The 60,948-nt window shown below is 44.9% G+C and overlaps 1 protein-coding gene across 3 annotated transcripts; it reads left to right on the plus strand.

Annotated features, from left to right (window-relative positions):
• The first annotated feature begins 15,751 nt into the window (after positions 1-15,751).
• LOC138665258 (uncharacterized) lies at positions 15,752-58,587 on the plus strand. 3 transcript variants are annotated; one of them, XR_011318437.1, is made up of 12 exons: positions 15,752-15,828; positions 32,118-32,229; positions 33,826-33,908; positions 34,001-34,079; positions 34,236-34,330; positions 34,855-34,977; positions 35,130-35,259; positions 40,990-41,093; positions 56,444-56,523; positions 56,627-56,768; positions 57,302-57,455; positions 57,528-58,587. XR_011318437.1 is itself a non-coding variant. In XM_069752572.1 (11 exons), the coding sequence occupies exons 2-11, from the start codon at positions 32,157-32,159 to the stop codon at positions 58,330-58,332; spliced, it is 1,788 nt and encodes a 595-aa protein (XP_069608673.1). In that variant the 5' UTR covers positions 15,752-15,828; positions 32,118-32,156; the 3' UTR covers positions 58,333-58,587. The 3 variants fall into 3 exon arrangements, 2 of the variants coding, with proteins under 2 accessions (XP_069608673.1, XP_069608674.1); XM_069752572.1 differs by lacking the exon at positions 56,444-56,523; XM_069752573.1 differs by lacking the exons at positions 34,855-34,977; positions 56,444-56,523.
• Positions 58,588-60,948: the final 2,361 nt, after the last annotated feature.

Here is a 60,948-nt window from a genome sequence, read left to right on the forward strand (position 1 = left end):
AAAGTAGCCACCTTTTGCTTTTTGTACTGCTTTGCACACTCTTGGCATTCTCTTAATGAGCTTCAAAAGGTAGTCACCGGGAATAGTCTTCCAACGATCTTGAAGGTGTTCCCAGAGATGTTTAGCACTTGTTGGCCCTTTTGCCTTCACTCTGCGGTCCAGCTCACCCCAAACCATCTCGATTGGGTTCGGGTCTGATGACTGTGGAGGCCAGGTCATCTGGCGTAGCACCCCATTACTCTCCTTCTTGGTCAAATAGCCCTTACACAGCCTGGAGGTGCGTTTGGGGTCATTGTCCTGTTGAAAAATAAATGGTCCAACTAAACGCAAACTGGATGGAATAGCATACCGCTGCAAGATACTGTGGTAGCCATGCTGGTTCAGTATGCCTTCAATTTTGAATAAATCCCCAACAGTGTCACCAGCAAAGCACCATCACACATCCTCCTCCATGCTTCACGGTGGGAACCAGGCATGTAGAGTCCATCCGTTCACCTTTTCTGCGTCACACAAAGACACGGTGGTTGGAACCAAAGTTCTCAAATTTGAACTCATCAGACCAAAGCACAGATTTTCACTGGTCTAATGTCCATTCCTTGTGTTCTTTCGCCCAAACAAACCTCTTCTGCTTGTTGCCTGTCCTTAGCAGTGGTTTCCTAGCAGCTATTTAACTATGAAGGCCTGCTGCACAAAGTCTCCTTTTAACAGTTGTTGTAGAGATGTGTCTGCTGCTAGAACTCTGTGTGGCATTGACCTGGTCTCTAATCTGAGCTGCTGTTAACCTGCCATTTCTGAGGCTGGTGACTTGGATAAACTTATCCTCAGAAGCAGAGGTGACTCTTTGTCTTCCTTTCCTGGGGCGGTCCTCATGTGAGCCAGTTTCTTTGTAGCGCTTGATGGTTTTTGCCACTGCACTTGGGGACACTTTGAAAGTTTTCCCAATTTTTCGGACTGACTGACCTTCATTTCTTAAAGTAATGATGGCCACTCGTTTTTCTTTACTTAGCTGCTTCTTTCTTGCCATAATACAAAGTCTAACAGTATATTCAGTAGGACTATCAGCCGTATATCCACCAGACTTCTGCACAACACAACTGATGGTCCCAACCCCATTTATAAGGCAAAAAATCCCACTTATTAGACCTGACAGGGCACACCTGTGAAGTGAAAACCATTCCCAGTGACTACCTCTTGAAGCTCATCAAGAGAATGCCAAGAGTGTGCAAAGCAGTCATCAAAGCAAAAGGTTGAAGAACATAGAATATAAGACATAATTTCAGTTGTTTCACACTTTTTTGTTAAGTATATAATTCCACATGTGTTAATTCATAGTTTTGATGCCTTCAGTGTGAATGTAAAATTTTGATAGTCATGAATATACAGAAAAATCTTTAAATGAGAAGGTGTGTCCAAACCTTTGGTCTGTATTGTATATCCCTGGGACAAAGAAAAAGCTGATGCTTTGTCTCGAAGTTTCTCCCCAGCGGTTAATACTGAAAGAGAGGAATGTATTCTGCAAAGAGGGGTGGTTGTGGCAGCATTAGGTTCTGAGTTGGAAAATAGCATTCTTAAAGCCCAGGATGTGGTACCAACTAACACTCCTTATGGGAAATTATTTGTGCCTAAAGCCCTGAGGAGAGCTTTGTTTACGGAATGTCATGAGTCTTGTTTGGCAGGTCATCCAGGGATTGCCGAAACAAGAAAGTCGATCGGTTGGAGTTTCTGGTGGCTGGGGTGGCTAAGAGAAATTTTCAAGTGGGTGTGTCAGTGTTCAGTGTGCGCAAGGTCGAAGGCTTCTCATGCTCCGGCGGCAGGGTTGCTTTGCCCGTTAGAGGTTCCTAGTTTTCCATGGACGCATCTTGCAATGGATTTTATCACTGACACACATAGATGGCTAATAACACAACAAAGATGGCTACGGCATCACAGTGCCTGGCAGACAATCCCTGCATGTTGATTGGGTCTCTAAAGACCGCCAGAATTGCAGGGCAGAGACCCGAGCTCCCACCGAATAATCCCGGAAATACTCGGTGCTCGCCAGATACACCGAGCATAGTGATACTCAGGCAAGTAACGAGTAGTGGCGAGCACTTTGGTGACATCAACCACACAAATATAAAGCCCACTTGCCACCGCTACAGGGTAAGTGGGAAGAGCCAGGCAAAGCGCCAGAATTGGTGCATCTAATAGATGTGCTTTTTCTGGGCTGCTATGTTTAGGCTGGGGGGCTATATCCATGGCCCCTTACCAGCCTGAGAATACCTGCCCCCAGCTGTCTGCTTTAGCAAGGCCGGTTGTGAAAAATGGGGGGGGACCCTATGCCGTTTTTTTTTAAATTATTTAAATAAAAATATGGTGTGGGGACCCCTCTATTCTTGATAACTAGCCTTGCTGAAGCTGACAGCTGAAGGTTGCAGCCCCCAGCTGTGAGTTTTGCCTGGCTGGTTATCGAAAATACAGGGGAACCCGTGCAGGTTTTTTATTATTTATTTAAAGCGCAGGAGCGGCTGATAAATACTCCCATCCGCAGCTCCTGCTGTCACTGTTATTATCAATAGCGGCAGGCGTCGGATGATGGGAGCAGTAGTCCTATCAGCTGACACCAGTGACCGGAGGCAAACTTTTTACCTCCGATCACAGTTGAGCACTCACACTGACAGCGTGGAAACCGCGGCTCTCTGACCGGTGGGGATGATTTCACCGCCGATCAAAAACGCTACGCCGGTGTTTCCCACTCTGTCACACAGCTTGGGAAACACCGGCTTTTGTGCTGTGTATGTTCGGCTATATTTAGGGATTAAATCGCCGAATATTGCAAATTCAGCGATCGTGAGCCGATCCGAACATTGAAATATTTGCTCATCTCTAATTACACGGAATATAAGAGGCTGTTATTATGGGATATCAGGACATTACATGGAATATAAGAGGCTGTTATTATGGGATATCAGAGCATGTTACACGGAAATTTAAGAGGCTGTTATTATGGGATATCAGAGCATGTTACACGGACTATAAGAGGCTGTTATTATGGGATATCAGAGCATGTTACACGGAATATAAGAGGCTGTTATTATGGGATATCAGATCATATTACATGGAATATAAGAGGCTGTTATTATGGGATATCAGATCATATTACACGGAATATAAGAGGCTGTTATTATGGGATATCAGAGCATGTTACACGGAATATAAAGAGGCTGTTATTATGGGATATCAGATCATATTACATGGAATATAAGAGGCTGTTATTATGGGATATCAGATCATATTACATGGAATATAAGAGGCTGTTATTATGGGATATCAGAGCATGTTACACAGAATATAAGAGGCTGTTATTATGGGATATCAGAGCATGTTACACGGAATATAAGAGGCTGTTATTATGGGATATCAGATCATATTACACAGAATATAAGAGGCTGTTATTATGGGATATCAGAGCATGTTACACGGAATATAAAGAGGCTGTTATTATGGGATATCAGAGCATGTTACACGGAATATAAGAGGCTGTTATTATGGGATATCAGATCATATTACACGGAATATAAGAGGCTGTTATTATGGGATATCAGATCATATTACACAGAATATAAGAGGCTGTTATTATGGGATATCAGAGCATGTTACACGGAATATAAAGAGGCTGTTATTATGGGATATCAGATCATATTACATGGAATATAAGAGGCTGTTATTATGGGATATCAGATCATATTACATGGAATATAAGAGGCTGTTATTATGGGATATCAGAGCATGTTACACAGAATATAAGAGGCTGTTATTATGGGATATCAAAGCATGTTACACGGAATATAAGAGGCTGTTATTATGGGATATCAGACCATGTTACACAGAATATAAGAGGCTGTTATTATGGGATATCAGAGCATGTTACACAGAATATAAGAGGCTGTTATTATGGGATATCAGAGCATGTTACACGGACTATGTGAGGTTGTTATTATGGGTTATCAGGACATTACGCGGAATATAAGACGCTGTTATTATGGGATATCAGAGCATGTTACACGGAATATAAGAGGCTGTTATTATGGGATATCAGAGCATGTTACACGGACTATGTGAGGTTGTTATTATGGGTTATCAAGACATTACGCGGAATATAAGAGGCTGTTATTATGGGATATCAAAGCATGTTACACGGAATATAAGAGGCTGTTATTATGGGATATCAAAGCATGTTACACGGAATATAAGAGGCTGTTATTATGGGATATCAGACCATGTTACACAGAATATAAGAGGCTGTTATTATGGGATATCAGAGCATGTTACACAGAATATAAGAGGCTGTTATTATGGGATATCAGAGCATGTTACACGGACTATGTGAGGTTGTTATTATGGGTTATCAGGACATTACGCGGAATATAAGACGCTGTTATTATGGGATATCAGAGCATGTTACACGGAATATAAGAGGCTGTTATTATGGGATATCAGAGCATGTTACACGGACTATGTGAGGTTGTTATTATGGGTTATCAAGACATTACGCGGAATATAAGAGGCTGTTATTATGGGATATCAAAGCATGTTACACGGAATATAAGAGGCTGTTATTATGGGATATCAAAGCATGTTACACGGAATATAAGAGGCTGTTATTATGGGATATCAGACCATGTTACACAGAATATAAGAGGCTGTTATTATGGGATATCAGAGCATGTTACACAGAATATAAGAGGCTGTTATTATGGGATATCAGAGCATGTTACACGGACTATGTGAGGTTGTTATTATGGGTTATCAGGACATTACGCGGAATATAAGACGCTGTTATTATGGGATATCAGAGCATGTTACACGGAATATAAGAGGCTTTTATTATGGGATATTAGAGCATGTTACACGGAATATAAGAGGCTGTTATTATGGGATATCAGAGCATGTTACACGGAATATAAGACGCTGTTATTATGGGATATCAGAGCATGTTACACGGACTATAAGAGGCTGTTATTATGGGATATCGGAGCATGTTACACGGAATATAAGAGGCTGTTATTATGGGATATCAGATCATATTACATGGAATATAAGAGGCTGTTATTATGGGATATCAGATCATATTACACGGAATATAAGAGGCTGTTATTATGGGATATCAGAGCATGTTACACGGAATATAAAGAGGCTGTTATTATGGGATATCAGATCATATTACATGGAATATAAGAGGCTGTTATTATGGGATATCAGATCATATTACATGGAATATAAGAGGCTGTTATTATGGGATATCAGAGCATGTTACACAGAATATAAGAGGCTGTTATTATGGGATATCAAAGCATGTTACACGGAATATAAGAGGCTGTTATTATGGGATATCAGAGCATGTTACACAGAATATAAGAGGCTGTTATTATGGGATATCAGAGCATGTTACACAGAATATAAGAGGCTGTTATTATGGGATATCAGAGCATGTTACACGGACTATGTGAGGTTGTTATTATGGGTTATCAGGACATTACGCGGAATATAAGACGCTGTTATTATGGGATATCAGAGCATGTTACACGGAATATAAGAGGCTGTTATTATGGGATATCAGAGCATGTTACACGGACTATGTGAGGTTGTTATTATGGGTTATCAAGACATTACGCGGAATATAAGAGGCTGTTATTATGGGATATCAGAGCATGTTACACGGAATATAAGAGGTTGTTATTATGGGATATCACAGCATGTTACACGGACTATGTGAGGTTGTTATTATGGGTTATCAGGACATTACGCGGAATATAAGAGGCTGTTATTATGGGATATCAGAGCATGTTACACAGAATATAGGAGGCTGTTATTATGGGATATCAGAGCATGTTACACGGACTATGTGAGGTTGTTATTATGGGTTATCAGGACATTACGCGGAATATAAGACGCTGTTATTATGGGATATCAGAGCATGTTACACGGAATATAAGAGGCTGTTATTATGGGATATCAGAGCATGTTACACGGACTATGTGAGGTTGTTATTATGGGTTATCAGGACATTACGCGGAATATAAGAGGCTGTTATTATGGGATATCAGAGCATGTTACACGGAATATAAGAGGTTGTTATTATGGGATATCACAGCATGTTACACAGAATATAAGAGGCTGTTATTATGGGATATCAGAGCATGTTACACGGAATATAAGAGGTTGTTATTATGGGATATCAGGACATTACATGGACTATAAGAGGCTGTTATTATGGGATATTAGAGCATGTTACACGGAATATAAGAGGCTGTTATTATGGGATATTAGAGCATGTTACACGGAATATAAGAGGCTGTTATTATGGGTTATCAGAGCATGTTACACGGAATATAAGAGGCTGTTATTATGGGTTATCAGAGCATGTTACACGGAATATAAGAGACTGTTATTATGGGATATTAGAGCACGTTATACGGAATATGAGGCTGTTATTATGGGATATCAGAGCATGTCACACGGAATATAAGAGGCTGTTATTATGGGATATTAGAGCATGCTACACGGAATATAAGAGGCTGTTATTATGGGATATCAGAGCATGTTACACGGAATATAAGAGGCTGTTATTATGGGATATCAGAGCATGTTACACGGAATATAAGAGGCTGTTATTATGGGATATCAGAGCATGTTACACGGAATATAAGAGGTTGTTATTATGGGATATCAGAGCATGTTACACAGAATATAAGAGGCTGTTATTATGGGATATCAGAGCATGTTACACGGAATATAAGAGGCTGTTATTATGGGATATCAGAGCATGTTACACGGAATATAAGAGGTTGTTATTATGGGATATCACGACATTACACGGAATATAAGAGGCTGTTATTATGGGATATCAGAGCATATTACACGGAATATAAGAGGCTGTTATTATGGGATATCAGAGCATGTTACACGGAATATAAGAGGTTGTTATTATGGGATATCAGGACATTACATGGAATATAAGAGGCTGTTATTATGGGATATCAGAGCATATTAGACGGAATATAAGAGGCTGTTATTATGGGATATCAGAGCATGTTACACGGACTATAAGAGGCTGTTATTATGGGATATCAGAGCATATTACACGGAATATAAGAGGCTGTTATTATGGGATATCAGAGCATGTTACACGGAATATAAGAGGTTGTTATTATGGGATATCAGGACATTACATGGAATATAAGAGGCTGTTATTATGGGATATCAGAGCATATTACACGGAATATAAGAGGCTGTTATTATGGGATATCAGAGCATGTTACACGGACTATGTGAGGTTGTTATTATGGGTTATCAGGACATTACGCGGAATATAAGACGCTGTTATTATGGGATATCAGAGCATGTTACACGGAATATAAGAGGCTTTTATTATGGGATATTAGAGCATGTTACACGGAATATAAGATGCTGTTATTATGGGATATCAGAGCATGTTACACGGAATATAAGAGGCTGTTATTATGGGATATCTGCTATTATGGGATATCAGGACATTACATGGAATATAAGAGGCTGTTATTATGGGATATCAGAGCATATTACACAGAATATAAGAGGCTGTTATTATGGGATATCAGAGCATGTTACACGGACTATGTGAGGTTGTTATTATGGGTTATCAGGACATTACGCGGAATATAAGACGCTGTTATTATGGGATATCAGAGCATGTTACACGGAATATAAGAGGTTGTTATTATGGGATATCAGAGCATGTTACACAGAATATAAGAGGTTGTTATTATGGGTTATCAGGACATTACGCGGAATATAAGACGCTGTTATTATGGGATATCAGAGCATGTTACACGGAATATAAGAGGCTTTTATTATGGGATATTAGAGCATGTTACACGGAATATAAGAGGCTGTTATTATGGGATATCAGAGCATGTTACACGGACTATAAGAGGCTGTTATTATGGGATATCAGATCATATTACATGGAATATAAGAGGCTGTTATTATGGGATATCAGATCATATTACACGGAATATAAGAGGCTGTTATTATGGGATATCAGAGCATGTTACACGGAATATAAAGAGGCTGTTATTATGGGATATCAGATCATATTACATGGAATATAAGAGGCTGTTATTATGGGATATCAGATCATATTACATGGAATATAAGAGGCTGTTATTATGGGATATCAGAGCATGTTACACAGAATATAAGAGGCTGTTATTATGGGATATCAAAGCATGTTACACGGAATATAAGAGGCTGTTATTATGGGATATCAGACCATGTTACACAGAATATAAGAGGCTGTTATTATGGGATATCAGAGCATATTACACGGAATATAAGAGGCTGTTATTATGGGATATCAGAGCATATTACACGGAATATAAGAGGCTGTTATTATGGGATATCAGAGCATGTTACACGGACTATGTGAGGTTGTTATTATGGGTTATCAGGACATTACGCGGAATATAAGACGCTGTTATTATGGGATATCAGAGCATGTTACACGGAATATAAGAGGCTTTTATTATGGGATATTAGAGCATGTTACACGGAATATAAGATGCTGTTATTATGGGATATCAGAGCATGTTACACGGAATATAAGAGGCTGTTATTATGGGATATCTGCTATTATGGGATATCAGGACATTACATGGAATATAAGAGGCTGTTATTATGGGATATCAGAGCATATTACACAGAATATAAGAGGCTGTTATTATGGGATATCAGAGCATGTTACACGGACTATGTGAGGTTGTTATTATGGGTTATCAGGACATTACGCGGAATATAAGACGCTGTTATTATGGGATATCAGAGCATGTTACACGGAATATAAGAGGTTGTTATTATGGGATATCAGAGCATGTTACACAGAATATAAGAGGTTGTTATTATGGGTTATCAGGACATTACGCGGAATATAAGACGCTGTTATTATGGGATATCAGAGCATGTTACACGGAATATAAGAGGCTTTTATTATGGGATATTAGAGCATGTTACACGGAATATAAGAGGCTGTTATTATGGGATATCAGAGCATGTTACACGGACTATAAGAGGCTGTTATTATGGGATATCAGATCATATTACATGGAATATAAGAGGCTGTTATTATGGGATATCAGATCATATTACACGGAATATAAGAGGCTGTTATTATGGGATATCAGAGCATGTTACACGGAATATAAAGAGGCTGTTATTATGGGATATCAGATCATATTACATGGAATATAAGAGGCTGTTATTATGGGATATCAGATCATATTACATGGAATATAAGAGGCTGTTATTATGGGATATCAGAGCATGTTACACAGAATATAAGAGGCTGTTATTATGGGATATCAAAGCATGTTACACGGAATATAAGAGGCTGTTATTATGGGATATCAGACCATGTTACACAGAATATAAGAGGCTGTTATTATGGGATATCAGAGCATATTACACGGAATATAAGAGGCTGTTATTATGGGATATCAGAGCATATTACACGGAATATAAGAGGCTGTTATTATGGGATATCAGAGCATGTTACACGGACTATGTGAGGTTGTTATTATGGGTTATCAGGACATTACGCGGAATATAAGACGCTGTTATTATGGGATATCAGAGCATGTTACACGGAATATAAGAGGCTTTTATTATGGGATATTAGAGCATGTTACACGGAATATAAGATGCTGTTATTATGGGATATCAGAGCATGTTACACGGAATATAAGAGGCTGTTATTATGGGATATCTGCTATTATGGGATATCAGGACATTACATGGAATATAAGAGGCTGTTATTATGGGATATCAGAGCATATTACACAGAATATAAGAGGCTGTTATTATGGGATATCAGAGCATGTTACACGGACTATGTGAGGTTGTTATTATGGGTTATCAGGACATTACGCGGAATATAAGACGCTGTTATTATGGGATATCAGAGCATGTTACACGGAATATAAGAGGTTGTTATTATGGGATATCAGAGCATGTTACACAGAATATAAGAGGTTGTTATTATGGGTTATCAGGACATTACGCGGAATATAAGACGCTGTTATTATGGGATATCAGAGCATGTTACACGGAATATAAGAGGCTTTTATTATGGGATATTAGAGCATGTTACACGGAATATAAGAGGCTGTTATTATGGGATATCAGAGCATGTTACACGGACTATAAGAGGCTGTTATTATGGGATATCAGATCATATTACATGGAATATAAGAGGCTGTTATTATGGGATATCAGATCATATTACACGGAATATAAGAGGCTGTTATTATGGGATATCAGAGCATGTTACACGGAATATAAAGAGGCTGTTATTATGGGATATCAGATCATATTACATGGAATATAAGAGGCTGTTATTATGGGATATCAGATCATATTACATGGAATATAAGAGGCTGTTATTATGGGATATCAGAGCATGTTACACAGAATATAAGAGGCTGTTATTATGGGATATCAAAGCATGTTACACGGAATATAAGAGGCTGTTATTATGGGATATCAGACCATGTTACACAGAATATAAGAGGCTGTTATTATGGGATATCAGAGCATGTTACACAGAATATAAGAGGCTGTTATTATGGGATATCAGAGCATGTTACACGGACTATGTGAGGTTGTTATTATGGGTTATCAGGACATTACGCGGAATATAAGACGCTGTTATTATGGGATATCAGAGCATGTTACACGGAATATAAGAGGCTTTTATTATGGGATATTAGAGCATGTTACACGGAATATAAGAGGCTGTTATTATGGGATATCAGAGCATGTTACACGGAATATAAGACGCTGTTATTATGGGATATCAGAGCATGTTACACGGACTATAAGAGGCTGTTATTATGGGATATCAGAGCATGTTACACGGAATATAAGAGGCTGTTATTATTGGATATCAGATCATATTACAGGGAATATAAGAGGCTGTTATTATGGGATATCAGATCATATTACACGGAATATAAGAGGCTGTTATTATGGGATATCAGAGCATGTTACACGGACTATGTGAGGTTGTTATTATGGGTTATCAGGACATTACGCGGAATATAAGACGCTGTTATTATGGGATATCAGAGCATGTTACACGGAATATAAGAGGCTTTTATTATGGGATATTAGAGCATGTTACACGGAATATAAGAGGCTGTTATTATGGGATATCAGAGCATGTTACACGGAATATAAGAGGTTGTTATTATGGGATATCACAGCATGTTACACAGAATATAAGAGGCTGTTATTATGGGATATCAGAACATGTTACACGGAATATAAGAGGTTGTTATTATGGGATATCAGGACATTACATGGAATATAAGAGGCTGTTATTATGGGATATCAGAGCATATTACACGGAATATAAGAGGCTGTTATTATGGGATATCAGAGCATGTTACACGGACTATGTGAGGTTGTTATTATGGGTTATCAGGACATTACATGGAATATAAGAGGCTGTTATTATGGGATATTAGAGCATGTTACACGGACTATAAGAGGCTGTTATTATGGGATATTAGAGCATGTTACACGGAATATAAGAGGCTGTTATTATGGGATATTAGAGCATGTTACACGGAATATAAGAGGCTATTATTATGGGTTATCAGAGCATGTTACACGGAATATAAGAGGCTGTTATTATGGGTTATCAGAGCATGTTACACGGAATATAAGAGACTGTTATTATGGGATATTAGAGCACGTTATACGGAATATGAGGCTGTTATTATGGGATATCAGAGCATGTTACACAGAATATAAGAGGCTGTTATTATGGGATATTAGAGCATGTCACACGGAATATAAGAGGCTGTTATTATGGGATATTAGAGCATGTTACACGGAATATAAGAGGCTGTTATTATGGGATATCAGAGCATGTTACACGGAATATAAGAGGCTGTTATTATGGGATATCAGAGCATGTTACACGGAATATAAGAGGTTGTTATTATGGGATATCAGGACATTACACGGAATATAAGAGGCTGTTATTACGGGATATCAGAGCATATTACACGGAATATAAGAGGCTGTTATTATGGGATATCAGAGCATGTTACACGGAATATAAGAGGTTGTTATTATGGGATATCAGGACATTACATGGAATATAAGAGGCTGTTATTATGGGATATCAGAGCATATTACACGGAATATAAGAGGCTGTTATTATGGGATATCAGAGCATGTTACACGGACTATAAGAGGCTGTTATTATGGGATATCAGAGCATATTACACGGAATATAAGAGGCTGTTATTATGGGATATCAGAGCATGTTACACAGAATATAAGAGGTTGTTATTATGGGTTATCAGGACATTACGCGGAATATAAGACGCTGTTATTATGGGATATCAGAGCATGTTACACGGAATATAAGAGGTTGTTATTATGGGATATCAGAGCATGTTACACAGAATATAAGAGGTTGTTATTATGGGTTATCAGGACATTACGCGGAATATAAGACGCTGTTATTATGGGATATCAGAGCATGTTACACGGAATATAAGAGGCTTTTATTATGGGATATTAGAGCATGTTACACGGAATATAAGAGGCTGTTATTATGGGATATCAGAGCATGTTACACGGACTATAAGAGGCTGTTGGGGCAGAATGCTGGACACACTGGGGCAATACAGGAGACCATGGGGCAGATTGCTGGACACACTGGGGCAATACAGGAGACCATGGGGCAGATTGCTGGACACACTGGGGCAATACTGGAGACCATGGGGCAGATTGCTGGACACACTGGGGCAATACAGGAGACCATGGGGCAGATTGCTGGACACACTGGGGCAATACTGGAGACCATGGGGCAGAATGCTGGACACACTGGGGCAATACAGGAGACCATGGGGCAGATTGCTGGACACACTGGGGCAATACAGGAGACTATGGGGCAAATTGCTGGACACACTGGGGCAATACTGGAGACCATGGGGCAGAATGCTGGACACACTGGGGCAATACTGGAGACCATGGGGCAGAATGCTGGACACACTGGGGCAATACAGGAGACCATGGGGCAGATTGCTGGACACACTGGGGCAATACAGGAGACTATGGGGCAGATTGCTGGACACACTGGGGCAATACTGGAGACCATGGGGCAGAATGCTGGACACACTGGGGCAATACTGGAGACCATGGGGCAGATTGCTGGACACACCGGGGCAATACTGGAGACCATGGGGCAGAATGCTGAACATACTGGGGCAATACAGGAGACCATGGGGCAGATTGCTGGACACACCGGGGCAATACTGGAGACCCTTTGGCAGATTTCTGGACACATTGAGGCAATGCTGGAGACCCTGGGGCAGACTTCTGGACACACTGGGGCAATGCTGGACACTGGGGCAGATTGCTGGACACACTGGGGCAATGCTGGACACTGGGGGTAATATGCTGGACACACTGGGGCAGACTGCTGGACACACTGGGGAAAGGCTGGACACACTGGGGGCAGTGCTGGACACACTGGGGCAGATTGCTGGACACACTGGGGGTAATATGCTGGACACACTGGGGCAGATTGCTGGACAACATGGGGGTAATATGCTGGACACACTGGGGCAGATTGCTGGACAACATGGGGGTAATATGCTGGACACACTGGGGGCAGGACTTGAGGCATGGGCAGAATGTAGATACGGGGCATGATTGGAGATACGGGGCAGGATTGGATCATGGGGCAGGACGGATACGATGGAGGCTGGTGGGGCAGGATGGGGAGATCATATGGGGTAGAATGGATACTCATGAGGGCAGGATGCGAGAACATATGGCTGGAGCCAGGAATGAGATAAACGGGGCCAGGGTGGGGAATAGTGTTACCATAGGGGATAATTAAGGGATATTATTACTGCAGTGATGTATTTATTTTATTTTTTGAGTATACTGTTTTAAATGGGGGGGCGGTCCTGTTACTGTGCAGAGTGACACTATATCGCCTTTTTATCTTCATGTGGTGTAATGTAGAAGTTGTGAAAAATTAAGTAATGTGTTCTGCAAGCGGAGCTCGAGATAACTGTGTTATTTCCTGCAGAAACGAGTCCTGGCTGGAAGGAATGATGGCGGTCTGTGCTGGATGAAAGATGAAGGACTTCACCTAGAGACATCACTGGTGAGTCAGTGTTACCTATACACTGACACTATACACTGTATACTATATAGAGGTCCTGTGTATAATGTCACCAGTGATCTCTGTATTACCTCTACACAAACACTGCATACTAAGTACAGATCTCCTGTGAATACTGGCACTTATGGTGATAGTATTGTGGTTTTTTTTTTATTACTGATCAGTATTGTAGTATTCAGTCACTATGTGGTGGTAATATGTGGTCTGGAAATGGTGTTGTGGTATTTGTCCCTTGTATGTAGTATTATTCGGTCACTGTGTGGCCTGGTCATGGTGTGGTGGTATTAAGTCACAGGTGTGGCATGTGGGGGTGACACCATTAGGCCCAGTTTACGTTCTACAAAACAGGAAAACCATTTTTGGTAACCTTTGTGTGTATTGAGTGGGGGGGGGGGGGGGCGCCAAACTCGGGAACAGCCCCGGGCGGCACAAGCTCTAGCTACGCGTCTGATATCAGAGCATGTTACACGGAATGTAAGAGGCTGTTATTATGGGATATTAGAGCATGTTACACGGAATATAAGAGGCTGTTATTATGGGATATTAGAGCATGTTACACGGAATATAAGAGGCTGTTATTATGGGATATCAGAGCATGTTACACGGAATATAAGAGGCTGTTATTATGGGATATCAGAGCATGTTATACGGAATATGAGGCTGCTATTATGGGATATCAGAGCATGTTACACAGAATATAAGAGGCTGTTATTATGGGATATCAGAGCATGTTACACTGAATATAAGAGGCTGTTATTATGGGATATTAGAGCATGTTACACAGAATATGAGGCTGTTATGGGATATCAGAGCATGTTACACAGAATATAAGAGGCTGTTATTATGGGATATCTGAGCATGTTACACGGAATATAAGAGGCTGTTATTATGGGATATCAGGACATTACATGGAATATAAGAGGCTGTTATTATGGGATATCAGAGCATGTTACACGGAATATAAGAGGCTGTTATTATGGGATATCAGAGCATGTTACACGGAATATGAGGCTGCTATTATGGGATATCAGAGCATGTTACACAGACTATAAGAGGCTGTTATTATGGGATATCAGAGCATGTTACACTGAATATAAGAGGCTGTTATTATGGGATATTAGAGCATGTTACACAGAATATGAGGCTGTTATTATGGGATATCAGAGCATGTTACACGGAATATAAGAGGCTGTTATTATGGGATATCAGGACATTACATGGAATATAAGAGGCTGTTATTATGGGATATCAGAGCATATTACACGGAATATAAGAGGCTGTTATTATGGGATATCAGGACATTACACGGAATATAAGAGGCTGTTATTATGGGATATCAGAGGACATTACACAGACTATAAGAGATTGTTATTATGGGATATTAGAGCACAGTACAGGAATGACAGAAGCCACCACTCTGCTTTCCTGCCCGCACACACAGCCGCCCCCCAGGTAACAGATCACATGATCACATAACATCACAGGTCCTGCAGCCGCTTGTTAGCGCTCCCCGTGCGGCTAGGCTCCGCCCCGTCATGTGACCGATCACAGGGTCTGCAGCCTGTGGTTAATCCGCTGCAGATCAGGTCCTGGTCGCGGTACGTATGATCCGTGCTCTGATTATTGCGGAATTATCCGGCGCCATATTTCGCCGCAGTATTTCGATACACGGGAAGAACTCGGGCGCCTGGACGACCCTCTAGGACAATGTAGAGTTCCTAGGCAGGGCCGGATTAGTGGAGGGCGCATTCCTGGGGCCTACCCCACCTACATGCACTAATGGCCGTTCTGGATCTGTCAAGTCCAGGGAGCCTCCGAGTTTTGTGTCTCCAACTTCAAAAACTGTAAAAACCCGATGCAGATATGATAATAAACCCCACGGTGTGTTCCCAGAGAGGTGGTCCTGCACATCCAGCTGTGCTCCTGCACATCCAGCTGTGCTCCTGGTGTTTGTTTACCTGCTGCTAGCATGTGACCGCTGCAACCAATCAGTGACCGCAGCAGCCAATCAGTGACCGCAGCAGTCATGTGCTGTATCTTGCTGGCATCATGGCTGCTTGTAAACAAAGACTGGGAGCCCTGCCAGCATGTCAGTCCTGGGGAAAGAAATAGATCTAACCTCTATATACTTCTGTTAAATTGTCCACTTGCCTGTGTGGCCTCCTTTCCCAAATTCGGCAATGGTAGGAGGATGTCATGTAGAGGGGTCCTCATCATTTAGAGGAGGTGGCTCTTGATGATAAATGGTGGTCCTTGTTAGGCTGCCGTCACACTAGCAGTATTTGGTCAGTATTTGACATCAGTATGTGTAAGCCAAAACCAGGAGTGGGTGATAAATGCAGAAGTGGTGCATATGTTTCTATTATACTTTTCCTCTATTTGTTCCACTCCTGGTTTTGGCTTACAAATACTGATGTAAAATACTGACCAAATACTGATAGTGTGACGGCAGCCTAAAAACTAGCAACTTTTCAACTTAGAAAATGTCCTCTCTGCCCTCCAGTAGGGATATTTTGCTTATAGTTTACTGCATAGGTTATAGGCCACCTCTGCTGTCTATCTGCGGTGGTCCGTCTCCTACTTGAGGAGCGCAGTGCTAGCAAGCACTATTATGAAGTTGGTGGGATCTCTGGATCCATCCTGCGCTCCTACAGTGCATCGGAGAGTGCACAGTTTGGGCCAACAGAATAATTGTTGTCAATTATTAAGGAGTGCACCACCCACCAGCAAGCAGGATGCAAGAGTCTGGGGAATTCTTTCTCCTGGTTGAAAACTTGGGACAATCCCTTAATCTAGCCCAGCTGTCAGGAATGCCAAGCATTTTTTCATCCATGAGCATCAATCCAGATTACCATCAATCCTGATGATGATTGATTTGAGCACGGTAATAGAAGCTGTGGGCCGGCACTGCTGCCACTCACCCTTTTACTATCACTGCCCTCAAATTATATATATATAATATATATATATATACACACACTAGATGGTGGCCCGATTCTAACGCATCGGGTATTTTAGAATATGCATCTCCACGTAGTATATTGCCGAGTCACGTAGTATATTGCCCAGCCACGTAGCATATTGCCCAGTCACATAGTATATTGCCCAGTCACGTAGTATATTGCCCAGTGATGTAGTATATTGCCGAGTCACGTAGTATATTGCCCAGCCACGTAGTATATTGCCCAGTCACGTAGTATATTGGCCAGTCACGTAGTATATTGGCCAGTCACGTAGTATATTGGCCAGTCACGTAGTATATTGCCCAGTCACGTAGTATATTGCCCAGTCACGTAGTATATTGCCCAGTGATGTAGTATATTGCCCAGTCACGTAGTATATTGCCCAGCCACATAGTATATTGCCCATTCACGTATTATATTGCCCAGCCACGTAGTATATTGCACAGCGATGGAGTATACAGCACAGAGCCATGCAGTATACAGACTTAAAATAAACATATACTCACCCTCCGTTGAAGTTCTGGCCCTGTGGGCGGTGCACGCGGCAGCTTCCGGTCCCAGAATATGCATCTCCACGTAGTATATTGCCCAGCCACGTAGTATATTGCCCAGCCACGTAGTATATTGCCCAGCCACGTAGTATATTGCCCAGCCACGTAGTATATTGCCCAGCTATGTAGTATATTGCCCAGCCACGTAGTATATTGCCCAGCCACGTAGTATATTGCCCAGCCACGTAGTATATTGCCCAGCCACGTGGTATATTGCCCAGCCACGTGGTATATTGCCCAGTCACGTAGTATATTGCCCAGCCACGTGGTATATTGCCCAGCCACGTGGTATATTGCCCAGCCACGTAGTATATTGCCCAGCCACGTAGTATATTGCCCAGCCACGTAGTATATTGCCCAGTCACGTAGTATATTGCCCAGTCACGCAGTATATTGCCCAGCCACGTAGTATATTGCACAGCGACAGAGTATACAGCACAGAGCCATGTAGTATACAGACTTAAAATAAAAAATAAACATATACTCACCCTCCGTTGAAGTCCTGGTCCTGTGTGCGGTGCACGCGGCAGCTTCCGATCCCAGGGTTGGTATGGGCGCAGGACCTGTGATGACGTCGTTTTGCCACTACCAATCAGCGACTTGGATCTCCATGACAGACAGAGGCCGCGACCAATGAATATCCGTGACAGAAAGAAGGAAAGACAGAAAGAAAGACGGAAGTGACCCTTAGACAATTACGGTATATAGTAGATATAGTACAGACCAAAAGCTTGGACACACCTTCTCATTTAAAGATTTTTCTGTATTTTCATGACTATGAAAATTGTACATTCACACTGCGACACTTACATTCACAAAGTTGCGGCTTTCACGGCGACCGCAGTAGGCTAAGTGACTGATGGGGCGTGATTACAACCGCAGCGCTGGTGCCGGCACCTCCCCTGTGACTGAAAGATCCAGCCTGCTAAGGGGAATAAAGCTCTTCTCCTCACAACAGCGGGGCTCTAGTTGCGGGCGACGCTCGGTGTCAGAACACTGTTGATCTGCAGGGTAATGGCATTATTGTACATGTCAGGTTCTCTGAATTACCACGTGCACACGTTTTGTCTGTGGTGAGTTTTTACCTCAGTATTTTTAAGCCAAAGCCAGGAATAGAGCAACCTGAGGAAAAGTATAATAGAAATATGTCACCACTTCTGTATTTATCACCCACTCCTGGTTCTGGATTACATATACTGAGGTAAAAAAACTCACAAAATACTCTTGTGTGCACGTGACCTAAAACTTTTAGCTTGAGCTATTCTTCATACAACGCTTGGCAGTCAAAGAACACCTAGAGAAAATGCCAGCGCCCTCTGTCACCCTGCACTAGGCATACCACAGTGTGCCCCCCAAAATTGACAGTGCCAGCTCCCAGCATAACGGTGGCTGTCACTTTACCCACTTAACTGTAATAGCTGTAGTGACCTCGCTATAGCGGTGACAGCCCTCAGTCGAGGTGACAGCTATAGTGTCTTCCCCCATAGCACTTTCCATATTTTGCATATGTTAAAGAATTTACTTCAAGAAACAGCTTTTCATACCTAGGTTGCTCTGAAAATTGGAGAATATGATGTGTGTCAATTTTTGGGTACATTCATACAAGGGAATATTTGAAGCAACAGATTGCCACACTGATACTGCACAATGAGAGAATTAGAGCTTGCATAAGGCAACCTATGTCAGGTGTGTTGTAATGAAAGCACCATTGTCCATATAAATGCCTTAAGGGTATGTTCACACGTTCAGGATTTCCATCCTTTTTTTTTCAGGACAGTTTTTTTAAAAAACTGCAGCTCTTGGCAGAAAACGCAGGTCCTTTTTTTGGTCCTTTTTTTGTCCTTTTTTGATGCGTTTTTTGATGCGTTTTTTTTATCCTTTTTTTATGCAGTTTTCTATGCAGAGACTGTGTGTTTCCTAGGAAGCTTTTTAGGGCTAAAATGGCTGAAAATACCCTAACCCTACCCCTAACCCTAACCCTACCCCTAACCCTACCCCTAACCCTAACCCTACCCCTAACCCTACCCCTAACCCTAACCCTACCCCTAACCCTACCCCTACCCCTATTCTAACCTTAGTGAAAAAAAAAAAAAAATTCTTAATTTTTTTATTGTCCCTACCAATGGGGGTGACAAAGTGGGGGGGGTGTCATTTACTATTTTTTTATTTTGATCACTGAGATAGGTTATATCTCAGTGATCAAAATGCACTTTGGAGCGAATCTGCCGGCCGGCAGATTCGGCGGGCGCACTGCGCATGCGCCCGCCATTTTGCAAGATGGCGGCGCCCAGGGAGAAGACGGCCGGATGGACACCGGGACGCCGGGTAAGTATAAGGGGGGGAGATTAGGGCACGGGGGGGGCATCGGAGCACTGGGGGGGGCATCGGAGCACGGGGGGGGGGGGGCATCGCAGCACGGGGGGGCGGGATCGGAGCACGGGGGGACAGCCACACTCCGCCCACGCACTTCCGCCCGCTCCCCCGCACTTCCTGCTGCAGCGGTTCTGCACATCAAATCGCAGTAAAACCCGCAGATATATTTTTGATCTGCGGGTTTTACTGCGATTTTGACCTCACAATGGAGGTCTATGGGTGCAGAACCGCTGCGGTTCAGGAAAAAGAAGTGACATGCTCCTTCTTTTTTGCCGCAGCTATTCTGCGCAGCTTTTTAAATGAAATTACGGACCATGTGCACAGCAGTGACTGTTTTCCATAGGGTTACATTGTTATGTACCCTGCATGGAAAACTGCTGCGGAACCGCAGCGGCAATACCGCTGCGGTTCCGCAGTAAAAAACGCACTGTGTGAACATGGCCTCAAAGGGGTTTCTCAGTCGCTTCATTGGGGGACATAGGTAACCATGGGTGTATGCTGCTGCTAATAGGAGGTTGACACTGTGCAAAAACAAAGATTGTCAATTCCTCAGCAGTATATACCCACCAACTGGCACAAAACTAGTCTTTCTCAGACCCATCTCTACCTTTTTGGTTTTGTTGTTTTCTTTTAATGTTGTTCCCTTTTTTCTTTCAGATTGTACTGGAAGCGAAACAGAGTGAAATATGTCACTCTGTCACCCCACACAGATATGGAGAGCACAGCGTTGAGTATGTCACACTGTATCCTCTCCAGTCTATCCAGTAGGACCCTAACCCTTAACGCATGAAGAGCATTCAGGTGACTAAGGGGATGGTCCTTGTCCCTCCCCAGGCCCACTCGCCCTCCAGAGCTAGACTGTTTGGAGAGAATACAGAAGGTTCTAGATGGATGTCATCAATCTTATTCATTCTCAAGCTGAGCCGGAGTCATCTTCAGGAATGTCAAGTCACCTCGTTTCCTCCCACATGTCCCAGGTAGTGGTAGCGCTGGGCTCCTTCTTACCTTTGGCAGGTTGGCAACTGTCTCCAGAGTATTCACAAAGATCATAGCAGCGACATTGGCCATTCTGTGGGACAGGGGGTTCTAACCATCCTTTACTTGGATGATATCCTCATCTAGGTCTCGACTTTTTCATCGGCGCAAGTGAGTCTTCAGATCACTCTCGGCACTCTTTGTCGCTTGGGATGGATTGTCAACAATCCAAAGTCGTCTCTAGTCTCATTTCAGCGACTAGCCTTCATGGGAATGCTTTTTGAAATGAGGCAAGCAAATGTTTTTCTTCCCAAAGAAACGCGCTACACCTCAACATTCGCTCCTTAAAACATCCTCGCTCTCGCTGCCTGCACTTTCGCATGGCCGTCATGGGCAGGATAGTGGCTGCTGCAGAGGCGATACCCTTCGCCCAGTTTCATACCAGATGTTTACAGTTAGGCTGGAGTCACAGTAGCGTATGGCATCCGTTGCGAGAGCATTGGATGTGATATACTGATGACCCTCTGCTGCGAGTGGGAGCCGAGTGTCATACTATTGTGCTCCGATTTTCTCTAGTAGCCTTCCACGACAGCCACCAGGAGGTTGTCTCCATTCCCTAATGTGGGACAGGAAGCACAAGAGGTTAAAAACCCCTCCCACCTCCCATTAACCAGTGTCTTTCCTGTCCCCCATGGGGCATGGAGAGGTTCCTGGTGCGCTGCTGCGGCGGCTCTAGCAGAGTACCTGAATCAGATCTTTTGCCGGGCACTTATGGTCGGGTCCCCCGCGGTTTCCTCCTGCTTTGTGTCTCCCGTCTCCTCCGGATTCTGGGACCGCGTTCCCGGTCCTCCTGCGTCCTCTCGCGGGGACAAAGCTGGCCGGTGAGCCCACCCGGAGGCCTCCCTGAGCTCTCCGGCGTCTCCCCCTCCAGCGCGCGCTGTTCGGCGACCCGGAAGTCAGCGGCGCTCCACTTCCGGGTCGGCGCTCCTGCACAGGAGCGACACAAGTCCAGAGCAATGGATTACCGAACGGCGTGCGAGGCACGCTGCATCCTCGCACGCCTGCCTGGGACTTAGGAGGGGGAGGGGCGGCTAATTGCACACGCTGGTTGCAGACTTATTTTCTATATAAGCTGCGAAGACGTCTCAGGTAAGCCTGCTGTAAGCATGGACTCGTCTTGCCCTGCAGCTGCAGAGCCCACCGCTCCTCAGGCCCTAGTAAGTACGGCAGAGGGTGTCCCATTTAAAGGTACATAATATACCTTTTCTTACTCGGCTTCCTCTCTCATTGCAGGGAGTCAAGCCAGGCCCTAAAAACATTCCCAAGCGTAGATGTGCTACCTGTAATGCGAAAATGCCACCAGATTGGGAGAAAAAGTTATGCCAACCTTGTACGGATAAAATCGTCAGAGCGGAACACCCTTCCTTGATTGATGAAATCCGCTCCTTGGTTAGGCAGGAGGTGCAAACCTCCTTGGCTACACTCGCCCCACCTCCACCACCGCCACCAGCCTCACCTGGTCCATCTCTCCCCAAAAAGAGGAAAATCCAGGAGTACTCTGAGTCAGAGTCTGAGGAGTCCTATACGTCCTCCTCTGTCAAGTGGGAAGACACGTTACCCCATAAATCTGCGGAGATCAGAAAATACCTTTTTTCCTCAGAATATATTGAGGATTTGGTATCGGCCGTGAGGAACACAATGGGGCTAAAAGAGGAATCAGTGCCTCAGTCTATACAAGTCGAGCTGTTTGGTATACATACTGAAAAGCAGCCCGGGTTTCCCGTCCATAAAAGCATAATTGATATGATTAATAATGAATGGGAATTACCCGAGAAACGGCTAACAACGCCTCCAGATTTTAAGCACCGATTTCCTCTTGACGAGGACTCAATAAAATGGAACATTCCAAAAATTGATGTCCAAGTGGCTAGAGTGGCTAAAAAGACGGCTCTGCCGTTCGAGGATTCTTCCCAATTAAAAGACCCCTTGGATAGGAAGATTGAGAGTCTTCTCAAAAAATCCTGGGAAACGTCTACCTCAGCCCTCCGGTTCAATATAGCATCCACATGTGTTGCCCGCTCGCTCTTCCGTTGGATAGAAGAGTTAGAAAGCCACATTTCTCAGGGTACCCCAAGAGAAGAAGTACTGGACTCTTTGCCTATCTTGCACAGAGCAACGGGGTTCCTTGCAGACGCCTCACTGGAATCTATCCGTGTGGCCGCCAGATCCTTGGTCCAGACAAATTCAGCCAGAAGAGCTCTCTGGTTAAAAATGTGGAGCGGAGATGTTACGTCAAAAATAAAACTGTGTTCTATTCCCTTTAAGGGTGAATATGTGTTTGGGCCCTCCTTAGATGATATCTTAGAGAAAGCCACAGACAGAAAGAAAACCCTCCCTGAACAGAAGCCTCCCAGGAAGCGTTTTTTTCGGCCCTCCCAGCCCTCCCAGGGTAGAGGGAAAGGAAAATCCGGAAGGTGGAGTTATGCTAAGGGGAAGCCTAAAAACATCCTTATTCCCCAACAACCACAACAAGAGAAGCAATGACTCCGATCCGGTATGGGGGAGGCTTTCGAACTTTGTCCACAGTTGGCAGAATATCTCCAACAGCCCCTGGGTGGTGAGTGTTATCCAACAGGGTCTGCTGATAGAGTTCGATGCGCCTCCTCCCAGGATCGTAAGAGTCACCTCCCTGTCATCTCGGGAGACTCAAAAGTTGATGATGGCCGGAATTCAGGACTTGCTAAACTCAAGAGCTATTTCCTTGGTCCCAGTGAACGAGCGGGGGGAAGGCCACTATTCCCGTATCTTCATAGTAAAAAAGCCTTCCGGACAATCTCGGATTATAATAAATCTGAAGGCTCTCAACAGATACATAACATACCGCAAGTTCAAGATGGAGTCAGTAAAAACAGCCATCCCTCTAATAGCTCCTCACTCATATATGGCAACAATAGACCTCAAGGATATATCCTACAGAAAACACTCCGGAGTATCAGAAAACCCGACAAGATATAAAAAATGTAACAAATTTTTATTAGATAATATACTCACAATACAGTAATACATATTACAGACAAGGAACACGTGTAATACATGTACGGCAGATCACTACCACTGCAAATAGCACCATGGGTATACGAGAAGAGCAATAGCTCAATACTGGCTAAAAAAGCACATAGGTCTATCACTACCTAATTAGTAAAGTGCATAGTGCCTCTGGGGTGCATACCAAGACCTCATGTCGCCATATATCTCTCATAATCAAACCTACAGTAGGTGAATATAACAATAGCCAGGGCTTTGCCCATCTTACCCAACATCTGATGGTGCCAGTGTGTGTCTGGAGGCACGTGTTCCTTGTCTGTAATATGTATTACTGTATTGTGAGTATATTATCTAATAAAAATTTGTTACATTTTTTATATCTTGTCGGGTTTTCTGATACTCCGGAGTGTTTTCTGTAGGATATATTGTATATTGGAGTAGTGCCCTGTTATTGTTCAGGTCCATTATAGGGTGTTTCCCAGTAAATAGGTTGTACTGATATGCATCAGTGGCATTTGTATCTAATAGACCTCAAGGATGCCTATTTCCATATTCCAATACATCCTTGCCACAGGAAATACCTGAGATTTGCGGTTCAATTCAACCAAAAGATCTTACATTTTCAGTACAATGTTCTCCCCTTCGGGATCTCCTCAGCCCCAAGGGTGTTCTCCAGAGTCATGGCGGAAGCAGTAGCCCATATCAGGAGCCAAGACATCGCCATAGTCCCGTACTTAGACGACCTGTTAATAATTGGTCCTTCCGCCGAAGTTCTCAATCAGAGAGTTTCCAAAACTCTGAACATCTTACAGGGGTTGGGTTGGATTCCAAACCTGAAAAAATCTCGGCTGTCACCATCAAAGGTGAGGAAATTCCTTGGAGTCCTCCTGGATTCAGAAGGTCAAAAGTCCTTCTTACCAGAGGAACATCGGATAAATTTAATTTCCAAGGTCTCACACTTCAGGAAGCAACGTTCTCCGTCCTTACGAACTGCAATGTCCCTTCTGGGATCGATGACGGCCTGTATACAATCAGTCCAGTGGGCTCAGAGCCACTCCAGAGTTCTGCAGGCGCACATCTTAGGGAACTGGAACGGGAATCCAAATTCCTTAAACAGAAGAGTTTACACTCCAGGGAAGGTAAAGGCCTCGTTAACCTGGTGGTTGATCCAATCAAACCTGCTGAAGGGTGTAGACTGGGTGCAAGATCCGCTAATTACGGTGACAACAGACGCCAGTCAAAAAGGTTGGGGAGCAGTGGTCTCACAAATCCCATTCCAGGGTCACTGGAATCAGAGAGAAAGCTCCAGTTCCTCCAACCTCAGAGAATTGTTGGCAGTGGAGAGGGCCCTTCTGGCAGCCAGCAGTCTCATTATAGGTCAACATGTCAGAATTTATTCGGACAATATGACGACTGTCGCGCATCTAAAACACCAGGGGAGTCCAAAGTTCAACCAACTAAAAGCAATATCAAACAGGATATTTTGCTGGGCAGAGAAACATCTCCTCTCACTTTCAGCGTTACACCTCAAGGGGTCGGTGAATGTCCAGGCGATCTAAAGCCGTCACGACTTGCATCCAGGAGAATGGAGCCTGAAGACGGACGCTTTCAAAATGTTGACAGACAGGTGGGGTCTTCCCGATATAGACCTTCTAGCGTCCAGCCAGAATGCACAGGTCGAGAACTACTTCTCCCTAAACCCCAAAGACAGGTCTCAGGGAGTAGACGCCTTTGCTCATACTTGGAGGTTCCATCTGGCTTACGGGTTCCCTCCAATACCGTTACTGGCGAAGACCCTCCGGAAGATCCGGGACGATCAGGTCCAGACTATCCTAGTAGCTCCAGCGTGGCCGAAGAGGAGCTGGTACCACCTCATCGAAGAATTAAAGGTGGACGGTCCAGTCTTTCTTCAGGTATCAGAAGATCTTCTCTGCCAGGGCCCCTTTTATCACCCGGAGCCACAGAAGTTCAAACTGGCAGCCTGGCTATTGAAGCCCAGGTACTAAGAGCTAAGGGCCTTTCAGAGTCAGTAATCTCTACTCTACAAAAATCTAGGAAACCTATTACTAATGCCATATATGGAAAAATCTGGAAAAGATTCTCCTCGTGGTGTCATCCTCATAAACCTGACCCTTTTCATCCTAATATTTCACAAATATTAGATTTTTTACAAAAGGGATTAGAATTAGGGCTGAAGCCAAGTACCTTGAAAGTTCAAGTATCAGCCTTGAGTTCCGTCTTCGATCAGGATCTTGCGGGTCATCGTTGGATAAAGAGGTTTATGGTCGCGGCATCAAGACATTGTCCAAGAAAACAAATTTTTGTGCCATCCTGGGACCTAAACATAGTTCTAAAGGGTCTTACGGCCCCTCCATTTGAGCCACTATCATCTTGTTCCTCGCATCTTCTGTCCTGCAAGACGGCCTTCTTGGTTGCAATTTCTACCGCAAGAAGAGTGGGGGAAATACAAGCTCTCTCAATTAGAGAGCCTTATCTTACCATAAGAGATGACTCCATCGTATTCCGTCCAGATCCTTGTTTCCTACCGAAGGTAGTGTCAGAATTCCATCGATCACAGGACATAGTCCTCCCATCGTTTTGTCACAATCCTTCAAATCCGGAAGAACACAGATTCCATACTTTGGACGTACGACGTATAGTTTTATACTACTTAGATTATACTAAATTATTTAGAATTGACAAAAATCTCTTCGTTCATCTTTCTGGCAGAAACAAAGGCAAGAAGGTAGCGAAGAGTACCATTGCCAACTGGATAAAAAAGGCCATTTCTGAAGCATACCTAAATCAGAATATTGCTGTTCCTGCGGGCCTAAAGGCTCATTCCACCAGATCCACTTCCGTCTCTTGGGCTGAAAGGGCTGGCGCTTCTTCGGAGCAGATTTGCAGGGCAGCAACATGGTCTTCTCTACACACATTTACTAAACATTATAGATTGGATTTCTGGTCCAATCAGGATCTTGCTTTTGGCCGAAAGGTTCTTCAAGCTGTGGTCCCTCCCTAAATACAGAATTGGTTGGCATCCCTCCTGGTGGCTGTCGTGGAAGGCTACTAGAGAAAATAGAATTATTCTTACCGTTAATTCGGTTTCTAGGAGCCTTCCACGACAGCATTAATTCCCTCCCGATGTTCTTGGATATTTTTCTGAGAACCTAAAGGTAACCGGTGCTATGGGTTCAGTTGTAAGTCACTGGTTAATGGGAGGTGGGAGGGGTTTTTAACCTCTTGTGCTTCCTGTCCCCCATTAGGGAATGGAGACAACCTCCTGGTGGCTGTCGTGGAAGGCTCCTAGAAACCGAATTAACGGTAAGAATAATTCTATTTTTTTGCACAGAGAGGATCGAAGCACAGCTGAGGAAGAGGTGGAGAAAAAAATGTCTCCGTTTCCTACGCTTACGGCATCCGAGCGATGTGCGTTGTTACTCGCACTTATAGACTTATATGGGTGCGAGTGAGCTGAGACTCGGTCGAGTCTCGGTTTCAATCACAGCATGCTGCAGTTGCTCTCGCATGCCAAATCGGCATCAGAAAATAATCTCAGATGTGAGCTGTCCCACAGAGTATTACTGGGCCGAGTGCTATGTGAGTTTTATCGCATAGCACTTGGCCGTATTGTACAGTAGTGTGACTCCAGCCTTAGCCTTTTTGTCCCAGTGGGACAAAAGAATTCCCTCCCTGGATCGGCTGCCCTCCTTCCTCCTCAAGTCAAGCAATCCCTGATCTGGTGGTTGTTATCCTTGTCTACCGCGGTCGGTCCTTCCTCCAGGTCCATTGGTATGTTGTAGCAACACACCAGTCTGGAGCCGTCTTTTTCAACCTCATGATCCAGGGTTGATGGAGCAGGAATTTTCCCTACCCATCAACATTCTCAAGATCATAGCCATTTTCCTGTATTTCTGCCATTGGCAGGACCACGTGTCATGCGTTCCGATGCGCATCCAGTTGGACAGCGTGTTGGCAGTAGCGTACATCAACCACCAGGGAGGGACCCGAAGTCGTCTAGCCATGGCCGAAGTATCTTAAATTCTTTCCTGCGCAGAGGACAGTGTTCCGGCAACATCTGTAGTGCACATACCTGAGGTGAACAACTGGGCTGCCGACTTTCTGAGTTGTGACGTTCATGCTGCCGGAGAATGGTCTTCATCCATCCGTATTCAACCAGATCTGCCTTTGTTGGGTCACTCCAGATGACGATTTGATGGCATACAGACTAAACGACAAGGTCCCTCTATCTGTCTACAGGTCTCGCCACCTGCTAGCAATTTGTTAAGATGCCCTGGTGATTCCCTGTTTCCAATTTGCCCTTCCATACTTCTTCCCTCCGCTCCCTCTTCTCCCCAGGCTGCTCAAGAAGATCAAAGTCTAAGATGTACCTGTCATTGTCATAGCTCCGGAATGGCCCAGAAGATACTGCTAAGCTGAGGTAGTCAATCTGCTTGCAGATGTCCCATGGAGACTGTCAGATCCTCCAGACTTGCTTTCCCAGGGTCCCCTCTTCCATCAGAATTCAAGGTCTCTTAATTTAATGACATGGCTGTTGAGGCCGTGGTTTCGAGAGCCTTTGGTTTCTCGGAGCACACCATCAAAACCATGATCAATGCTTAGAAACCCTCTTGCTGCCTGATATACCATCGCACCTGAAAGGCTTTCTTCCACTGGTGTAAGTCCAACCACACCACCCCCATATCCTTCTCTCTTCCCTCCATCATGGCTTTTTTTGCAGTCAGGCCTAGAGTCTGGTCTAGCTCTCAGCTCTCTCAAGGGTCAGGTTTCTATTCTATCTATCCATTTTCAGAAGAATCTGGCTTCCCATCCCCAAAATTAAGACCTTCCTCCAGGGCGTGGCCCACTCAGCCCTTCTATATCGTCCCCAGATTTATTATGGGACCTTAAAGGGAACCTGTCACCCCGTTTTTTCAAGATGATATAAAAATAGCGCTAAATAGGGGCAGAGCTGTGCTTTAAATTAGTGTATTTTTGGAGCCTTTATTCCCCACCTATGCTGCCGAAATACCTTTGTAAAGTCGCCGTTTTGGGCTGTCACTCACGCTGGTCTGGTCATATGGGCGGGGTAACAGCGCTGTTTCTCCCCCAGATCTCCGTTGGTGGCGTAGTGGTGTGCGCATGCCCAGCAGGCGAATCCAGTGCGCAGGTGAAGGAAAAAAGCGCGATCTGCGCTATTCCGCGGTTTATTGGTGGGTGCGGCCATCTTTGTGAGGCCACGCGTGCGCAGATGGTACTTCTCGGCTTCCCGGGGCTTCAGGAAAATGGCCACGGGATGCCGCGCGTGCGCAGATGGAGATCGCGGCGGCCATTTTCCTAGGCAGTGGGATCCTCCTGAGCCATTTGTCACAATGCCTCTGTTTTGCAGTTCTGCAAGGCGGCTACCTGGTGTTAAAGGGAACCTGTCACCCCGTTTTTTGAGATTGAGCTATAAATACTGTTAAATAGGGCCTGCGCTGTGTGTTCCTATAGTGTATGTAGTGTACCCCGATTCCCCATGTATGCTGAGAAATAACTTACCAAAGTCGCCGTTTTCGCCTGTCAATCAGGCTGGTCAGGTCGGGAGGGCGTGGTGACATCGCTGGTTCTTCCTCAGCTTTACGTTGGTGGTGTAGTGGTGAACAAGCAGCGCGCGATCTGCCCTGTAATCCCTTGCATCGGTGGGGGCGGCCATCTTCCTGGGGCCGCGCGTGCGCAGATCGAGTGCTCTGCTGCACGGGGCTTCAGGAAAATGGCCGCGGGATGCCGCGCGTGCGCATTAGAGATCGCGGCGGCCATTTTCCCAAAGCCGAGTTTGCATCTCGGCTTTGGGAAAATGGCCGCCGCGATCTCTAATGCGCACGCGCGGCATCCCGCGGCCATTTTCCTGAAGCCCCGTGCAGCAGAGCACTCGATCTGCGCACGCGCGGCCCCAGGAAGATGGCCGCCCCCACCGATGCAAGGGATTACAGCGCAGATCGCGCGCTGCTTGTTCACCACTACGCCACCAACGTAAAGCTGAGGAAGAACCAGCGATGTCACCACGCCCTCCCGACCTGACCAGCCTGATTGACAGGCGAAAACGGCGACTTTGGTAAGTTATTTCTCAGCATAGGTGGGGAATCGGGGTACACTACATACACTATAGGAACACACAGCGCAGGCCCTATTTAACAGTATTTATAGCTCAATCTCAAAAAACGGGGTGACAGGTTCCCTTTAAGTTCACAAGCTCTACAAAGTTCGTTCCTACACTTCAGCAGATGCCAGCCTTGGTAGGAGGATCTTGCAAGCGGCAGTTGTTTGCCCTCTGATCTGAAGGAAATAAGTTGTTTTTTCCTGTCTGGTCTCTTTACCTTCCTTTCTCACCCTTGGGGAAGCAATAGAGAAGAGAGGATTATGGATACTTACCCTAAAATCTCTTTCTCTGAGCCTTCATTGGGGGACACAGCATCATCCCTTTCTGTTCTTGTGAAGTTTATGCTTTACATCATGCTTCTCCTGCTTTCTAACTGTTTAGCTTTGTGCCAGTTGGTGGGTGTATACTGCTGAGAAGGAGCCAATCTATGCTTTTGCATAGTGTCAGCCTCCTGGTAATAGCAGCACACACCCATAGTTACCTGTGTCCCCAAATGAAGGCTCTGAGAAAAAAAAATTATGGTTAGCACCCTAAATCCTCTTGTTTCGGTCAAAGCATGATATCACCTATCCACTGGATAGGTGTTAGATCTGTGTGGATCCAGCTGCTGGGTCCCTTACTAATCATCAGGTCAGGGATCTCGTACCCCCCATTCTTCTCTGGCCATAAGACTGCAGCCAGGAGTTGTTGAGTGGAGGGACAGGTTGCACATGTGCCTTCAACTCCATTCCAGCCTATGGTACTGATGAAGATTGATATCACAGCGCTTGTGTTTCTTTATATTTTCAGTGCCAAAGACTGAACAGAATGGTGGGGTGCATTTGCAACATATCACTCCATTCAACTCCTGGATGTAGTCATGTGGCCCAGGAAGAAAAGCGAACACAGTCTGTTGATCGGTGGGAGTCTCAGCTGAGAATAGGTTGATAAATTTCTTGCCTCTATATACCCCTTTACTTTTAATAGGGTGAATTTAAAGGGGTTCTTTTACTTTTCTGATGGCCCGAGTAAGTTATAATAATAGCACATACTTACCTAATGATCTACCTTTGTACTGGTGGCCAGGTCATTGCTGGTCCCCTCTACTCTTCTTTTGGCATTGATGGCTTGTGAGTGCTGCAGGCCACTGATTAGCTGCTACTGTCTCTTGCCAATAGTGCTGTAATGAAAAGAGACTGGCTGGGGGCCCAGCCAGCAGAACAGGGGATTGATAGGGGAGTATGTGGTATTTTATAATAGATTTTTATAGCATATATGTAAAATAACAGTGGTGGGAAAACCCCTATGCAGATGGCATGTAGCTAAATATGTGATGGATTGGTTATGTTGCTCCCAATATTGGCTGATTTCACAATTGAAGAGCCCCATGAATGTGATAATCGTCCGTAATAGCCAGGTGTGGTCTGTCCTATTAGTTTTGGCTGAAGGTGAATGATCAGGGTGGTATTGCATTAGACTGAAATAATTCTGTCTGTACAACCTCCAAGGTGTCCAGCCTGTAATATGGCATCTGTCAAAATCTTTAGGATGCTACTGTATCTCTATATTCATGCAATTTAGGTTTGTTCTGCCATGACATACTCAATCCAATGCTATTTTCCTGTAGAATTGCTAGTAGTGGAGAATATTTTACTAATACGGTGCCATGGGGAGACGCCATACAGAGTGCCTAGGGCCTTGTGTTTTGACAACTTCTCAGTGCTTATTAGAGTTTCAACTTTTACCTTTAGCCTATTATAATGATCACGGGATAAGCTCCTACTCTGAATATAAGATAAAATGCTCATACATTAAAACAAGGGATGATGCGTCTGGATGATGACTATATCATTGTGTGTCAGGCTCCTATAAGGTGTCCGGATGGTGTTGTCTGTCTCTTCATGGAGGAGTGGGAGTACATAGAAGGACACAAGGACGTCATGATGGAGAACCACAAGCCCCTCACAATACAGGGTAAGAGGAGATATTTTCTTTTTAGAGATCCTTGGTAGTGTGAGCTATCTGTTCCTTGCCTGATACTTGACCTAGTTGCCATCATTAGCATCTGTGCGGTCATGTCAGGACAAACGAGCCATTACACAAGCTGCTTTTGGTCAGCTCCTGTGTAAGTGGCTGCTTACAGACCGCTTGGGGTAAAGCCGTCATACCGGAACATCATCATGTGCACGCTCAGCTTATAAAATGAGAGTGCCAAGTGCGGAAACATTGTAGCCCACAAATATTATTTTCTCCACTTCTGTGTGACCGCACCATATGTGAGAGGCTCTGGTTCACCTTCCCAGGGGCAGGAAGCCTGATTATATAACAGGTAGGACCTCTGCAAATACCTCCAGCGACTTCCTGTCCTTCATAGAGAGGCGACCTGCAGTAGCACCTCTTACTAAAGGCACTTTATCTGGATGTAGGGGCTGAGATGAGTTCTCATAATCCCTAACGGTCACACCTTCAAATACTGATAGGATAAGACTCTGTCTGTGTTTAGGTCTGGAACTTTTTCTCCTTCTCCATTTTAGAGCCCAGCCATTTTTCAGCTATCTTTTCCTTTCCACCCAAAGTACCTGTCATAAGTTAGGAGTTAACGCCAGGTGTCCCTTTCTCTTTTTGCTAGCACCGCATGGACTAGCGGTGGATTCCGCGTCCCACACAGGCACGGCACTTATGTCCTGATATTTTAAGGTATATCGCTTCATTTGGGGCTATACTGCCCACATACAGGCAGCGCTCACACACAAGTGTGATTTCATTCCACAATTAGGAATTCTGTGGGTCTACTCGCTCCCTCACATTTATCAACTGTGACTGATGAAGGTCCGGATGTAGGCCCGAAACGTTTGTTATTTTGTGGACACCATTAAATCACATGTCTTACGTTAAGTTGAGTGCCGAGTTTTTGCTAAATTCTTTTTTTTATATTGATGGATCGAGCAATACCAAATATGTGAATTTTTTTTTTTAATTTTTAAAAACATTTTTTTCTTACTTTTGGCATGCATCAATAGTCTCCATGGGAGACTAGAAGCTGCCATAATCTGATCGGCTCTGCTACATACAGGCGATGATCAGATCAGTCATAGCAATCCGGCAGTGACAACCATAGAGGTCTGCTGGAGACATCTGGTTGTCATGCCAACCCATCGGTGACCCGCGATCATGTGACGGGGTCACCGATGGGCGGGATTTCCAGCATGCTTGGCAGAAGCGCACGTTAATTGCCGCTGTCAGAGTTTGACAGTGGCATTTAACTAAATAACAGCCATGGGTTGATTGTGATTCCATCTACGGCTGTTAGAGGCACATGTCAGCTGATCAAAACAGCTGACATGTGCCGGAAAAGATGTGGGCTCACCGCCGGAGTCCAACATGGACGTACTATTACGCCGGATGTCGGAAAGGAGTTAACACACAATCCTGAAATAAAACAAATATAATTTTCATATCTTTCTTTTAAGGAGTTGCTTATAAAAATGACAGCTAGAGTGCAATTGGCCGCTCCACTCGTTTTTATAAGTCTCCTCCAATGTATTTAGTTGTTGTTTCTGTTTCCTACAGATGAACCCTGTGAGCGAAATTCCAGCCCGCTGGATTCTCATGACTGCCTAAAAGAAAATCACAATACCCCTCAGAATCTTCAGGTAAATAGTTCTAAATCCTGATTGAATATTTTAACGTCAGTTTATTTGACCAATGTCATTGTTTGTTGATAGTTTTTTCTTTGTCCATCCAGGGTGAGGATGTGCTAGCCATTAAAATTGAAGCTAAAGTCAAAGAAGAGGACGGGATGTACATGAAGACTGGTCTGCAGTGTAAGGAATTTTGAGTGCCACCTAAATACCCCAATCATCTGATCATCACGAATAACGATGTATAAAGTTACAATATAATAATAATAATTTTATTTTATTTATATAGCGCCAACATATTCTGAAGCACTTTAGTTATTGTGTATGTTTCTTTTACAGATGGATCCGGTAAGAAAACAAGACCAAACAGATTCCCCAGTCCAGTGTATGATCAGGATTCAGATGAAGAGGACAGTGTTACACAAGATTATCAGGTAGATGGAACCAAAGTCTGAAAAACATATCTCATTAAAGGGAATCTGTCACCATGTTTTTTCTATGTTGTCTGAGAGCATTGTGATGTAGGGGCTGTGACCCTGATTCCAGCAATGTTTCACTTGCTGGTCTTCATGCTGTCATTTTAATAAAATATCTGTTGTCTCTGCTGCAGATCCAGCAGTGCTCAGAATGCTGAGCCATGAATGACTCCAGACACACTTCTGATTAGCAGTAACCTGTATAATGACAGAAAGCTGCCACTCAGTGGTGGGGGAAGGGTTACACGGAGCAGGACTGTATGGCACAAGACAGCTAGTCTTGTAGTGCTCTCCTGCTGATATAACGCCGATTTTATTGAAACTACAGCACACATCCTAGTGAGTAATAGATGCATTGCTGGAATCAGTGTCTCTGTCTCTGCATGATGCTGTTTTCAGATTAAATCTGCTTATAGATTCGCTGTAACATTAACTTATTAGACACAAGTTACCGTTAAATTATTTTTACCCTGGCTTTTCAGCGTGATGATGATCAGCTTGACACTAATGTGAAAGATGAAGACGAGGAGTCAGAGAGATGTTCCAGTCCGCATTATTCCCAGCATTGTCCAGAGGATAATGATAACGTGCTACAGTATGATCCGGTAGACAAAATTAAGTAAACTATCAAACCTGTATAAGGATTGTTTGGTTCTTTGTGGTCACACAGTTCTGGATGTTTAGTGGGTTCTTATGCTGATCTCTTGCACTTCTCTGTCTCTTGTATTGCATTAAATTGTTACCTATGTCAAATTAGGATGATAGTGATCTGGCCAGAATTAAAGTGGAGATAAAATCAGAAGAGGAAGAATTTTATGTGATGAGTAACCAGCAAAGCAGAGAGGAGGAAACCCCCAAAACTAAGGGCAAAAGTGGGAAAAAAACATGTAAGTTCAGTGAAGATCCACCTTGAATGTCTGTGTACAGTAATCCCCTTGTAGAAAGATATTTTGTTCTGTTGTCTTCATTTTTACAAACCTACTTCAGATATTTAATTATTTTTTTCATAGGGCTATCCTAGTTTGAGTAAGCAAAGCCTTTTCATGACAACAATGTAAATGTCACCTTTATTTCCACAACGCCTTTTTACACTAGCTTCATACTTACATTTTATTAATTATCTTGGGACAATCAAGAAAAAAACTATTTTCTTTTAACCGTAATTTGTTTCAGTTATTAACCCCTTTCTGACATTGGACGTAATATTGCATCCTTGTGCCCTGGGCCTATTTGACCAGGGTTGGAATATTACGTCATCGCGATCCCCTTCGCACACAGGGGGTGTGCGGGTGATAACCGCCCGGTGTCAGCTGATTCTGACAGCTGACACCCGGCACTTTAACCCACGAAATGCTGTGATCGAACACAGTGCATGATGAGCAAGTTTGTCAGTGCAGAGCTGACAGTTTCTGCAGCATGGGCATGCTGCTTCATCTCCATGCTGTAGAAGCGATCAGCCTGCAAAAAATGGTAGTCCCATATTGGGACAAAATAAATTGTAAAAAGTTGGATAAAAGGAAAAAAAGTTTAAATAATTGCAAAAATATATATAAAAAATAATAATTAAAAAAATGAAAAGATATTGTATCTCTAAATAAATATTTGAATTAAAAAAACACAATAAAAGTACACATATTTGGTATCACCGTGTTTGCGACGACCCGACCTATAAAACTGGTCCACTAGTTAACCCCTTTAGTTAACACAATAAAAAATAAATAAAAAACAAGTAAAAAAACAATGCTTTATCATCATACCGCTGAACAAAAAGTGGAATAAAGCGCAATAAAAAAAGACGGCTATAATAAAGCGCAATAAAAAAAGACGGATATAAAAAAATGGTACCGCTGAAAATGTCATTTTGTCCTGCAATAAACAAGCCATCATACAGCTCCATCAGCAGAAAAATAAAAAATTATAGCTCTCAGAATAAAGCGATGCAAAAATAATTATCTTTTCTATGAAATAGTTTTTATTGTATAAAAGCGCCAAACATAAAAAATGATATAAATGAGGTATCGCTGTAATTGTACTGACCCGAAAAATAAAACTGCCTTATAATTATTATTATTATTTATTTATATAGCGCCATTGATTCCATGGTGCTGTACATGAGAAGGGGTTACATACAAGTTACAGATATCACTTACAGTACGCAAACTAACAATTACAGACTAATACAGAGGGGCGAGGACCCTGCCCTTGCGGGCTTACATTCTACAGGATGGTGGGGATGGAGACAATAGGTCGAGGGTTGCAGGAGCTCCGGTGTTGGTGAGGCGGTAGCTTCGGTAGTGATGAGGAGGCAGCGGTGTCAGTGCAGGCTGTAGGCTTTCCTGAAGAGGTGGGTTTTCAGGTCCCGTCTTAAGGATCTGAATGTGGTTGATAGTCGGACGTGTTGGGACAAAGAATTCCAGAGGATGGGGATATTCGCGAGAAGTCTTGGAGGCGGTTGGGTGAGGAGCGAATAAGTGTGGAGGAGAGTAGGAGGTCTTGGGAGGACCGGAGATCACGTGAGGGAAGATATCGGGAGATTAGTTCAGAGATATATGGAGGAGACAGGTTATGGATGGCTTTGTAGGTCAGTATTAGTAATTTGAACTGGATACGTTGAGGGAATGGAAGCCAGTGAAGAGATTTGCAGAGGTGGGAAGCGGAGGAGTAGCGAGGAGAGAGGTGAATTAGTCGGGCAACAGAGTTAAGGATGGACTGGAGAGGTGCAAGGGTGTTAGCAGGAAGGCCACAGAAAAGGATGTTGCAGTAGTCGAGGCACGAGATGATGAGGGCATGCACAAGCATTTTAGTAGATTGAAGGTTGAGGAAAGGACGGATTCTGGAGATAGTTTTGAGCTGGAGGCGACAGGAGATGGAAAGAGCTTGGATGTGCAGTTAGAAGGACAGTGCAGAGTCAAGGGTTACTCCGAGGCAGCGGACATTCGGTACTGGGTAAAGCGTGATGTTGTTAATTGCGATAGATAGGTCAGATAAGGAAGATCTATGAGATGGAGGAAAGATGATGAGTTCAGATTTGTCCACATTGAGTTTGAGGAAGCGAGAGGAGAAGGAGCATTTGGCAGATAGACACTCTGGGATTCTGGACAGCAGAGCGGTGACGTCTGGGCCAGAGAGGTAGATATGAGTGTCATAAGCATAGAGGTGGTACTGGAATCCATGGGACTTTATGAGTTGTCCTAGGCCAAGAGTATAGATTGAGAAGAGTAAGGGTCCTAGAACAGAGCCTTGGGGGACTCCAACAGAGAAAGGGTGGGATGAGGAGGTAGTGTGGGAGTGGGAGACGCTGAATGTGCGGTTGGAAAGGTACGAGGAGATCCAGGATAGGGCGAGGCCTTTGATGCCAAAGGAGGAGAGGATCTGTAGTAGGAGGGAGTGGTCAACTGTGTCGAAAGCAGAGGACAGGTCTAGAAGGAGGAGTACAGAATATTGTCCGTTAGCTTTGGCTGTAAGTAGGTAGTTAGTGATTTTGGTCAGGGCTGTCTCAGTTGAGTGATGGGGGCGGAAACCAGATTGTAAATTGTCAAGGAGCAAGTTAGATGAGAGGTGGGAAGAAAGTTCAGCGTGGCCTTATCAATTTTACAACACATGGAGCAGCATACCCCTCCCCCCCCCCAAAAAAAAAAGAAATTCATAAAATTGCTGTTTTTTTTTCGTTCTGCCTCACAAAAATCGGAATAGAAAGTGATCAAAAAATGTAATGTGCCTGAAAATGGTACTGGTGACTGCAACATACTGGTCAATACAGTGGCAGTTTGCAATTTTCACTCGGCAACATTCATTGCTCTTTGTTTCCAGAAAATACCCATGGAGTTAAAATCAGCACTACACCTGTAGATAAATTCCCAAAGGTGTATAATTTCCATGATGGGGGTCACTTGAGAGGGGATTCTCCTCTTCTAGCAATTAAGGGCTCTGTATATGGAGTTTGCAAACTGTTCTAGTAAAATCTGCACTCCGTTCCTCCCGAGTCTCTCCGCATGGCTAAGTAGCACTGTACAGCCACATATGGGGTATTGCCACATTCAGTTGAAATTGTGGGACAAATTTTGGTGCCATTTTTACCCGCTTCTTTTGTGAAAATGTAAAATCTGGGGCTATAACTAAATTTTGATGGTAAAAATCTAGTTATTTTTCTTCACTTCTCAATGGTATAACATTTTGTGACACACCCATGGTGCCAATATGATCTCTGCACCCCTAGATGAATTAATTGTAGGTGTAGTTTGTAAAACGGGGTAAATTATGGGGGGGTTCTGCTGATCTGGCACCTCATGGGCTCTCATGGCACCTGCCATCCATAACAGTAAAATCTGGCACTCCTTGCCTTCTGAGCTTTGCACTGTGCCTGAAAAATACTTCCTGATTACATGTAGGGTATTGGTGCACTCTGGAAAAAATGGACCTCAGTTTGTTGTAAAAACAATTTCTTATTAGCCCTTAGAAAAATTAAAAACTTGGGGCTAAAACAACATTTTTGTGAGGAAAATGTGATTTTATTATTTTCACAGCTCAACGTTCTAAACTTCTGTGAAACACCTGGGGGTTCAAGGTGCTCGCCATGCATCTAAATACATTCCTTGAGGGATATAGTTTCCAAAATAGGGTCACTTGTCTGGAGTTTCTACTCTCCAAATGGGACATGACGTGGCTAATGATTTCAGGAAATTTTACATTCAAAAAGTCAAATGGCGCTCCTTCCATTCCAAGCGCTGCCGTGCGCACAAACAGTAGTTTTCTCCCCATATGGGGTATCGGCGTACTCAGGAGAAATTTCACAACAAATTGTATCGTGCAATTTCTCCTGTTGCTCTTATTAAAAAATTTTTTACGGCTCAACTTTATAAACTTCTGTGAAGCACTTGAGGGTTCAATGTGCCCACTACACATCTCAATCAGTTCCCTAAGGGGTCTAGTTTCCAAAATGGTGTCACTTGTGGGGGATTTTCACTGTTTAGGCACATCAGAGGCTCCCCAAACACGACATGGAGCTCATCAATTGTTGAAATGGTGCTCCTTCCCTTCCGGGCTCTGCCGTGCGCAGAAACAGTAGTTTTCTCCCTCATATTGAGGATCAGTGTACTCAGGAGAAATTGCACAACAAATTTTGGGGTCCATTTTTCCTGTTAGCCTTGTCAAAATAAAAAAAAATTGGATCTGAAATAAATTTGGGGTGAAAAAAGTTACCGTAAATATTTTTTATTTTTTTTCCACCTCCCAAAATTCCTGTGAAGCACATGAAGGGTTAATAAAGGTCTTGAATGTGGTTTTCAGCACCTTAAGGAGTGCAGTTTTTAGAATGGTGTCTCTTTTGGGTATCTTCTATCATATAGACCCTCAAAGTGACTTCAAATGTGATGTGGTCCCTAAATAAAAATTGATGTTGTAAAAATGAAAAATCGCTCGTCATATTTTAACCCTTATAACTTCCTTTAAAAAAAATTGGTTCCAAAATTGTGCTGATATAAAGTAGACATGTGGGAAATGTTACTTATTAAATATTTTGTGTGAATTATCACTGTAATTTAAGGGTATGAAAATTCACATTTGGAAAACTGAAATTTTCCCTAAATTTCTGGATTTTTTTTCACAAATCAACGCAAGTAATATCAAAGAAATTGTACCACTAGCGTGAAGTAAAATATGTCACGAGAAAACAACGTCAGAATCACCAGGATCCATTGAAGTGTTCCAGAGTTATTACCTCATAAAGGGACAGTGGTCAGAATTATAAAAATTGGCCCGGTCATTAACGTGCATACCACCCTCGGGGGTAAAGGGGTTAAAGAAGCACTCCTCCCATCAAAATTTTTATCCTCTTAATATATAGCATCATATTATACAGCACTGTGTACTTACAATTGCTAATTTTGGCTTTCTACCCAGATAATTCTTTTTCTCTGCTCCATGTAGAAACAGGAAGTCTCTTGTCCCCGCAGAAATCATTCTGCTCTTTAACCCCTGACCCATCAGCTCTGCTCTTTTCCCTGCCAGGGACTTTTGCAGTGACTTATGACTTGTACAGTGAAAATTGACCTCCTGTTTCTACACAGAGCTTAGGAAGATTCAGCTAGTCAGTTTTAAATCATGTGATGTCAGAGACCTAATGGAAAACAGTAGAATTAACTGGCTAGAAAGGTAAAATGAGCAATTGTAAGTACACAGTGGCATATATGATGATTGCAATATATTAAAAGGATAAATATTTTGATTAAAATGCTTCTTTAAAATTATCCTAAGGGCATGTTTACACAGATAAAATAGACAGATTCTGATGGGTTTTCCTTATTGCAATCCATGTAAAATCCACTTGAATTCTGTCTCCCATTATTTTCACTGTGAATCTGTGCCGCAGTTGATATATGTCAAATTTTTCTGCACTTAAATTTGAAATCCGTTCTGCAAGTTAAAACAGCATCAAGTTGATGACAGTGATTTCGTATGAATTCTGCTCAGATTTCTCCCATTAAAATAAATGGGAGGTGAACAATTTGCTGCAAATGCATGTGATTGCTTTTTGGCATGAATGTGCATGCAGTTTCAGTTTTTAAAGCATAAAGAAAAATAAACCAACCTTTATAAAGAGGCCGAAACTTTCTCTGTAGCATCCCGGAAGTCATCATATGGTGGGAAAAGGAGAGGCAGGATGGCAACACCCAGGAAAGTCTACCGGAGGATGGATATGGACGTTGGCACACTGATCTCTGAAGTAAGCATCACTGAACATGTCGTAGATGTGGCTGATGATTACGATAATAGCTGTTATGTTTAAAGGGAACCTGTCGCCTCAGAAAACGTTTACCTACAGATATAGGGTAAGTGGCTTTCCACTGCTGTCCGGTCACCTTACTGAAAGTTCATCTACTGGAAGAAATATTTCCTCCCAGGAGCTGCCGGCTTTCAGTCATGCGAGTATGCATGGAGCAATTGCAGTCATCGCTCCCCGCTTCTCTCACACATAGCTGTAATCTTTAACACTTTGATTGACATTTCACTCTGCAGATATATTGCACCGCAAGCTGTCAAAGTGGCAGGTTGCTTTTAAAGCCGCCACTCACAGTGCACGATGACTGTAATCGCTTCCTGTAACACCCCTAAGGCTGAAGGCTGGCAGCTCCTGGGAGAAAAAAGTTAATTTTCTCCCAGTAGCTCCACTTCCTTTAAAGGGGTATTTCCATCTCCAAGATGCCACCCCAATATGTAGTAAGTGTAATAACAAATTCTCTTATCGCCTCATTGGGGGACACAGGAACCATGGGGTGTATACTGCTGCCTCTAGGAGGCTGACACTATGCACAAAAAAGTTTGCTCCTCCTCTGCAGTGTACACCCTACCGACTGGCATTCTGAAACTCAGTTTAGCTTAGTGTCAGTATAGGAGGTCATCTACCTCAATGTGCAAAGTTTTCTTTCAGGTTTTTCCGGAGGGATACAGTGTGAGCAGTCACAACTGTAATCCCACAATACGGACTATGCGTACGGCGTGTACTGCCACCCCTTATCCTCATAGATCCGACAGCAGGACCAAGACCCCCTAACACACAAGCATGTTTAGGAGATTAGGACCGGTCCTAGCTCCATCTCCCACCCACTCGCCCTCCAGAGCCTGTCGGTTGGTGGAGACGAGGACGTCCATCAGCATTTGGACATCTGATATATTTCCTGGAATGAGGTACCGCTCTCTCTTTCTCGTCCCAGGACTCTACCTTCATGAGAGTGAGGTCTCCACACGACGTGGGATGAATGAGGTTAGTATTCATTAGCCCCCTCCTCAGATAGGGACTGTTCTGGGCGGGGGGCGCAGGGCTCGTTCAGGGTTACCTGGAGGCTCTCTCCTGCAGGTACTTCATCATACCCAGCGCTTTCCTTTTCTCCCCAGCGGGTCGCACGGGGTGGGGGTCGCCGCGGCGTCTGTGCGGGGGCCTTTTGCAGGCGGCCGCGCTATTTTCCCATCGGCGGTCGGCAGCCGTACTGTATTCCCGTCGCCGGTTACTAATTTAGGCCCCGGCTTCTGTCCGGGCATTGTCCAGCACCACGACTCCGCCCATCTTTCACTTCCTCTTCCTGTTCTCCCGGTGAGCTCCACCCACGGTGCCATCTTTGTCCTCCCGGACCGCGTGTTTAGCCCCGCCCACTCCCGACATAGAGAGCGGACTCACCTGCTGCGCTCGGCACCTTCTTGGTCCCCCGGGTGTTTTATGACCGGCTCCGCCTGCTCCTCCCAAGTCCAGCGCAAGGCACCTGAGTCAGGCGAAGGTTTTTTCCAGAGATTTCGGCTCCCTACCGCACGGTTGGCTCCGCCCCCTCTTCCGGTCTTGGAAAGCAGGCTTTTGCTACCTCACGCCCACAGTGTGACCCTGCATCTCTTGGCAGTTGCCATTTTCGGCGTGGGATTCGGCGCTGATTCTTCTGCAGGACCTGCTCTATCTTTGCAGCCTACAGCCGGAAAGCTACAGGACGTCTGCTGTGAGTAGCTCTGCCATGCAGACTGACACTCTCCTCTGCCCTCCTGTCCCCTAACCTTCTGGCATTTTTCTCTGAGACCCGTTCGTCATGGCTAATTCTAAGCCAAGTCTCTATCGTCCTACTACTTCTTCCTCTACTTCCTCTGCCTTAGTCAAGCACTTTGTGTGTTCATCTTGTAACTGTAAGCTTCCCTCAGGTCAGTCCTCTCCCCTCTATCAGGCCTGCAGCAACCCCATTATGCCCACCGCGCAGGATCCCCCTGCTGCTCCGCTTGAGAGTGAGGTCTCCACCCCAGGTTGGGCTTCCGCTATGTCATAATCGGTAGTGGATCTATCACGGGTGTCCCAGACCCTTGGTTCGTGCTCGATCGATTGCCCCTGCAGACTCCCGCAGTAGCCAGCGGGTCGCAGAAAGCTCCGTCCAAGCCTTCCACTATAGTCCGCAAAAGATCCAGACAGGAACGCCGGTCTGACTCCTCTTCCCATTCCATCTCGCCCCACGGTCCTTCTCTGCGATCGGCTTTTCCCAGATCCTCCTCCCCTGAGTCAGGTGACGCTTTCTCTGATGCGCCTTCAGAGGATAATTTGGAGCTGGATTCGAACCAAATAACATGAGGGATATGGGTCAGAGTCTCATTGGAGCGATCAATCAGACCTGTGGCATCAAAGATTCCTCTACGGAACCCGCAGATCAGGTGGTTTCATTTAGATGGTCTAAAACACCTTCCAGGGTTTTCGCTCCTCATCCTGAGTTCGATTAGCTTCTGACCAGAGAAAGAGAGAATCCAACCAGACGCTTTCAAAGAGGAAAGCACCATGGCGTCTTATATCCTTTTTCTCTGGATCTCATCGCCAACTGGACTTCTTCTCTCTCTGTGGATCCGCCAGTTTCTAGACTTTCCACCAACAGTCCTCCCGCTGTCTGGCGGAGCGTCTCTGAAAGATTCCATGAAATCCTTTGCGAAGTCGGCCTTCGAAGCGGCCGTGTCTACCCTATGCCCGACTTTTGCTTCCACCTGGGTTTCGAAGTCTATATCCGAATGGGCCAAACAACTCCATCGGGGCATTCTGGCCGGAGCTCCACCAGAACAGCTGGCGGAACTTGCCACCCAGATTTCTGTGGTGGTGGGAATATTTGGTCTCTGCTTCGCTGGACGCCGCATCTTGTGCCACTCAGGCGTCCAGTAATGTTGTTGCCATCCGTCGTATCATTTGGCTCAAGGCCTGGCAGGTGGATTTGTCATCAAAAAAGTCCCTTACCAGTCTGCCTTTTCAGGGATCTCGTCTCTTCGGTTCCAAGCTGGCCCAAATTATTAGGGACGCCACCGGGGGCACAAGCTCCCTTCTTCCCCAGTCCAAACCTCACCGGCCTCCTAGGCGGCAATTTTGGTCCTTTCGGCCTTTTCGTCTTTTTGCGGCGTTAAACTCCTTTTCCCAGCAGCAGCAGAGCTCACAGGCACGTCAAGAGAAGAAGACGGTATCCTTTAGAACCACTCCTTCCTGGCGTTCCCGCTACTCCCAAGATAGATCTTCCAGGTCTAGGACTGGAAGATCCACCTCGGCATGACTCGAGCAACTCCCCAGCGCACCTCCCAAGCTGGGCGGCCGTCTCCTCTTCTTCAGGGACGTCTGGATCACCTCAGTGGAGGACACGAGTCAGGGAAGTTGTATCCTTAGGATACAAAATAAGAGTTCATTTCACGGCCCCGGGATTGTTTCTTCGAATCCCGCCCTCCAAGAGACCCCGCTCTAGTTCCGGGTTTCTTTGCAGCCATCGCATCCCTCCTCAAATCCGGGGTAATCCTTCCCGTTCCAGAAAAAGAACGGTTCACAGGTTTCTATTCAAACCTGTTTGTGGTACCGAAAAGGGACGGCAAGGTTCAGCCCATTCTGGATCTCAAATTGCTGAACAAGAGGGTTCGTCTGAGACACTTCAGGATGGAATCCCTTCATTCGGTAATCGCTTCCATGGAGGCTCAGGAATTTCTGTGCTCCATAGACATCCAGGACGCCTACCTCCATGTCCCTATGTTTCCGGGACATCACAAACACAGATTTCTTCGTTTTACGGTACATCAGGAGCATTTCCAGTTTGTCGCCCTGCCGTTCGGTCTCGCAACCGCTCCCAGGGTTTTCACAAAGATCATGGCAGCACTGATAGCCATCTTGATGATCAGTGGCCTTGTGCTCTTTCCCCAGCCGCAAGGGCCTTGCGGCAGGGGAATGGTTCTTGCATCAGGAGGTCTTCCTTCAGATTTGTCTTTGATGGGGGACTCCGGATGTGGATCTCACGGCGTCCCGAATCAACAGGAAGGTCTCTCGGTTCGTCTCCAGGTCCCACGATCCTCTCGCATCGGGCGTCGACGCTCTGGCCATTCCTTGGTTGCAGATCATGCTCCCCTATCTGTTTCCACCCCTTTCCTTGCTTCCCAAGCTGTTGAAAAAGATCAAGGCGGAAAGGGTGCCGGTCATTCTGATCGCCCTGGATTGGCCCAGGAGATCTTGGTTTGCGGAGATCATCAACCTTCTCGAAGACGCGGCTTCCAGACAGACCCGACCTGGTGTCTCAGGGTCCGATATGCTACCTGAATTCTTGGTCGCTCAGTTTGATGGCGTGGCTATTGAAACCGCAGTTCTAAGAGCATCCGGGCTTTCAGATCGGGTCATTCACACTATAATCCAGGCCAGGAAGCCTTCGTCTTCCAGGATCCATGAATCTGGAAGGCTTATTTCCGTTGGTGCGAGTCCAACCACGTTTCACCCATGTCTTTTTCCCTTCTTTCTATTTTGGCCTTCCTCCAGGCAGGACTGGATGCGGGTCTTGACCTTAGTAACTCAAAGGGTCAAGTTTCAGTGCTTTCCATCCTCTTCCAGAAGACGTTATCATCCCGACCACAGGTCAAGACCTTCCTGCAGGGAGTAGCACATGCTGCTCCTCCGTACAGGGCTCCTGTGGATTCTTGGGATCTCAATCTTGTTCTAGAGGTCCTGAGGGGTTCCCCCTTTGTGCTTTACTTGGAAGGTGGCCATCACCTCTGTCTGACATGTTTCAGAGTTGGCAGCCCTGTCTTGTTGACCTCCTTTCTTGGTTATCCATCAGGACAAGGTGCTCCTGAGGCCTCTGCCTTCCTTTATTCCGAAGGTGGTTTCCAAGTTCCACCTCAACGAGGACATCGTTCTACCTTCCTTTTGTCCAGCTCTGACTCATCCTCTAGAGCGTTCTTTGAATAAGCTACACCTCATCAGGGCGGTGAGGGTCTACCTGGCTAGAACAGCTTCTTTTCAGAAGACAGATTCGCTTTTCGTCAATCCTGATGGCACGCGTAGAGGCCTGCCTGCTTCCAAGGCGACTATTGCTCGCTGGATCAGAACGGCAATTTTGGAGGCTTACTGAGTCAAGAACAAAGTGCCTCCTCCTGGGGTTAAAGGGGTTGTCCACTACTTTCAATTAACCCCCCAATGTATCCCCCCGGGCCCCTAATAAATTTTCTAAATACCTTATGTTGCCGTTTTCGCCTGTGAGCGGCGCTATGCCAGCGGCTGAGTCCAGGTCACGTGACCCCCAGGCTGTAGCCGCCGCTAATTTCCGCCGACATCACGTCAATTTCCAGACTCTGGAAATTGACGTGACGTCACGAGCAGGCGTGACCCAGCCTCCACAGACAGCGGTCACTCATCAAGAGTGACTGGGCTGTGGGCGGCGCTGGGGTTTGCGGGTGGGCGGGGCAGGGGTCTGCGGGCGGGCGAGGCTGGGGTCTGCTGGCCGTGCTCATGTGCTGGGACGTGCGGCCGGTGGTGCGGTGGGGGAGTCTGTGCGGTGAATCTGCCGGCGGTGTATCTGTTGGCAGTGGGGCTTCTGCGCAAGGTGCTGGAGTGTGTGGGCGGGGGGGGGGTCTGCGGGGCTGTGCGGTGGGTCTGCTTTGTGTGGTGGGTCTGCTACGGACAGGGGGTGTGTCTCTGTCTCATTGGTGTGTGTGTGTCTCTGTGTGCAGGCATCGTCCGATGGGACTGTACTGTACATCACAGTGTGGATGTGCAGCGTTTCTGCGTGGAAAAATTTGCTGCGGATCCGCAGCAAATCCACATCGTGTGCACATACCCTTAGAGCACAATAAGTCAGGAGAAAGGAAGTTGTCGATTAACCTGAAGATGTGCTGCTACAGCATAATAAAAGGTAATATTGCTAAAATAAACACAGTGGATGTTTTCAGTGGCACATAATAGCAAGATTTATGAAAAAAAAGTTATAGTAGTGGACAACTTCTTTAAGGCTCACTCTACCCGGACAGTCGGCGCCTCTTGGGCGGTGCACCACAGGGCTTCCGCCCTACAGCTTTGCAAAGCGGCAACCTGGTCTTCCATCCACATGTTCGCCAAATTTTACAAGGTCCATACCTACACTTCGGCGGACGCCAGCCTTGGCAGAAGGATCTTGCAGGCGGCAGTGGTGAGTCCTCTGACCTGATGGAAGTCTGTTTTCCCTCCCCAGGGACTGCTTTGGGACGTCCCATGGTTCCTGTGTCCCCCAATGAGGTGATAGAGAAAACAGGATTTTTGGTTGCTTACCGTAAAATCTGTTTCTCGGAGCCTTCATTGGGGGACACCGCACCCTCCCATGATTGTTCAGTTTCTTGTTCTGTGTTCTAGGAATGTTTTTCATGCTTACAGTTTTGATATCTGTGGTTATGTTCTCAACCTTATCGTTTTCTCCTACTGCTTTTTCACTTACTAAGTTTCAGAATGCCAGTCGGTGGGGTGTGCACTGCAGAGGAGGAGCTAACTTTTTTTGTGGATAGTGTCAGCAGCATACACCCCATGGTTCTTGTGTCCCCCAATGAAGGCTCCGAGAAACAGATTTTACGGTAAGCAACCAAAAATCCTGTTGTTAGTAACTACTTCCAATTAGAAATGTAGTTTAGTATTCTTCCCTCTCCTAGTGTATCCTCACCCACCCCCTGCAGACTGTGAGCCCTCGCGGGCAGGGTCCTCCCTCCTTATGTACTCGTGTGCCTTGTTATCTGCTCATGTTTAATGTAATTGTCTATATTTGCCCCGTATTCACATGTAAAGCGCCATGGAATAAATGGCGCTATAAAAATGTATAATAATAATAAATAATAATAATAATTTAGTATTTCTGATTTGCTATGTCTCTTTCCTCATGTGCAGGCGTTGCAGGACCTTAGGTATTCATGGTTACGACCACTGGCAACTAGCTAACTGACACTTCCTCAGTGGAGGTAAGCATGGATACCTAAGGTCCTGCAATGCCTGTACATGAGGATAGAGACATAGCGAATAAGAAAAACTATACTACTGTACATGTCTAATTGGGGGTATTTGCTAATATTATTATTATTACACCTGCTACATATTGGGATAGGATCTTGGAGATGGGAATACCACAGCACTGTAATGCTATTTATCTGCAGGTTCCCATTAAATGTAAACTGTTACAGAACCTGACTGTTTCCAACTGCTAGTACACACCTACTCCTTTAGAACAATAAAGTGTTTGAATCTTTAATTTTTTAAGTTACATTAATCAGTTAAGAGTGTAGTTTTATCCTGCAGCATTGCATATACTTATAAGACAGTACTTGTCCGGCAGGAAGGAATCCCTTTCTCTGGAGTAGTTGTGTCTTGCATATTCTAATCATACCTCCCTTTGTGTGACTGACTGTCTGCAGAACTGTCGTATCAAGACTGCAGCATGGTTGTAGATTTACATCTTAAGCCACGGTCACACATTTAGTACTTGATCAGTATTTTAACTCAAAATTTCTAAGCCAAAACCAGGAGCTGAACGGTCAGAGGAAAAGTATAATAGAAACCCGTCACCACTTCAGTATTTATCAGCCACTCCTGGATTTGGTTTACACATACTGGGGTAAAAAACTCACCAAATACTGAGCGTGCGAATGTGGCCTTATTAGAATAGTCAGTGGTCTTGACCGATTCTCTTTAAAGTGAACCTGTCAGCAGGATTGTGCACAGTAACCTAAGGACAGTGTCAGGTCGGCGCCATTATACTGATTACAATGATATCTGGGTGATGAAATCCGTCTTGTGGTTGTTGTTTAATCTTTATTTTCAGTTTTGAGTTAATGATATGCTCGTGCTTGGGGCGGTCGGTCTGTCTTTATGTGATTCTCCGATTATATATTCTTCTGTATGGCTTCTCCCTCTACATGGCCCCAATTGGAAGGCCCTCAGCAGATTTGGCTTTCAGTACCATCTTTATTCCGACAACACACAACTATACACGTCATCCCCTGGCCTTACTCCTGCTGTACTACAGAACACCACTGACTGTCTGTCCGCAGTCTCCGACATCATGTCCACTCTCTATCTGAAACTCAACTTCTCCAAAACTGAACTTCTTCTGCTCCTGCCATCTACTAACCTCCCTAAACCTGACGTTTCCCTCTCTGTGGGTGGCACCATAATAACACCCCGGCAGCAGGCACGCTGTCTTTGTGTTATGTTTGACTCCGATCTCTCCTTCACCTGCCATATACAATCTCTTGCCCGCTCGTGCCGCTTACAACTAAAGAACATCTCTAGAATACGCCCTTTTTTCACTATAGAAACAACAAAAACCCTCGCTGTCGCCCTGATCCACTCTCGTCTGGACTACTGCAATGCTCTAATAATTGGCCTCCCCCTCACTTGACTTTCCCCTCTCCAGTCTATCCCTAATGCAGCAGCCAGGGTCGTCTATCTAGCTAATCGTTTCTCAAACGCGTCCGCTCTTCGCCAGTCATTACACTGGCTGCCCATTCATTACAGGATATAATTCAAAGTACTTGTTCTCACCCACAAAGCTCTTCACAGTGCAGCACCCCCTTACATCTCCTCCCTCATTTCTGTTTATCAGCCTAACATACCTCTGCGCTCTGCAAATGACTTTCGACTAACCTCTGCCCTAATCCGTACCTCCCACTCCTGACTACAATCCTCTGGAATGCTCTACCCCAAGATATTAGGACCATCCACAATTTGCATAGTTTTAGGCGCTCCCTCAAAACATTTGTTCAGAGCGGCCTATCATGTTCACTAATCAGTTATTTTGTTTGTGTGTAGCCCATTCACTACTTCTATCTATCCCCCACCCCCTGAAGATGGCTGGACCATCATTGTAAATACACACCTGTACTTTGTATCTCCCCACCTCTTTGTAGATTGTAAGCTCTCACGAGTTGTGTTGCTTTAATTATTGTATTGTTAACATTGTTACTTATGACTGTTGTGATTGAAGCTGTTAAACTGTAAAGCGCTGCGGAATATGTTGGCGCTGCGGAATATGTTGGCGCTATATAAATAAAGATTATTATTATTTATTATTATGGCTTCTGACAAGGTCACTGATCCCTCAGTGACCAGCTCTTTATTCTACATATTGCATATAATATGGTTTGAAAAACAAAAAATTCACATTCATCAGGCAGGCGCCAGCGCTGTAGCATGACAAAACTAAAATTCACATTCATCAGGCAGGCGCCAGCGCTGTAGCATGACAAAACTAAAATTCACATTCATCAGGCAGGCGCCAGCGCTGTAGCATGACAAAAATACAAACAAAAAAAATCTTGATCAAAATGGGGCCGGCGGCTGCGCCTATGCAGTACCATCTGTCGCGTTACGATCCATGCTACTGCACAGGCGCCATCTTTTTTTTTTTTTTTTTTTTAAATAGATTTTTATTGAAAGCGAATATGAACAATACAATTTATGCATTTTCCAGTATATTACAAAATTTTACATTTTCCAAACCCCCAACAATCCCAACAAAACCCAAACCTCCCCCTCCCCTGACAGCTCATACCCAGTTATACTTTGTTACCAGTATTGATGGCTCTTTGAGCCATTTGAATCACTTAGGTCCGCTTGTTCTTTAGCACTCTCTTCCTTTCAGAGGCCCTCATCCTCCCATTACCCATACCTACTATCCCAGCTCGAGCCACGGAGACCACATTTTATCAAACGTTTCTATTTTCCCACGTCTTTTGTATACCCCCTTTTCCAAATTGAGACCATGTTTAACATATTTCAGGAATTCACCCCTTGTAGGCGGCTCATCCTTGATCCAGTTCCTTGCTATTACCTTCCTTGCCATATATAATAGCCTAGCTATTGCTATCTTCCAGGTGTTATCCACTCTAATTTCCTCTACATGTCCCAGTATACACACTATCGGATCTCTCGGCACTCTGCATTTATACGCCCCTTCCACACGGCTCATTACCACCAACCAGAAAGCAACCAGTCTTGGACATGTCCACATCATGTGATATATTCCTGCATTCTCAGTCCTACATCTCGGGCATTCAGAGTCAGCACGCAACCCCGCTCTGTGCAACACTTCCGGTGATTTATAGACTCTGTGCAAGATGTACAGCTGCGATAGTCTATACGGCTCGCTCAGTGACACTCGTGGAACCCACTCCAACACCGACTCCCAGGTTTCATCCTCCATTGGGCCTAAATCTCTTTCCCATTTCGCTCTCGCTTTTAGAGGGAAGTCTAGTAAATATGCATGTAGAAGGTCCTTATAAAGGGTGGTAATGACTCCCCTTGTGGACCCTTCCCCACATACGTATTCCAGAACTATGTCCTCCTGGATCTCAATACCACCGCCCTTGTTTTGCGCTTTAAAGGCATGTTTCATCTGAGCATATTGATACTCCCCAGTCGGTCTCAATCCAAACTCCCCCTGCAGCTGCGAAAAGGACTTTAATCCTTGTTGTTGAATTATCTGAGCCACCAAGTGGATTCCTTTGGCCTGCCACTCCGCCAGCACTCCAAGAGCCGCAAACTCAACCAAATTATTATTAAGCCATATCGGTGTAAATTTAGTCAGCCCCGTAACCCCCCGAATATGTCGCAGCCTGGTCCATAATTTATGTATCAAAAACATAGTTGGGTATAATTTCCCCAATACTCCCAAGGAGCCATCCTCCAGACACTGCGCCACCGGTCTTCGGTTTGTCACCCTCTCCATCAAGTGTTGTACCGCACTGGTAGACGCTCCCCGCGCCCAGCCCTTCAAATGCTGGCTCTGGGCTGCAAGAAAATATAACTCAGGATTGGGTAAAGCCAATCCTCCATCTTCCTTGGGTCGCTGAAGCGTCTCCAGGCGAATACGTGGGTACCGCCTCCCCCATATCAGGCTTCTAAAAAGAGCATTAATCTGCCGGAATTTCCCACGTGGAATCCAAACTGGCGCATTATGTAGGACGTAAAGTAATTTGGGCATCAGAACCATTTTAATGAGATTAACCCTACCCACCACCGATAGGTGTAATTTATTCCACGCATCCACTTTTGCTTTAAGGGCGCCCATGAGAGGAGTCAAATTCCTATACAAAAACTCTGTAACTGGGATCGAGATCCATATTCCCAGGTATTTGAAAAGGGATGCCACCTTAAGCCGCCCCTCTCCCAATGGCTCACTTCTGCTCTCCTCCACCCCATCCACCTCGAAGAGGACCGATTTATCCCAATTTATCCTCAATCCCGACAAGGCTCCAAATTTCCCAATGATCTCGATAGCCCCATTCAAGGCTTCATCCGGGTCCGCCAGGAACAGTAAGATGTCATCTGCATATAACGCGATCTTCTCCTCAACACTCCCATATCTGAACCCAGGAACCTCATCCGATTGTCGGATCTTAGCGGCCAGTGGCTCCACAGCTAAGGCAAACAGAAGGGGCGACAGTGGGCAACCCTGCCTCGTACCTCTGGCCAACTTTATAGGCTGAGAAAGTTCCCCATTCACTCTAATTCTAGCTGTTGGTAGTGAATATAACAGTTGAGTCCATGCCACAAATTGCGGACCAATACCCATACACTTCAACACCCGCCAGAGATATCCCCACTCCACACTGTCAAACGCCTTATGGGCATCCAAGGATGCAATAACCCTTCGGCCACAGTTGTCAGACTTCAGCTGTAGGTTCATATGCAGCCTCCGCAGATTAACCGCTGTAGACCTGTCAGGCATAAAACCAGACTGATCCGGATGTACAAGGCTAGCAATGACGCTGGACAAACGGGTAGCTAACACCTTGGCCAAGAGCTTGACATCGATGGTTAACAGAGAGATTGGTCGATATGACTCAGGCTTCCCCAGATCCTTATCCTCCTTCGGAATAACTACTATAATAGCCTCCCTCATAGATGCTGGGAGATACCCTTGGCATCCAGCCTCCTCAAGTACTAACTTTAATCTGGGAATCAGCACTTCCTCCAAACTTTTATAGATTTCGGCTGGTAACCCATCAACCCCAGGTGCCTTCCCATTAGCCATAGACTTCAGCGCCCGACTCAGTTCCTCCTCGGTGATAGGGGCATCGAGGCTCACCCTATCCTCCTCACTCAATTTCGGAAGACCCAGACTCTCAAGGAAAGTCTCCGTATCTCCGGCTGACTCATTGACCCTGGAGGAATATAAGTCCGCGTAAAAGTCCGCAAAGACCTTTATAATTTCAGGTGTTTCAGATACCCTGCTCCCCCCATCTGAAACCAACGAATGTACATACGAGGTACCACGCTGAGCCGCGGCTACCACCGATAGCATGTGTCCCACTGTTTCTCCCTCCTGAAAATAAGCCACCCTCTGAAACTCCCGCTTCCTTTCAGCTTTTCCCAGCAGAATCTTTTCCATACAATTTTGCGCTGTTCTCAACCTTTTCTCTGCCTCAGAAGTCCCCAGCACTACCATCTCGTCCTCTGCGGCTTTCAGCTCCTCCATCGCCACTCTCTCCGCCTCCCTTGTCCTCCTCTTACACCTACTAATGTCTCTAAATAGTAACCCTCTCAGGTACGCTTTCATTGCATCCCAAACAGTTAGAGCATCTGTACTCCCATCATTTAAAGCAAAGAATTCCGTCACCTCCTTCCCTATACCGTCCAAATCAATACTCTGTAACCAGTTAGGATGGATCTTCCATTCTCTCCCACTTGCGGTCCGTGTCCCCAACAACCTAACCTCCACCTCAATTGGACTGTGATCCGAAAAGGCCCTCGGCAGATAACGCACCTCTCCCACCATTGTGTCCAACAGGCGGTTACCCAACGCCATATCAATTCTGGATAGCGTAGCATGAGCCGGCGAGTAGCACGAGTACCCTCTCTCCCCAACATGTCTAACTCTCCATAGATCAATCATGCCTATTTCACGCACATAGGTACCAAATGTTGTAGTGTGCCCCTCCGACCTGTTCTGGGTGTTCTTATTTTTATCCCAAAAGTCATCACAGATATTGTTCAAATCCCCAATAATTAAGAGTGGTAGTGGTTCCCATCGTTGCACCCTCTCCAGCACCTCCCTGATCTTCTTACTTGAATATGGAGGTGGAATATACATTGCCGCCACACACAATCTCACTCCATACAATATACATTGTATCACCACATACTGACCCTCAGCATCCACGCATACTTTCACCTCTTCATACTGCACTCCCACCGGCACCAACACTGACACACCTCTTGAGTACGTCGAAAAGGTAGAATGATACCCTTTCTGTATCCAACGTCTATTCAGTACGTCCACTTTCTCCTGTATCAAGTGCGTCTCTAGCAAGCATATCATAGAAGCCCGCTGATCCTTCGCATACTGCAAGCTCGCAGCTCTCCTAGATTTATCCGCCAGACCTCTCACATTCCAACTCAAAATCTTAAAGCGGTCCCCTATTATGTGACTCATCATCCTTAGTTATGTCAATACTCCCGGTTCTGAGCTGTCTAACTTCCCTCCCCACCCTCACCCCTACCCCCCCTCCCCCACACCCCCCAATACTATACATTCTGCCTCTTATCAAGAGTGGGGCACCATCACCCATTGCGAACACTCTTGTTAACGTAACCTTCTCCTTCCGCCTCCCGCTACCGTTTATAACAGAATTCGGCGCAATTCTTAGAAGAACAATATAATTCAACCTGTATTAAATTACAACTGCAAGAAACTAAATAAACTTTTAGTACGCTGCACACCCTTCCTCCCTCGTACTTCTCCGCCGCATCAGCACACCCAGTACATTCCCTGAATAATACCCAGCTCCACCCTCCAACCTTCACATTTCAATTACCAATGTACTGTCAGTCCATCTCTTTTTCCCCTTTTTGAAAGAATTAAAATACCTCCCGACTAACCCACCCCACATTTTCAATCTCCTTTCCCTTTAAGTTTTTTAGCGTTAAGATCTATCCACTGGGTAGCGTCCTCCGGCGTCTGGAAAAAGTGAATCTTATCCATCGCTACCACTCTCAGTCGTGCCGGAAACATCATGGAGTATTGCACTCCCAGTTCTCTCAGCCGTCTCTTGATACCCGTGAACATCATCCGTTGTTTCTGTACCAGGGCGGAATAGTCAGGGTAAATAGCAACTCTTTGACCTCCAATTGTCAGATCCGTCATGTCTCTAGCTTTCCTCAGGATAATGTCTCTGTCTCTGTAGTTTAGGATTTTGGCAAGCATGGTACGGGGATTTGCTCCAGGGACAGGTGGTTTCGGTGGGACCCTGTGGGCTCTTTCTACCGCAAATACTTTTGTCAGTGCTGCATCACCAAAGGTCTCAAGGAGCCAGCTTTCAATATACTCCGTGGGATTCCTCCCCTCAATTTTTTCAGGGACACCCACTATACGAATGTTATTTCTTCTGGACCTATTCTCCAGATCCTCATTTTTTGCAGCCAGCTCCGATATTGCCTGAGTAAACTTCCTCTCCGCTTTCTGCAGCTGCACTATATGGTCTTCTGCCGTGCTCACTCTTTCCTCCACAGCCCCCACACGTTTGTCAATCTTCTGCAGGGCTGCATTTATCTGGGCTGTATCCCCCTTGACCTCCTGTAGCTGCTGGGTGAGGGATTGTTTGCAGGATGATACCAGTGCAAAGACATCTCTAAGAGTGGGCTCTGCTCCTGACTCCTTATCTTCAGATCCCCCTACTACCACTGCCATGTCACCATCCCTGCTCCCCTGTTGTACCTCCTGCTCCTCTGCTGGGCTTTCCTCCTCTCCTTCTGTGTCTGTGTCTGCTCCGGCATCCTCCTCTGCTTTTCCTGTGTTCCCTGCGGCCTCCACTCTAGCAAACTGCTGGAGCTTTGCCGCCGCCGCCATTCTCTTCTGGCATGCCGCGTTGTCCTTCTCCGCCTTCTCTCTGGCGTCGGCGCCATCTTGGCTGATCCCAGCCTCGCCGGCTCCTGCATCTCTTTGCCTCCTCCTGGTCATATTTGTTGACCTCGAGGCCGCCTCTATTCACCGCCGCACTCCCGGGACTTTCCTGCAGCCGGTAAGCGCCTTGAATCGCCGCTCAGCTGCGGCTTATAAGGATAAATTGAGCGTTAGCAGCGGGAGCGCTCTGTCACACGTCCGCTCACATGGACGTTCAGGCCACGCCCCCCCGCACAGGCGCCATCTTGATAGAAAAGCAGCACCAGCAACTAAATAAAAATAAAAAGGCATACTATACACAGTATCATGCTACAGTGCCAGCCTGATGAATGTGATTTTTTTTTTTTGTCAGGAGCCATACTGATGAATACCTAATTAGAGCACCACATAAACCCCACCTCCCCTCCCCCCACAGGCCGCCCCGAAGCATATAATTAACTCAAAACTGAAAATAAAGATTAAACAACAACCACAAGATGGATTTCATCAACTAAGGTATGTTGGGGTATGTTTAAAATAAAATGTTTTTGTTATAAAATGTTTTTTTGACAAGCATTTAACTATATATATAAAGAGGCTTTTTTATTATCTTTTGCAGGTACAGGCCCGTCCTTTGCTTTGGGATAAAGGCTCTTTTGGGTACACTGACCGCCACCGCCGAGACAGGGCCTGGATTGATATCTGTCAGATACTATACCCAGACTGGGGTGGATACTCGCATCCACAGCAGGGAGTTATCGGTGAGTTTAATGGTTTAATGCAAGACATTGCTGATGGAATCAATAAACTCGGTATGGAACACAGTGGTGTTCAGCTGGCACAGCAATGGAGAGCAATACATACATTAGATGCTATTTAAAGGGACTCTGTCAACACAGAACGACTGTTCAAATCAAGTATTGTTAACGTTGTTACTTATGACTTTTGTGTTTGAAACTGTTAAACTGTAAAGCGCTGCGGAATATGTTGGCGCTATATAAATAAAGATTATTATTATTATTAAGTATCGGTGCTCCATGGTGGGGCCATTCATTTATATACATCTTCCCACCTGCTTGGTTTCCATCTATCTCCTCCCTTCTCTGGCGCTATGAAGTCAGACCTGTCAATCAAGGAAAATGGAGGGTGGAGATAAAGGGACAACAAGCAGGTGGGAAGGTGTATATAAATGATTGCCTGCGCCGTAATGCACCATGCGCCTGTGCTTGATTGGAACAGTCATTCTGTGCAGACAGTCCCTTTAAGCATTTTTACACCATGATTTTCATTCTAGAGGATGATGTACGTCAGAGGTGGAAGTCGGTGCGTGACCGCTTCCTGAAGGAGAGACGCCAGGCAATCCGAAGTGGGATCTCTCCCTCAAAGCGCCGCAAGATGCCATTTTATGATGAGCTGCTGTTCATCATGCCCAACTGTGAACCTTGGACGTTAGTATTTAATACAAATGTTATGATATGTCTTGTTCACTTTATATTTTAATTATAAAAATTTTCCAACAGATCTCAAGGCAGTTATCAAGAGACAGAGAGCTTAGCTGAGTCGCCTGCAGCATATGATCAGCAGCAAATGGAGAGCGAGTCCACTCCTTCTACATCTGCTGCGCCCATCCAACAAGTAAAGGTGGATCTGGAAGACCAGGTGGAATCATCGTGGTTGGCCACACCACCATCCCCGGTAGAGGAGACATCAGCTGCAACCACAAAAATAGCTGCTGTCACAATTTCTTCTGTTTCCCCTGTTCCAGTAGTCATCCCTGCCACACGGCCCATGCTCCCAACCCGTACAGCTTCCATCCGAGGACGGAGTCGAAGAGCCCTCCGGCTAACAGACAGGCATTTGGAAGGGGAAAGGGAATCCATGTCTCCTAATTGGAGGGTGGAAGGCAATGACAGATTTGATTTTTTTGGATTCGGGTTAGCATCTCATTGCCGACAGATGCGACCCGAGCACCAAGATGACTTCATGTCATTTGTGCATGCTGCCGCAGGACTCTACGACACTGCTGAATCCCTGCCAGACCTTGGAGATCTAATAAATACCCTCCGGTGGGCCTCTGGTCTGCGGGAACTGCCTCCTCGTTCCCTTCCAAGGCCCCGAGTCAAGTCTATCTCCATCCAGACTGATCCTGTTAATTTTTCTGCTCTTCAGCCCCCTCCTGCCCAGCCCACTACAGGTTCTCAATTATTAAGTACGTTTTATCAGTGCCCCCCTACTCCCTACACCAGCAGTGGGCCCACTGAAAGCCAGCCTACTAGTTCCTCCACCTCTCCAGACTATTCCAACCCACCGTACACCAGTTTTTAATTTATTTCTAGTTAGATATCAGCTTTAGGTCTGGTTGGAGGTGAAGCCTGCTTTTGTAAATAGCTGTACATTTTTTTTATACTGCATATAGTTTAAAAAAATAGTTTTATAGGGCGGGTGGGAGAGCTAGTTGGGTGTTCAAGGGCCATAGGTTTGGGGGAAGAGGGATCGGTGGGTGTTTTATTATGTAATGAAAAGCCTGAAATGTTATTTATTATGTTTTTCCTATGTTTCTAATAAATTTTATTTTGTTGATTTTAGTTTTTTATTTTTGAAAAGAATCAGCTTTTTTAGTGTAGGCTCTTAAAGAGGTGGTCCACTACAACATATAATGTGCCCATCGATTTAATCCTTTTAAATACACTACCATTGAAATGTTTAGGGTCACCCAGATAATTTTGTGTTTTCCATAAAAACTCATACTTTTATTAATCAAATGAGTTGCCAAATTAATTGAAAATCTAGTCCAGACATTGACAAGGTCCGAAAAAAAGATTTTTATTTGAAATAATAATTTTCTCCTTCAAACTTTGCTTTCGTCAAAGAATGGAATAAATGGCGCTATAACAATAAATAATAATAATAATAATAATAATAATAATAATGTTCCGTTTGCAGCAATTACAGCATTGCAGACCTTTGGTATTCTAGCAGTTAATATGCTGAGGTAATCAGGAGAAATTTCACCCCATGCTTCCAGAAGCCCCTCACACAAGTTGGTTTGGGTTGATGAGCACCTTTTGCATACCATATGGTCAAGCTGCTCCCTCAACAGCTCAATGGGGTTGAGATCTGGTGACTGCGCTGGCCACTCCATTACATATAGAATATCAGCTGCCTGCTTCTTTTTTTTTAATTCAAATAAATTTTTATTAAGAATAACATTGTAATTGACATATTACATTCCTTTTTCTTTTCTTATTTCCAATACAAAATTTTCCCCCTTTAAACAACCCCCCTCAGTCCCAACTTCCCCCTCCCCCTCCCAACAAGACAGCTCATCATGCATAACACCTCTATCATTAAAGCTATAGAGTGATTATTCCCTCAGTTAAGACTGTGAACCACATGTCACATTTTCATCAATTTGGAACTTCAATTCACTCAATGCCTATGATACCCCTATCCCATAGCAATCCATGGAGACCACATTTTATTGAACGTTTCAGTTTTCCCTTTTTTCCTATAAAACCCCTTTTCCAGTACCAGGCCTTGCTTCACATACTGAAGGAATTCTCTTCTTGAAGGCGGTTCCTCCCTGATCCAATTTCGTGCTATTACTTTCCTGGCCATGTACAGCAATCTGGCAAATGCTATCTTCAGGTTGTTATCCACTCCAATTTCATCCACACACCCCAGTAGGCACACTATAGGGTCTCTTGGCACCACGCACCCAAACGCAATTTCCATACGACTCAAAACTACCAACCAAAAAGCAGCCAGTCTCTGACACGACTACATCATATGAAAAATATCAGCATCTGCTGACCTACACCTCGGGCACTCAGAGTCATCCCGCAAGCCTGCCTTATATAACACTTTCGGAGATCTATAAACTCTGTGTATCACATAAAGCTGTGATAGCCTATACGGTTCGCTCAGCGACAGACGTGGGACCCATTCTAGCACCGACTCCTAAGTCTCGTTCTCTATTGGGCCCAGATCCCTCTCCTACTTATCTCTCGCCATTATTGGGTACCCTAAGAGGAAAGTATGCAACAGATCTCTATACAGAGTAGAAATAACCCCCCCAGTAGTCCCTTCATTACACACATACTCTAGCACTATATCCCTATGAACTCTAATACCTCCGAGTCTATTCTGAGCTCCAAAAGCATGCCTCATCCGCAAATACTGGTACTCTCCCACCGGCCCGAGATCAAACTCCGCCTGCAATTGGGAAAAGGACTTCAACTCATCCCGTTCAATTATCTGGTACACGTACTGAATCCCTTTACCTTGCCATTCTGTTAGTACCCCCAACGCCTCAAACTCCTGTAAATTATTGTTATGCCATAGCGTGGAGAATCTAGTCAAGCCCGTAATCCCACGTATATGTTTCAACCTCCCCCACAACTTGCATATCAACAACACAGTCGGGTACAACCTCCCCAGGGCCCCCAGAGACCCATCCTCCAGACATTGTACTACCGGCCTTCTCTCTGTCACCATTTCCATTAAAGTCTGTACCGCCCCAGATGACCCCTCATGCACCCAGCCCTTTAGATGTTGACTTTGGGCTGCAAGAAAATATATTTCTGGGTTAGGCAGTGCCAATTCCCCATCTTCCTTTGGACGCTGAAGTGTCTCCAGTTTGATACGCGGATGTTGTCTCCCCCATATCAAATTCCTAAACAGAGAGTTAATCTGCCTAAACTTCCCGCGCGGTATCCAGACTGGCGCATTATGAAGAATGTATGATATTTTCGGCATCAAAACCATTTTGATAAGATTAACCCTACCCATCACAGATAAATGCAGCTTAAGCCACGCATCTACTTTTGCTTTAAGTATACCTAAGACCGGGGTCAGATTTCTATGTATGTAATCCATAACAGGCATAGACACCCATATCCCAAGATATTTAAATTGGCTCACCACCTTCAATCGCCCCTC

This window comes from Ranitomeya imitator, chromosome 2 (genome assembly GCF_032444005.1).
Source record: "Ranitomeya imitator isolate aRanImi1 chromosome 2, aRanImi1.pri, whole genome shotgun sequence".
Classification (NCBI taxonomy): Eukaryota; Metazoa; Chordata; class Amphibia; order Anura; family Dendrobatidae; genus Ranitomeya; species Ranitomeya imitator.

Coding starts and splice junctions, on each gene's coding strand:
- LOC138665258 (XM_069752572.1), top strand. CDS start 32,157: ATGGAGGAGTGGGAGTACATAGAAGGACACAAGGACGTCATGATGGAG. Junction 34,080..34,235: donor CATGAAGACTGGTCTGCAGT/GTAAGGAATTTT, acceptor TTTCTTTTACAG/ATGGATCCGGTAAGAAAACA. Junction 56,769..57,301: donor TCCACAGCAGGGAGTTATCG/GTGAGTTTAATG, acceptor TTTTCATTCTAG/AGGATGATGTACGTCAGAGG.